At 40.2% G+C, this 64,543-nt stretch overlaps 2 protein-coding genes across 2 annotated transcripts; both read right to left on the bottom strand.

Annotated features, from left to right (window-relative positions):
* Nucleotides 1-5,699: 5,699 nt before the first annotated feature.
* LOC135481030 (trypsin-2-like) lies at nt 5,700-30,817 on the bottom strand. The gene is made up of 7 exons (XM_064760961.1): nt 30,772-30,817; nt 29,338-29,531; nt 27,818-27,983; nt 8,070-8,263; nt 6,543-6,708; nt 6,026-6,168; nt 5,700-5,852 (listed from the first exon to the last, which is right to left on the bottom strand). The coding sequence occupies exons 1-7, from the start codon at nt 30,815-30,817 to the stop codon at nt 5,700-5,702; spliced, it is 1,062 nt and encodes a 353-aa protein (XP_064617031.1).
* A 16,265-nt stretch (nt 30,818-47,082) lies between these two features.
* Nucleotides 47,083-50,929, bottom strand: LOC135481029 (chymotrypsinogen B-like). The gene is made up of 5 exons (XM_064760960.1): nt 50,884-50,929; nt 49,451-49,644; nt 47,923-48,088; nt 47,408-47,550; nt 47,083-47,235 (listed from the first exon to the last, which is right to left on the bottom strand). Exons 1-5 carry the CDS (start codon nt 50,927-50,929, stop codon nt 47,083-47,085), a joined length of 702 nt encoding a protein of 233 aa, XP_064617030.1.
* Between the last annotated feature and the right edge of the window lie 13,614 nt (nt 50,930-64,543).

The following is a 64,543-nucleotide window of genomic DNA, read 5'->3' as shown; positions in this document are numbered from 1 at the left end:
TGGGAAACCCACGACCACCCACAGGCTGCTGGAAAACCTGCCGACGTACGGCGGAGAGCATTATGGTGGGAGGAAAGCGGACAGCGCCGATGGGAAACCCACGATCACCCACAGGTTGCTGGAAAACCTGCCGACGTACGGCTGAGAGCATTATGGTGGGAGGAAAGCGGACAGTGCCCCGGGGATAATAACAATCCATCTCCCACAAGCCATCTACCAAAAACAGCTCAGCTCTTACCGTAAGCTAATTTCGGATGTATACATCATTGTCGGACTTTAGGGCACGCAACTCAAGCGCGAGTGGTATCACCGAACTGACAACAAACAGCGCACAGAGCGTTTGTTTACTTTACAAATAAAGCAAACACCCGAACGTTATGCAGCTATAAGAATCGCAATACCTTTACAGATAGAACATACAAGATTGATGTGACACGTAATCAATATTTTTTACAACATGGATAATATGGTATTTAATATTTTGCCTCACAAGTTCCGATTAATGATTGTAGTCCATAGGTTGCGTGTGAAGGCAAAGTCAAATGACTTCCAAAAAACTCCATAAAGACGAAGAATATCCTTTGCAGTGCGAAAGTAATTTGAGACCATTATAAACGACAGGTACACACATTTTATCTGCTTACATTATCCAAAGAACAAAAACAAGCGTAAGCTTCTACGTGCACCTAATAATAATCTTTTGGTCTTTATTTAGTATTGCTTATTCACTTATCTAATTGGAGTTTTAGTTAATGTTCACGAATTATTTTATGGATGGAAGAAACCACAGTGTGGAGAGTAAGCCACCAACCTATATGTAATCTGCTGTTTATTATTCCTGTGAATTGCCTTGTTTACTTCACAATCATATTCCTCCATAATTTTCGGCATTGGGTTGGCTCCCGTTTAGACATAGAGTTATGATTCTTTCTTCTAGCCAGTGAATAGCGAAGTGTCCACAAGCAAGTACAGAACTGCATATTGCCTGAAATTAAGGGGTCAAGACTTCTTTAATATAACAAAAATTGCTTTAAAACAGCAAATCTGGATATCTCCATCTTTATTTTTTGTAGCTTACCTGTTTTGTAAAATGTATTTCCCTGACGGTTATGATGTCAGTCATCATCATATGTATAATTATGATGTGAAGACGTTTAGCATTTAGAGAACACTGAACGTGTAGAGGAACAGTGCATTTATTATATGAAACTGCTACTTAGACGTACAGGTACAAGAGCAAAATGAAAAGTAGGACAATAGAGCTTGAAGATGATACTATTGCACCCCGACCACCTCGGTGGTATCCTCTGAACAAAATTTGGACTCCACCTAACGGACTAACAGAAGTCTCGAGCTCAAAACCGTTAAAAAAAACTGTTCAGCTGATGAACGATTATTTCACAATAGGTATCGGTACAAACTGTTGGCTTGGTCATACATAAATATGATAGAGGAGAGTGTGTTAATCCGTAATATGTAATAATACACGAGTGATGAAACACCACTGCCTAATGTAATAAAACATATGATGTAAACTAATATAACCGCGTGACGTAATAATGTTTGGCCTTCGATGTAATAAAACCAATACCTGAGTTTTGTTATAACAATTGCCGTGTAATGTAATTATTGGCTTTCAAATGTCTGGTGTAGTTTGAAATTTTCGTCTTATGTAGGTAAACGTTACCTTTTTACTCATCCAAGATCTTGTAAAAATCGCTGGCTTTTTTAAAGTTATTTGGAATACAAAGTTCAAAGCTTTTTCGAGCATTCAAACGCAAAGGTTTGCGCAGGTAAGTCGGTTTTAACTTTACTTCAGTTATAACACAAACATCTTCAGGTGTACATGGAGAAATATGTATAGAGAGGAGGGGTGCGGTCACAGTTAGAGATGCACAAACCAGTTGAATGTTAGAAGAGTAAAAAACATATATTGGGCAGAGCAGTAGGATATCTACCAGCAAATGTGTTGAAGACTTAACTAATTTATCTTTAATTGCAACGTCACGCTCACAAAGTAATATCCCACGCTCGTGTGGCAACTACAGACAACGACCACCTGCCTTTTGTTTACTAGAGTTACCTCCCTTCTTGGGCCTCTGACAGCTTGTTTGGGAGGGAAACAAGCGGATGGTGGTTAGCTCTGCTATCGATGTACAGATTCAGGGACTCCCAACTGAGAACATAAAATGTTATTTTCTTGACTTTTTGGGCATCATAAAACTGATAGTGTGTGCTGGGGATGAGATATCATGAATTATCATCCCTCAACTTTCGCATACCAGCCGTGAACTAAAAAACTGACGTTAATCGAGAGGCCAATTCCCAAAGCGATTGTTATTGGAACAGGTTATTGTGTTGAATATAATGCACATATTCTATTAGAGTATCAGTATTTTAAGTTGAATATGACACAATAATCTGCTTTAGTGACAGAATACATTATTACCTCTTAGCATCACTCAGACACCAGACTTTCTGCAAAATTTAACAGGTTCATTTTTTCAGAGTGAGAAAGTGTATAACAAACGAAAATAGAACGGAATTATGCAAAAAAAGAAGCTAACAATAGTTTTCAAACATCTTGGATAGACGCAAAGAATGTTCTAAGCAAATGAGTGAAATCTGATTTGCACTTTGATAGCAACTGTTCATATATCCAACTCGACGCTATACTTCAACTCGACGAATATAATGCCCCCAGCTTCACAATCATGAAGCAGAGTGCCAGAATTATGGACGTTCTGTTCATATTTACTTACAAAATAGTTATACTCATTATAAAACCTTAGAAACTCTGACGTTGACACACTTGTTTTTGTAATAATAACCTGTGACCTTGATTGATAAATGTTACAAGGCGATATCTGTACACGCTCTATACGGTATATTTGGGTATGTTGCTGTCCAATTAAGGATAATTTACAATGTCAAAATTGAAACCCCCTCTTGTCCTAAAGTCTGCGAGAGAGGAAACCGTTTTGGAAACCGTTTTGGACCTGTACAAATACCATGGGAATACCTATACTCTGTTAATATATAGTTTCCCTGAATTTCAAATAGATGAACAAGAAAACATTTTGCAATTGCATAACCGTACATTTTACAAAATGGCTGTATTCATTATAGTGCCTTCGTTAAAAGGGTAGATACAAGTTTGGTGGTACAGCCTCTTCACCCCGCATTAAAGTGAGTTTTCTATGCAGTGAGGGATTTATGCAGTTTTGGAATCCAGTAATGTGTAATGTAGTGTTTTTCTTTTCTTCAACGAATTGGCATCATAGATGAAATACGATTTTCTTTCTTACCTGGCCATTCACTTGTCTTCACAGCTAACCCCGCCCGTCATCATAGATAAAATACGATTCTCTTTCTTACCTGGCCATTCACTTGTCTGCACATATAACCCCGCCCGTCTGGATAATGACACAGGACCTTACCAGAACCACGGTCTTCAGGGCGTCGTTAGTTCTCTTCCTGTAAACACTTGGCTTCCCCATTTGCGGCGCTACGCTTATATGCGCTTCCAGGACGATCATTGCTGCGCATTGTCTAGATGACGTGAGTAAACCATACGGCAAGCAATACTCTGTTATTTAAATACAGAAGAAAAGAAATAGTGAACATGTCAGTGATGTGCACTGTCTCACAATGGATTCGATCGGAGAGGGCGTGCTGTATTTTAATGCATTTTTGCTTGAAAGAAACCCAGGTGCACCGTGGGCTACTAGTTAGCGCGAGCAACCTGTGGATGGTCGTGGTTCCCTCTGGCTCTGCCCGGTTTGCTTCCTCTACGGCCACAATGCTGGCCGCGGTCATACAAGAGAAATATTTTTGTGGTTGGTGCAAAAAACCTCTCAAATATATGAAAAAATGAATTCCGAAGTTAGCTTTAACGACACAGTTTTGGGTAACATAAGTTCCGTTGCATGTAGAACTAGAGACATGGGACGATACGGAAGGCATCTCAGTTTGAGTTGTCCTGTTTGTGAAGGTTCTAGGATACTAGAAAAACCAGATGTAATGTGAAAGAGCATAGCCATTGGACTGTTGTTTAATCCATGAGCAGGAATTCTGAGTAATTCTGGAATATTTATTTATTTGTTTATTTAATGGATGTTTTACGCCGTACTCAAGAATATTTACATTATACGTCGGAGGCCAGCATTATGGTGACAGGAAACCATGCAGAGCCTGGGAGAACCAATGGCCATCTGCAGGTTACTGTCAGACATTTTCTCCCAGCGCCCAGCTGACACGCTAACCACCTTGACCACTGGGGCTACCGATTGCCCAGAATAAACCAACGCGCATTGGCAAGGTTCGGACTAATTTTCTTCAGTGACAGCTGGCGGTCGACGACCCTCGTGTGGCTATCTTAGCAGTTTAACGGTCATTGGAGACCGTCTGTCTGTCACCAATACGCTGTAAATATCTGAAACCACACTTGGGAATGTTCGTCAGTGACTTGCCATATGTCGATGGTTTAATCCGGATACACCGGTTTTCATCAACCTGATGACCTGATCGCCAGAAAATTTCCTGAGCACCATCTTTACACACTTATTAGAGGAATAAATATCCAAGATAACATTCTCCAAGACTTTCTTTTTGTAGTTTTCTCCTTTCATACCCTTTAATGTCTCACCCACAAGCTAACTCATTGATCGACTTCGTGCCAGTTATTAAGACCATAGATTACGTGTTTGTTAACTTCGGTCTCACAGCGTTGTGAATGATGACACTGTATCGATGGTTTCCTGTCCTTTGCTCCTCACATTTTACCCTCTGCAGGACAGACCATTCAAATCTATCCATTCGACGCACTCTCAAAAGACAGCAGGGTCTCAGATACGTATGGACAGTGAGGTAATCAGGGATATATAATGAAATCCTTTCATTCTTGTTTTCCCATGACCGTAATATGCTGTTGTAGCTCTTACATAGAAGTACCGTCTCGGTGTGGTCGTTCTGAAACACTTTCCCATAGACTCTAGCCACGATATCTGACACTGTTCTTATTACACGTAAGGTTTATGTGTGTGTGCCGGGGAGTGCGGAGCTCAACCTAAGACTCGGCTCACATGAGACTATTTGTCACTGGTGTCACGTGACTGAGTTCAGCTTTAACTGTCTCGCCTGCAGTCTAAAGTCAGGAAAATTGTCAAGAGTCACGATGGTTTCCTCTGAGAATTCTGGTTTCTTATTAATGAAGGACTCTTAACCACGGAGTAAACTTACCAATAAATCAAATAAGTTTACATACAATAGAGGATCAGTCCTTCGTTTCTCCCTCAAATGACAAGTGCAGAGTGAAAATAACAAAGGCATTACATGTAGTTTTTTCAGTCTGCCTAAAACCCGGATCACGATGGTGGACGCTACAACTAGATCACTACACTAGATGAGTTCATACATCTTACTTCGGTTTCTTGTTTGATTTCATTCTTTATTTCAATGGGGTGTTGTTTTATTCTTATGTCGGAAAGCAAGGAAATAAACAAATCAAATCGGCACTGGGCCAATGTAGCGACCATCAAGCCATTACCAACGCAATACGAAAACTCCTCATTAATATCGTAAAGTATATCTCTATTCACTCACTAATTAAATCGCACGTCTTAACTTCTTGCTGAGTTCTTCTTTTATTTGTTAAAATCACGGAGGATTACATCTAAAAGTAAACATTCGATGACTGGTTAGATGTTCTGGGCGATCCAATCTTGGTATTTAGAGACCCGGGTGTATACACTGGGTTTTGTTCCAGGACAATCCCTGTGCCCCCAGGAGGTGACCCCAGCGAACTTCTCTCCGTCGGGTAGCAGACAGGTTAACGGACCGCCGCTGTCACCCTGTAACAGTTTTTTACATATAAATAAGCTATATACGCCTACATGAATACATCCTTTTTAATTCCTGTTAATTACTCTTTCTAAAAGCCGATTGTAATTTGAATACAACATTGAATCTCCGTGGCAAAACTGTTACAGATTTCAGTTTGTAAAGAGGACAAATAAGAACTTACCTGACACGCGGATACTTTGTACTGGAAATATTCCAGACAAATGTTCGTGTCAGTAATGCCATTCCAATGATTGCTGCAATCGTTGTTCTGCATTACTTTTATATCAGAGAACTTCAGTTTTCGCGATCCACCTTGAGCGGTACCTAGTGAATGATGAAACTGACAATGAACATAACACACAAAAACTACAGGTTAACATGGATATTTGTCTAAAGTCCACTCTATCTAGCGTGAAGTAAACCAAAATGGAAAAAAAAAATTATAAAAATTGTTTAACTACTATAGCAACTCACAGCCATTGGGAATGGCGGAGTGCATGCATCCTGAACATTGCCTCTCAGCCTATCCTCTTCCATATTAAATACTGGGCGCCAAGCTTTGCTTGTTTATTTATTTCTTTCATTGGTGTTTCACTCAAGAACTCAAGAATATTTCACTTATACGACCGCAGCCAGCATTACGGCCTTGTTTGTTGCTGGTGTAATCTATATGTTTTAACCTCATAGGCAGCGCTCACCGGAAGTTCTTCCCCAACCAGCAATCCAGCATAACTTGTTTGTCAGATCTCCGTCCGCATCAGTGACCATCGCAATAGGCTGCACGTATGTTCCTAATGGAATAGCGTCAAACTTCAGGATTGCAATGTCATTTTTCCAGTAGTTATATCGTTGATACTGTGGATGCTGAAACATTAGATTAGTTGTATTCAGTCGAGAAGTTTTCCACATAATTTTAAAAGTTATGACTTCCTTTTTGTGTTGTTTTTCGTTTTTTTTTTACGAAGTTTACTTCAACAAGAACTTTACCTTTATTGGTGAATGACTCCATCCTTTTTAACTATCTAACAGTAATAACTACACTAATTGATGAATCTTGATAAAACAAAGCATGTCACGTTCAGACAAGTCACAAAATTTTGATCTACATCCAAATGACACCGATGAAATATTTGGATATGAGTGTTTTAAGTCGCTGAATCCAGTGAAAAAAAACTTTTCGGACATCAACTTACACGTATTGTACATTGATTTGAACTATCGTGGACCTACACGTTAACGACTATTTTATTGCTCTACTTACAGTCATCTTCGACCAATAAAGATGTTGAGATTTATTTATGCATTTGATTGATGTTTTACGTCGTAGTCAAGAATATATAACATGTATGGCGACGGCCAGCATTATGGTGGGAGGAAACGGGACATAACCTGGGAGAATCATCTGCGACCATCCGCGGGCTGCTGTCAGACCTTCCCGTACACGACCGGATAGGCTTCATTGTGCTGCATTAGGCCAAGGGAGCTTCTGGGGAACAGTTTCCTTCAGGTATTAGGCCATATATATCAACCTCATTTGTTCATACCTTGATAAATTGGGTAACTGATCTGCTCACTTCATGCCCACTCCACTGATCAAAGTGGAGTTGTCCAGCTTGAACTGTGTAGGATCTACTCTGGAATTTCAGTAAAAGCACAACGTTAAACCAGTTTGCAGAGCAACAAGTCAACAGAAATAGCTAATAAAACCTGTAAGAGATTATTAAAAAGTTTTTAGCTGCAGGATCTATAGAAATATCGAATTTGTCCTGATTGGTCAATAATTAGGACGAGATCTTTAGTTTAGGAAAATCAAGAATTTCTCATTTCTCACTCATCGCACAAGCTATTCATACTCATAACCCATAGTATTTAGGTATTTAGGTATTTAGATATTAAGTATTAATTAATTAATCAAACTTGAGTCAACCTCGTATCACTTTGAATCAACCACTGTTGACTGATATTCCACAGGCGAGAGGATAGCTTTGTATTATATTATAACAGTATACCCCTCTGGCCAAGATGTCTAATGGGTTCTTTAAAGTCATGACTAGTCTCTGGATCCGTTTACATAGCCATTCTAAAAAATGCAATCAAAACTGGTCTCTTCAATCGAGAAAATGTTGTTGACGAATTTGGTCCATTATGGACAGACAGTGTATATCAGTGGTTGTTTGCTTCTTATATTCTATAATACTGTAGTGCTTTACGTATGATTTACTCACATCATCTAGACAATGCGCTGCAGTGATCGCCCTGGCTGCGCTGATCAGCGTAGCGCCGCAAACGGCGTAGCCAGAAGTTTGCAGGGAGAGAATGGAGTTAAAATATCCGTACTTGGAATCAAACCCATTAACGACGTCCTGAACGCCGTGGATCTGGTAAGGCGCTGTGTCATTATCCAGACGGACGGGGTTAGCTGTGAAGACAAAATGAAAGTCATGTACAGTATTGTCTCAGTGACTGATGGTTGTGGAGTCTTGTGTTGTATCAAGTGTTGCCAGGTAAGGAAACTGCTCATTTTCCATGTATGGTGGCGAGCCGAATGTGACTAAATAAAGCATTCGACCCATGAACACCGAGACTCGCGTCAGTTGTTAAATTGTTGTAAGTTGTTAAAATTAAAACAGGGTTAGATATGAAAAAAATATAATATATAACACAACAACACAGAGAGTAAAACCAGAGCATTGACAACAGTGTGATTGTTGGCAAATGGTCACACGTGATAGTGGTGAAATACGGTCTCCTGTCAATTTATCTCAGTTAGAGTTTTATTCTAACTGTTCATGTATATGCTTAAAGAGCAGCAACGTAAACAGCCCCTAGAAATATGCCCTAGGGAAATTAGATAAAACAACAGACATTGATGTTAGTTGCAATTAGAGGTCACTGGCCTAGAATTACTCAAATTGTTGTATTCTTATAAATTTTAATATACAATGCCATTCAAGTATAAAAGAATACAGCATAAAAACAAGAGAAGCGACGATAATGTGACCCATGGCAAATGGTCACATATAATACCGGTGAAATACGGCCTTCTGTATATTTTCTTCAGTTAGGACTTTGTTCTAACAGTTCATGTAAATGTGATGGTAGCAAATTTTTGGCATAAAATTAACAAACAATAATTAAGTTGTTAAAAAGTGTTCTAAAAAGGATCTCGAAAAAGAAATATACAGAAAACAAGCACACATTTGCAACAGTAGCGGTATCTAGGAAGAAAGTCAAAGTCCTCTTGCACTCAGACCCCTCGAGCAATAAATGAACCGTTTTAAAATATAGATTAATCAGAAAAGATACTGTATGGGCACAGTGTGGAACGTCCAGTACTTGATGAAGGAGGTCCCGGGTTCGAAACTCCAGTTAGCTGGTTTAGTCTATGACTTTTTGTGCCACAAGGTTAGTCATACATCTTTCAAGCCACATGGGTTTGCCCTAAACACCATTTGATTTCCTCGACAAAATTCTGGTTACAGACATGATCCCGAATGCCGCTACAAGGTGAAACGTCAACGGAATAGACAAATTACTACAGCCATTTGAAAAGGTAAACTTACCCGCCGTAATGGCTAGAAGGCAACAGAAGAGCAGTCCGGAAACCATCTTGATTCTGTGATGTTCTCTACGAGAATGATTTGTCGGTGGAAATACCTGTGGCATTTATACACCATCGGAATGCACCATATGGTTTTCTGGCCATTGTTGACTTAGTGGATATATTGTCTACCCACTTAGTATCACTATTATTCACAATGTCCCTGCTGTTGTTCGATTTTGGTAAACAACTTAGCATTTCTCCTGTCCGATGTTGCTTCTGATATGTTTCCGCATTGTTCACCAGCACGTGGGTTGGTACTGTTACAAGAGATTGAAACTTCAGTGAAAGGAATTTCACCAGGGGGCAGAGAAACAGTTTGGTATGAAAACAAAAGACTCCGTGAACCGCCACTTAACGTAAAAATATCTCAAAGGCAGAGGACAAATGGACATTTGGGGTAAAATACGTAGGTGTGCTATTAGTTTATCTACAGAGCTGGAATTTAAGAACTGTAAGAAGACTCACGACCAGATTTTGGTGCGCACGATGCATGAAAACAACTCAGTGCAACATCCCACCACATTTTTTACAAAGTTAATTTGAGGCATCTAAACATCGATATTTAAATTTTGAAGCCACCTACAACTCAACTCATTTAATATATCTTAAAGTTCTTTTGTATTTTTATCAGCTTTAAATTACCGGTAGAATTAATTCTAAACACGATTTAATAGTCTCAATTTGGAGTCTTTGAACATGGATGATATTATCATGATGAGGAAACACCCACAACCACCAATGTCTTCCTGACAGCTCTTCACACAACACAAAACCCACACAACCACCAATGTCTTCCTGACAGCAAGTCACACAACACAAACTCACACAATCACCAACGTCTTCCTGACAGCACTTCACACAACACAAACCCACACAACCACCAATGTCTTCCTGACAGCAAGTCACACAACACAAACCCACACAGCCACCAACGTCTTCCTGACAGCACTTCACACAACACAAGCACCCACAACCACCAATGTCTTCCTGACAGCAAGTCACACAACACAAACCCAAACAACCACCAACGTCTTCCTGACAGCACTTCACACAACACAAGCACCCACAACCATCAATGTTTTCCTGACAGCAAGTCACACAACACAAACCCACACAGCCAACTACGTCTTCCTGACAGCATTTCACACAACACAAACCCATACAACAATTGTTGTCTTCCCGTCAGCATTTCACACAACACAAACCCACGCAACCATCACAGTCTTCCTAACAGCACTTCACACAACACAAACCCACACAACCACCATTGTCTTTTTGTCAGCTCTTCACACAACACAAACCCACACAACCACCAATGTCTATCTGACAACACTTCACACAATATAAACCCACACAACCTCCAATGTCTTCCTGACAGCACTTCACACAACACAAACCCACGCAACTATCATTGTCTTCTTAACAGCACCTTACACAACACAAACCCACGCAACCATCATTATCTTCTTGACACCACCTCACACAACACAAACCCTCACAACGATCTATGTCTTCCTGACAGCACTTCACACAACACAAAACCAGGCAACCATCATTTTCTTCATGGCTCCATTTCAGAAAACACAAACAAGCGCAAATATCATTGTCTTCTTGACAGCAATTCACACAACACACAACCTCACAAACATCATTGTCTTCCTGACAGCACTTCACACAACACAAACCCATGCAACCACCGTTGAATTCCTGGGAGCACTTTACGCAACACAAACCCACACAACCATTTATGTCTTCCTTACAGGATTTCAAACAACACAAACACAAACAACCACCATTGTCTTCTTGACAGCACTTCACACAACACCAACCCAAACAACCATAATTGTCTTCCTGACAGCACTTCATTCACCACAAACCCACACAACCATCATTGTCTTCATGGCACCACTTCAGAAAACAGAAACCCACACAACCATCATTTTCTTCCTGACAGCACTTCAGCCAACACAAACCCAAACAACCATTGTTGTCTTCCTAACAGCACTTCATACACCACAAACCCACACAACCATCATTGTTTTTATGGCAGCATTTCATAAAAAAGAAACTCACACAACCATTGTTGTCTTCCTGACAGCACTTCACACAACACAAATCCGCACAGACATCAATGTCTTCCTGACAGCACTTCACACAACATAAACCCACACAACGATTGTTGTCTTCCTGACAGCACTTCACACAACACAAACCCACATAATCATCATTGTCTTCCTGACTGCACTTCACACAACACAAAGCCACACAACCATCATTGTCTTCCTGACAGCACTTCAAACAACACAAACCCACACAATCATCATTGTCTTCTTGAAAACACTTCAAACAAAACAAACCTATACAACCATTGTTGTCTTCCTGGCAGCCCTTCACACAACACAAACCCACACAACCATTATTGTGTTGCGGATAGCACTTCACACAACACAAACCCACACAACCATCATTGTCTTTCTGACTGTACTTCACACAACACAAACCCGTACAACCATCATTTTCTTTCTGATAACACTTCACACAACACAAAATAACAAATCCATTGTTGTCTTAATTTCACACAACACAAGGCTTTACAACCACCATTATCTTCAGAGCAAAACTTCACACAACAGTAGTCTCCACACCCACCATTGTCTCCTTAAGAACACTTCACACAACACAAGGACGCACAACCACCATTGTCTTGTTGTGTGATGTGTAAAGTATTGGCAGGGAGATAATGGTGATTTTGGGGGCTTGTGGTGTGTGAAATGTTCTCAATGAGACAAAGGTGGATGTGAGGGGGGGGGAGGCTTGGTTTGTTTGAAGAGCTGAAATGGAGACAGTGGTGGCTGAGGGACAGTGCATTGTCTCCCCGACAACACTTTACATAACACACGCGCCCATAACTACCATTGTCCTCTTACCAAACTCCACACAACACAAGCGCCCATAACTACCATTGTCCTCTTACCAAACTCCACACAACACAAGCGCCCATAACTACCATTGTCCTCTTACCAAACTCCACAACACAAGCGCCCATAACTACCATTGTCCTCTTACCAAACTCCACACAACACAAGCGCCCATAACTACCATTGTCCTCTTACCAAACTCCACACAACACAAGCGCCCATAACTACCATTGTCCTCTTACCAAACTCCACACAACACAAGCATCCACAACCACCATTGTCTCGCTGACCGCACTTCACACACCATAAGCCGCCCACAACCAAAATTGTCTCCCTGAGAACACTTTACATAGCATAAGCGCGCATAACTACAATTGTCTTCTTACCAAACTCCACACAACACAATCACCCACAATCACCGTTGTCTCGCTGACAACACTTCACTCAGCACAAACCCTAAAATTACCATTGTCTGCATAACAGCACTTAACACAAAAAACAAGCTCACGGAACCAAGATTGTCTCTCTGACAAAAACTTCACACAACACAAGCACCTAAAACCACCATTACCTCCGTGACAATACTTTACACAACACCGCCATTGTCCTAGCGACCTTACACAAAAAACTTCACACAAAAGAAGCGCCCATAGTCAACACTGTCTCCATGACAACGCTTTACACAGCACAGGCACCCACAGCCACCATTGTCCCCCTGACCGCATTGCACACAACACAAGCCCACCACAACCACTATTTTCTCCGTTACAAAACTTAACACAACAGAATCCTCCACAACCACTACGTCTCCCTTACAAAACCTAATACAACACTATCCTCCGCAACCACCACATCTCCCTTACAAAACTTAACATCACACAATTCTCCGCAACAACCATTGACTCCCTTACACAATTTAACACCACACAGTTCTCCGCAACCACCATTGCCTCTCTCACTAAACTTAACACAACACAATCCTCCATAACCATCACGCCTCTCTTACAAAATTTAACACCACAGAGTCCTCCGCAACCACCACGTCTCCCTTACAAAATTTAACACCACAGAGTCCTCCGCAATCACCATTGCCTCCCTTACAAAACTTAACACAACACAATCCTTCACAACCACCATTGCCCCATGGAGTTACCATGTTTGTGAAGTATTTACTCAAAGCAAGTTGATTTACTTTAAAAAACCATAAACATGCAGATGCCTTTTTTGATATTTAAATTATCAGCAGCAAATGGCCTTCCCGTTATTCCAATTCTAACGGATGTCATGAAATTATGTTTTTAATTATAGATTTCAGCAAGATTATGGAACCAGCTTTAATATAAATTTGGTTGGATAGAGATATGCTGCAGAAAAGAAGCCACTTGTTCATACCTGCGTATTCTAAAGCTCCTGTTTAAAAAAGTGTTTACCTGGACGGTGAAATAAGACAACAAGGTAATGTGTAAATTTGCTTGTGTTTATACTTTTGTGTAGGTATGATATTACCGACTGCTAGCAGCTTTCATTAGTTTGTTTTATGCACTTTTCCTTTGCTGAACGTTTCCTTGAATGTACATGTTTGCAATCAGTTAAAAATTTTTGAACACACAAAGTGAAATGAGTTACCAAATAAAAAAGGCAATGTTTTCAAGAAGTTATTTTTCTCACAAAACCGGGTGTGGTTTTATTTGGTTATAAATGAGATGAAGAGCTGTTCTGGTTTAACATTTGAAAAAAATGTTTGCAAGAAGACACTTGTCTTGGCTCACAGAGCAGGGTGTGGTTACAGTTAGCTATAAAAAAGTTTAAATGTTGTTCTGGTTTAACATATGATAAAACAATGTTTGCAAGAGCAGACTTTTCTGGGTTTACAGAACAGGGCGTGGTTATATTTGGTTATAAATGAGTTAAAGGGCTGTTCTGGTTTAACGTATGAAAAAACAGTGTTTGGAAAAACCTCATTTTCCTGGGCGCACAGAATAGGGTGAGGTTATATCGCACAGCACTACAAGTAGAGTAGCAGCAGAGTTACACAGATGAAAAGCATGCACTGGGAATTGTTTATGGGCAACCATTCATCAATATCCTGTCACCATTATTATATTATAGTATAATAGTTGTATTATAGTATAGCTGATTTATAAATTTGTCATCAATTGACTTGACACAAATATGTTTTATTCTATACACCTTTGCTATTAATGATTGTAATTCCAGCCATCCTCACGCCTGCATCCAACATGTTGAGGAAGATATTGTTAGCACTTTGCTTGGTCGGGTTACTGGAAGCGGGCGCCATTGGTAAGTTTGTGCTTTTCATTTCCATTTCTTTACCTGCGTGTCAAATATACGACGACAGAAAATGAAAATGAAAATATGGATAACGTTTTTAGCTATATCATTATCACATATTAACACATTCATGCACATTTACATGAGCTTTACTTGATGAGGCTGGTAATTTATCCTAAAGATAAGACTTTCTAATATAAGAAAACCTCGGGCACTTATGTGAACATGTAGTTGATTACAATCTCAAGTTTTCTTAGCAGCAGCAATACTATTGGAGCCTATGCCAAGGCTTATTTTTTAGTAAATAAATATTGAACAGGAAAATAACAATCTAAGTTTTAATGTAAACCTAGTAGTTATCTTTGCATATATTGACTTTCTGTACCTGAAATTAATGGCTATGATCATTATTATTCATATGAACTCCACCAATAAGAATGACAGAGGTTACAATATGATCATTAATGTAGCATACGACACATTCAAATAATTCAAAAAGCCGCTAAGGCGTTCCATGATCTTTATACATTTTTGAATCTTTATTCACGTAACAGGTTATTAAATGTAATTTACGCTCATCGGTTTTATATTAATACACTTCTCATCATTCCCTGGTCCCCGTGGTTAGCATTCCAGCGCAGCTGAATGACCCAGTGGCCCCTTACCAATGCGATCGTTTTGAGTTGCTCTCCGACCTTACATGGGAAGGTCTTGCAACTACATACGAATAGTCGGAGGTTTCCCCCGGGCTCTGTCATAATGCTAGCCGTCGTCGTATAAGTGAAATATTTTTGAGTACGGCGTAAAACACGAATCAAATAAATAAATTGATCCCGCCTCGGACAGTCCGAATTTCATTGGACAACATCGGTCAAGTGGGATACGGATATGTTCTTGAATCCTGCAGACGACGTCAAATGTGTCTGCTGAGTAGGCTATCTCCCTTTGTTGAGTGGTGAATACACTCAACAAAGGGAGATACTGCGCAAAACACCAATCTAATAAATAAATAAATCACATAAACATAAGTGGCCCTAATATCGGGCCTTTGCAGCACCCCAGATGTTACAGAAAGGACGCCTTGGCCGTATTCAGAAATCGATAAATAACCATTTGTAAAATTTTACGTTCCAGGATCTCTAATTTTCAGCCAAATGATGACTTTTAGAAATCTGAAAGTGTTATTATCATGTAAACAGGTGTGACCTACGGGGATCCATTATAGACTTTTGTACTCGCTTTCAGGCTATAGTACTGACCTGATTCAGGTATAGAATACCTTTGAGGCATGTAACAGCTTTACTGACCATTATACCTGTTATTTTCTCTGTCCTGGAACAATTCCAACGGAACAAAATACTACTTTCACAAGGCCACGAATTCAATCTTGTGCAAATTAAAGAAATATCTAAAGGCATGGCCATCGCCTGGGAAACTGTGATGTTAAAGTTTTCTGGAGTTCAACTCACTGGAACGTAAGTTATATGTATTAACATTTAAAAGTGTAAGAATATATAGGGAAAAAGATTCTATGAAGACCTGATACCGAAGATGGTAAGTACATGTAAGTTTATTACGACTCAGGCTCAGAACATGACATCAGATCAATTGAACCATTTGTGGAAATTAAATGGCGCTTTTAATCATAACCATAGTAAGAAATTTTGATATCTTACTTTGAAGTACAATGTTTTTGGACTTAAAAATGTTCTTAATTTAAACATTCTGGGCTGAGTTTAACAATGTTTTGACAGAAAAGGGACTTTTAGTGTAATTTAGCAGACTCTGCAACATAACGGTATTCATCGGCAGCGTCACAAATTACATAATTTACACGAACACACAAAAGTCCTGCCGTTACTGCAGGCTTTACTCGGAATCAGCTCTCCTCATTTTAATTATTTCCAATGTTGTTTTTGTACCAGAGAAGTGACGGTGTTACAATACCTGGATGGAAAGGCGAAAATAAGATTAGGTCATTCAACTATTTGAGGTGAGAATGTCTTTAAATATATCGTCATAGAAAAACGATGCAGAACCAAGTGGAGTGTTACTCAATATGCCGTCTAATGAGGTTCTTTGGATACCTTTTCTTCGAACCAGACCTGCCCTGATAATCCAACACAGAGTGCAAACTGATTTCCTGAACTCATGATGTTGACAAACTATAAATCTTCTGGACAGATCTATATTTCAACAATAAAATATGTTTACTGTTATGTAAAACAGCCAAAAAACTATCTATCAAGCGAGTTTTTTTTTTTTTTCGTTATTTATATTATGCAGGTAGCAACACCAACTAGTGCAGTATTATACAGTTTTAAATGGGTTCAAAGGTCAAATCCATGACTCTCTATGGATTTTCGGCACGGACTTAGTAAAACCTCAACAAAGTAAGATTTAACAGACCTGATACTGATTAAATTCTCACTAAAGTTAGATGTGACAAGCTTGGTATTGGCCAATTCTCACTGGTCAGTCTCATTGTAGTCAGTTGTGACAACTCTAGCAGTAGTCCATTCTCACTGGTCAGTCTCATTGTAGTCAGTTGTGACAAGTCTAGCATTAGTCCATTCTCACTGGTCAGTCTCACCAAAGTCAGATGTGACAAGTCTAGTATTGGCCCATTCTCACTGGTCAGTCTCACCAAAGTCATTTATGGCATGTCTAGTATTGGTCCATTCTCACTGGTCACCTCACTAAAGTCACATACGACAAGTCTAGTATTGGTCCATTCTTACTGGTCAGTCTCACAATAGTCAGGTGTGACATGTCTAGAACTGGTCCATTATCACTGGTCGGTCTCAGAAAAGTCAGATGTGACGAGTCTAGTATTGGTCCGTTCTCAATGGTCAGTCTCACCAAAGTCAGATGTGACGAGTCTAGTATTGATCCATTCTCAATGGTCAGTCTCACGAAAGTCGGATGTGACAAGTGCAGTATTGGTCCATTCTCACTGGTCAGTCTAACTAAAGTCAGATGAGACAAGTCTAGCATTGGTCAATTCTCACTGGTCAGTCTCACCAAAGCCAGGTGTGACAAGTCTAGCATTGGTCCATTCTCACTGGTCAGTCTCACCAAAGTCAGGTGTGACAAGTCTAGTATTGGTCCAATCTCACTGGTCAGTCTCACTTAAGTCAGATGTGACAAGTCTAGCATTGGTCCATTCTCACTGGTCAGTCTCACCAAAGTCAGGTGTGACAAGTCTAGTATTGGTCCAATCTCACTGGTCAGTCTCACTTAAGTCAGATGTGACAAGTCTAGCATTGGTCCATTCTCACTGGTCAGTCTCACCAAAGTCAGGTGTGACAAGTCTAGTATTGGTCCAATCTCACTGGTCAGTCTCACTTAAGTCAGATGTGACAAGTCTAGTATTGGTCCATTCTCACTGGTCAGTCTCACCAAAGCCAGGTGTGACAAGTCTAGTATTGGTCCAATCTCACTGGTCAGTCTCACTTAAGTCAGGTGTGACAAGTCTAGCATTGGTCCAATCTCACTGGTCAGTCTCACTTAAGTCAGATGTGACAAGTCTAAATTGGTTTATTCTCATTGGTTCAATCTCACTAAAGTTAAGCTTGACATATAGAGCTATCCTTCAGACTCAGGTGTGACCTAATGCTGATGTGACAGGTCTGGTACTGGTTCACTCTCACTATAGTCAGATGTGACAGAGCTAATACTGTTTCAGTCTCACTATAGTCAGATGTGAGAGGCCTAATACTGCTTTAATATCAATATATTCAAATGAGACAGCCTCTTTAACGAGTTTGTTTTTGTGGTATTAGCCTAATCGTCGTTTTTCCGAATTGACCTTGCGAGTATTATCTTGGAACGTCTGTATTGGTTGACGGCTGCTATACAAATGTCTGTTTTGAGGCATAGGTTTGCTAAAATCACTGAAGTCAGTAAGCTACTTGATCCGGTTAGTTGTCCTCGCCTGGCGTCCATTATAGCTGCAGTCTGCCAATATAAGGCCTCTATGGTTCGACCTTGGCTGAAAGATATGGAGGGAAGCACAACTCTATGGGCTTAAAACCAGTCTCCTGGCCACATCAAAATGCACTGAGCAATGATATCAATGCTGAGTAGCGTCCCTTCACCACATTGTGATCCCAGTGATGAGTGGCGTTCCTTCACCACATTGTGATCCCAGTGCTGAATGGCTTCCCTTCACCACATCACAATGCACTCAGAAATGATTCACGTAATGATGCACTGAGTAATGATCCCAGTGCTGAGTAGCGTCCCTTCACCACATTGTGATCCCAACGCTGAGCAGCGTCCCTTCACCACACTCTGATCCCAATGTTGAGTATAAAAATGTGCAGGTAGTGTTCCCTAAGCACATAATACTGTGCTGGGTAGTGTCCCCTAACCACATAATACTGTGCAGGGTAGTGTTCCCTAACCACACAATAATGTGCTGTGTAGTGTCCCCCAAACACATAATAATTTGTTTGGTAGTGTTCCCTAACCACACAAAAAAGTGCTGTGTAGTGTCCCCCAAACACATAATATTGTGCTTGGTAGTGTTCCCTAACCAAATAATCATGTGCTGTGTAGAGTCTCCTAACCAGATAATAATGTGCTGGGTATTGTCCCCTAACCACATAATAATGCACTGGGTAGTGTCCCCTAACCACACAATAATGTGCTGTGTAGTGTCCACCAAACACATAATAATTTGCTGGGTAGTGTTCCCTAACCACACAATAATGTGCTGTGTAGTGTCCTCCTAACACATAATATTGTGTTGGGTAGTGTTCCCTAACCAAATAATAATGTGCTGTATAGTGTCCCCTAACCAAATAATAATGTGCAGGGTAGTGTCCCCTAACCACATAATATTGTGCTGGGTAGAGTTCCCTAACCACATGGGTAATAATGCCTAGGTACTTCTTAAAGCACTTGGTAATGGTTCATAATTACATCATAATGCACTGGTGGGCGATCCCCAACCACGTCATAATGCACTGGGTAATGATCCTTTGGTACATGATAATACACTGGGTAATAATGCGAAAGTACCTCATAATGTACTGGGTGATGATCCCTAAGACCCACCATAATGAGCTGAATAATGATTCCTAAGTACTTTATAATGCACTGGGTAATAATGCGAAAGTACATCATAATGCACTGGGTAATGATCCTTGAGTATATCATAATGCACTGGGTAAAGATCCCTGGGTACATCATAATGCACTGGGTAGTGATCTTAATACATCACAATGCACTGGGTAAAGGTTCCTAATCACTTATCTATTTATTTATCACTATACTTAAGAATATTTTATTTATACGACGGCGGCCAGCATTACGGTTGGAGGAAACTGAGCAGAGCCCACCACCACCTTCAGGTGACTGCAAGGCATTCCCACTTACCACTGGAGAGAAAGTACGTCAAAGTGTACTAGGTTATGTCCCGTGGTCACACCAAAGTACACTGCTTCATACACTGAAATCCATTAAATATTACATCCCGGTATGGCGAGATTTTACTGAACGGACTGTAAACAGCTCAACTAAAATTACATTGAGCATTTTGAAAGGAGCTTAATGCTTCAAGCAATTTCCGCCGTTTTTTTTCTGTAGAATAAAATATGTCGAAAAATCCTATCGGGGCACCGATGGCCTGGTTGTTAGAGTGCTATCGCTAGAGCATATCAGTGAAACCGGAGCCTCCAATCAATGCTATCGAAGAGTGTCCGGCTCATGCTGGCTCTCTCAGCAACCACAGAATGGTCCTGGGTTTCCCCCGGGATCTGCCCGTTTTCCTTTCTTTATAATGCTGGCCGCAATCGTATAAGTGAAATATGTCTTATAAAGGCGTAAAATTCCAATCAAATAAATAGATAAACAAAATCCTTTAAGACAACATAGTCACCTTAAAAGATTTAAACTTTCCGCTCGTCCACCCCACCGCACCCTGTGTTTCTCGATCACCTCTATACTTGGCCAAGAACAACATTTCTTTGCTAATATAGTAAAAATAAATTTATTACGTGCACAATTTTCCTGAGAAGGACGTCGAAAGAGAGAAAATCCTCGATACTAGGCTCATACTATTATAGACACAGGGCGCACAAACATCGCCTATAAGAAGTTTGGATGAAACGAATAGTGGCTAGAGTGGATGTGCGATTATCACTCAAGGTCAGGAGTAACCACAATGTCAAGAAACCAATCAAATAATCAATCAATTAAAAAACCTCTTCCTCCAGATTAGCATGTAAAATTATTTTTATTTTATTTTTTGCTTTTTTTTGGTTGGCGTTTTACGCCCTGCTCGACAATATTTAACTGATACGACGGCGGGCTGCACTATGTTGGGAGGAAAGCGGGCAGTGCCCATGGAAAACCCACGACCACCTACAGGTTGCTTACAGACCTTCCGACGTACCGCAGGCAGCATTATGGTGGGAGGAAAGGGGGCAGCGACCAAGGGAATCCCAGACCTACCCACTGGTTGCTGGCAGACCTTTCGACGTACGGTGAACAACATTATGGTGGAAGGAAAGCGGGCAGTGCCCTGGGGAAACCCACGACTACCCACAGGTTACTGGAAGACCTTTCGACGAACAGCGGGCAGCATTATGGTGGGTGGAAAGCGGGCAGCGCCGATGGGAAACCCACGACCACCCACAGGTTGCTGGAAAACCTGCCGACGTACGGCTGAGAGCATTATGGTGGGAGGAAAGCGGGCAGAACCGATGGGAAACCCACGACCACCCACAGGTTGCTGGAAAACCTTCCGACGTACGGCTGAGAGCATTTTGGTGGGAGGAAAGCGGACAGTGCCCCGGGGAGAATAACAATCCATCTCCCACAAGCCATCTACCAAAAACAGCTCAGCTCTTACCGTAAGCTAATTTCGGATGTATACATCATTGTCGGACTTTAGGGCACGCAACTCAAGCGCGAGTGGCATCACCGAACTGACAACAAACAACGCACACAGCGTTTGTTTACTTTACAAATAAAGCAAACACCCGAACGTTATGCAGCTATAAGAATCGCAATACCTTTACAGATAGAACATACAAGATTGATGTGACACGTAATCAATATTTTTTACAACATGGATAATATGGTATTTAATATTTTGCCTCACAAGTTCCGATTAATGATTGTAGTCCATAGGTTGCGTGTGAAGGCAAAGTCAAATGACTTCCAAAAAACTCCATAAAGACGAAGAATATCCTTTGCAGTGCGAAAGTAATTTGAGACCATTATAAACGACAGGTACACACATTTTATCTGCTTACATTATCCAAAGAACAAAAACAAGCGTAAGCTTCTACGTGCACCTAATAATAATCTTTTGGTCTTTATTTAGTATTGCTTATTCACTTACCGGTATCTAATTGGAGTTTTAGTTAATGTTCACGAATTATTTTATGGATGGAAGAAACCACAGTGTGGAGAGTAAGCCACCAACCTATATGTAATCTGCTGTTTATTATTCCTGTAAATTGCCTTGTTTACTTCACAATCATATTCCTCCATAATTTTCGGCATTGGGTTGGCTCCCGTTTAGACATAGAGTTATGATTCTTTCTTCTGGCCAGTGAATAGCGAAGTGTCCACAAGAAAGTACAGAACTGCATATTGCCTGAAATTAAGGGGTCAAGACTTCTTTAATATAACAAAAATTGCTTTAAAACAGCAAATCTGGATATCTACATCTTTATTTTTTGTAGCTTACCTGTTTTGTAAAATGTATTTCTCTGACGGTTATGATGTCAGTCATCATCATATGTATAATTATGATGTGAAGACGTTTAGCATTTAGAGAACACTGAACGTGTAGAGGAACAGTGCATTTATTATATGAAACTGCTACTTAGACGTACAGGTACAAGAGCAAAATGAAAAGTAGGACAATAGAGCTTGAAGATGATACTATTGCACCCCGACCACCTCGGTGGTATCCTCTGAACAAAATTTGGACTCCACCTAACGGACTAACAGAAGTCTCGAGCTCAAAACCGTTAAAAAAAACTGTTCAGCTGATGAACGATTATTTCACAATAGGTATCGGTACAAACTGATGGCTTGGTCATACATAAATATGATAGAGGAGAGTGTGTTAATCCGTAATATGTAATAATACACGAGTGATGAAACACCACTGCCTAATGTAATAAAACATATGATGTAAACTAATATAACCGCGTGACGTAATAATGTTTGGCCTTCGATGTAATAAAACCAATACCTAAGTTTTGTTATAACAATTGCCGTGTAATGTAATTATTGGCTTTCAAAAGTCTGGTGTAGTTTGAAATTTTCGTCTTATGTAGGTAAACGTTACCTTTTTACTCATCCAAGATCTTGTAAAAATCGCTGGCTCTTTTAAAGTTATTTGGAATACAAAGTTCAAAGCTTTTTCGGGCATTCAAACGCAAAGGTTCGCGCAGGTAAGTCGGTTTTAACTTTACTTCAGTTATAACACAAACATCTTCAGGTGTACATGGAGAAATATGTATAGAGAGGAGGGGTGCGGTCAGAATTAGAGATGCACAAACCAGTTGAATGTTAGAAGAGTAAAAAACATATATTGGGCAGAGCAGTAGGATATCTACCAGCAAATGTGTTGAAGACTTAACTAATTTATTTTTAATTGCAACGTCACGCTCACAAAGTAATATCCCACGCTCGTGTGGCAACTACAGACAACGACCACCTGCCTTTTGTTTACTAGAGTTACCTCCCTTCTTGGGCCTCTGACAGCTTGTTTGGGAGGGAAACAAGCGGATGGTGGTTAGCTCTGCTATCGATGTACAGATTCAGGGACTCCCAACTGAGAACATAAAATGTTATTTTCTTGACTTTTTGGGCATCATAAAACTGATAGTGTGTGCTGGGGATGAGATATCATGAATTATCATCCCTCAACTTTCGCATACCAGCCGTGAACTAAAAAACTGACGTTAATCGAGAGGCCAATTCCCAAAGCGATTGTTATTGGAACAGGTTATTGTGTTGAATATAATGCACATATTCTATTAGAGTATCAGTATTTTAAGTTGAATATGACACAATAATCTGCTTTAGTGACAGAATACATTATTACATCTTAGCATCACTCAGACACCAGACTTTCTGCAAAATTTAACAAGTTCATTTTTTCAGAGTGAGAAAGTGTATAACAAACGAAAATAGAACGGAATTATGCAAAAAAGAAGCTAACAATAGTTTTCAAACATCTTGGATAGACGCAAAGAATGTTCTAAGCAAATGAGTGAAATCTGATTTGCACTTTGATTGCAACTGTTCATATATCCAACGCGACTTCAACTCGACGAATATAATGCCCCCAGCTTCACAATCATGAAGCAGAGTGCCAGAATTATGGACGTACTGTTCATATTTACTTACAAAATAGTTATACTCATTATAAAACCTTAGAAACTCTGACGTTGACACACTTGTTTTTGTAATAATAACTTGTGACGTTGATTGATAAATGTTACAAGGCGATATCTGTACACGCTCTATACGGTATCCTTGGGTATGTTGCTGTCCAAGTAAGGATAATCTACAATGTCAAAATTAAAACCCCCTCTTGTCCTAAAGTCTGCGAGAGAGGAAACCGTTTTGGAAACCTTTTGGGACCTGTACAAATACCATGGGAATACCTATACTCTGTTAATATATAGTTTCCCCGAATTTCAAATAGATGAACAGGGAAACATTTTGCAATTGCATAACAGTACTTTTTACAAAATGGCTGTATTCATTATAGTGCCTTCGTTAAAAGGGTAGATACAAGTTTGGTGGTACAGCCTCTTCACACCGCATTAAAGTGAGTTTTCTATGCAGTGAGGGATTTATGCAGTTTTGGAATCCAGTAATGTGTAATGTAGTGTTTTTCTTTTCTTCAACGAATTGGCATCATAGAAGAAATACGATTTTCTTTCTTACCTGGCCATTCACTTGTCTTCACAGCTAACCGCGCCCGTCATCATAGACAAAATACGATTCTCTTTCTTACCTGGCCATTCACTTGTCTGCACAGATAACCCCGCCCGTCTGGATAATGACACAGGACCTTACCAGAACCACGGTATAAGGGTAGATACAAGTTTGGTGGTACAGCCTCTTCACCCCGCATTAAAGTGAGTTTTCTATGCAGTGAGGGATTTATGCAGTTTTGGAATCCAGTAATGTGAGACATTTCTTTTCAATTGGCAATTTTTGTTATTATCTCTCATATTTTTCTCGATCCTCTATACTTCGGACCTCATTAGCTGCACTGAATAACTTGCCTTCTTGATTTTGTCACCTCACGCCTTGCACGACCCAAGCTGATCATAACATCTGTGGATGGTCGTGGTTCCCTCTGGCTCTGCCCGGTTTGCTTCCTCCACGGCCACAATGCTGGCCGCGGTCATACAAGAGAAATATTTTTGTGGTCGGTGCAAAAAACCTATCAAATATATGAAAAAATGAATTCCGAATTTAGCTTTAACGACACAGTTTTGGGTAACATAAGTTCCGTTGCATGTAGAACTAGAGACATGGGACGATACGGAAGGCGTCTCAGTTTGAGTTGTCCTGTTTGTAAAGGTTCTAGGATACTAGAAAAACCAGATGTAATGTGAAAGAGCATAGCCATTGGACTGTTGTTTAATCCATGAGCAGGAATTCTGAGTAATTCTGCGATGGTGGTCATTATTATGGATGGAGGAAATTCGATTGCCGGGAATATTTATTTATTTGTTTATTTAATGGATGTTTTACGCCGTACTCAAGAATATTTAACTAATTCGTCGGAGGCCAGCATTATGGTGACAGGAAACCATGCAGAGCCTGGGAGAACCAATGGCCATCTGCAGGTTACTGCCAGACATTTTCACCCAGCGCCCAGCTGACACGCTAACCACCTTGGCCACTGGGGCTACCGATTGCCCAGAATAAACCAACGCGCATTGGCAAGGTTCGGACTAATTTTCTTCAGTGACAGCTGGCGGTCGACGACCCACGTGTGGCCATCTTAGCAGTTTTAACGGTCATTGGAGACCGTCTGTCTGTCACCAATACGCTGTAAATATCTGAAACCACACTTGGGAATGTTCGTCAGTGACTTGCCATATGTCGATGGTTTAATCCGGATACACCGGTTTTCATCAACAGACCTGATCGCCAGAAAATTTCCTGAGCACCATCTTTACACACTTAATAGAGGAATAAATATCCAAGATAACATTCTCCAAGACTTTCTTTTTGTAGTTTTCTCCTTTCATACCCTTTAATGTCTCACCCACAAGCTAACTCATTGATCGACTTCGTGCCAGTTATTAAGACCATAGATTACGTGTTTGTTAACTTCGGTCTCACAGCGTTGTGAATGATGACACTGTATCGATGGTTTCCTGTCCTTTGCTCCTCACACTCTACACTCTGCAGGACAGACCATTCAAATCTATCCATTCGACGCACTCTCAAAAGACAGCAGGGTCTCAGATACGTATGGACAGTGAGGTAATCAGGGATATATAATAAAATCCTTTCATTCTTGTTTTCCCATGACCGTAATATGCTGTTGTAGCTCTTACATAGAAGTACCGTCTCGGTGTGGTCGTTCTGAACACTTTCCCATAGACTCTAGCCACGATATCTGACACTGTTCTTATTACACCTAAGGTTTATGTGTGTGTGCCGGGGAGTGCGGAGCTCAACCTAAGACTCGGCTCACATGAGACTATTTGTCACTGGTGTCACGTGACTGAGTTCAGCTTTAACTGTCTCGCCTGCAGTCTAAAGTCAGGAAAATTGTCAAGAGTCACGATGGTTTCCTCTGAGAATTCTGGTTTCTTATTAATGAAGGACTCTTAACCACGGAGTAAACTTACCAATAAATCAAATAAGTTTACATACAATAGAGGATCAGTCCTTCGTTTCTCCCTCAAATGACAAGTGCAGAGTGAAAATAACAAAGGCATTACATGTAGTTTTTTCAGTCTGCCTAAAACCCGGATCACGATGGTGGACGCTACAACTAGATCACTACACTAGATGAGTTCATACATCTTACTTCGGTTTCTTGTTTGATTTCATTCTTTATTTCAGTGGGGTGCTGTTTTATTCTTATGTCGGAAAGCAAGGAAATAAACAAATCAAATCGGCACTGGGCCAATGTAGCGACCATCAAGCCATTACCAACGCAATACGAAAACTCTTCATTAATATCGTAAAGTATATCTCTATTCACTCACTAATTAACTCGCACGTCTTAACTTCTTGCTGAGTTCTTCTTTTATTTGTTAAAATCACGGATGATTACATCGAAAAGTAAACATTCGATGACTGGTTAGATGTTCTGGGCGATCCAATCTTGGTATTTAGAGACCCGGGTGTATACACTGGGTTTTGTTCCAGGACAGCCGCTGTGCCCCCAGGAGGTGACCCCAGCGAACTTCTCTCCGTCGGGTAGCAGACAGGTTAACGGACCGCCGCTGTCACCCTGTAACAGTTTTTTACATATCAATAAGCTATATACGCCTACATGAATACATCCTTTTAATTCCTGTTAATTACTCTTTCTAAAAGCCGACTGTAATTTGAATACAACATTGAATCTCCGTGGCAAAACTGTTACAGATTTCAGTTTGTAAAGAGGACAAATAAGAACTTACCTTACACGCGGATACTTTGTACTTGAAATATTCCAGACAAATGTTCGTGTCAGTAATGCCATCCCAATAATTGCTGCAATCGTTGTTCTGCATTACTTTTATATCAGAGAACTTCAGTTTTCGCGATCCAGCTTGAGCGGTACCTAGTGAATGATGAAACTGACAATGAACATAACACACAAAAACTACAGGTTAACATGGATATTTGTCTAAAGTCCACTCTATCTAGCGTGAAGTAAACCAAAATGGAAAAAATTGTATAAAAATTGTTTAACTACTATAGCAACTCACAGCCATTGGGAATGGCGGAGTGCATGCATCCTGAACATTGCCTCTCAGCCTATCCTCTTCCATATTATATACTGGGCGCCAAGCTTTGCTTGTTTATTTATTTCTTTCATTGGTGTTTCACTCAAGAACTCAAGAATATTTCACTTATACGACCGCAGCCAGCATTACGGCCTTGTTTGTTGCTGGTGTAATCTGTATGTTTTAACCTCATAGGCAGCCCTCACCGGAAGTTCTTCCCCAACCAGCAATCCAGCATAACTTGTCTGTCAGATCTCCGTCCGCATCAGTGACCATCGCAATAGGCTGCACGTATGTTCCTAATGGAATAGCGTCAAACTTCAGGATTGCAATGTCATTTTTCCCGTAGTTATGTCGTTGAAACTGTGGATGCTGAAACATTAGATTAGTTGTATTCAGTCGAGAAGTTTTCCACATAATTTTAAAAGTTATGACTTCCTTTTTGTGTTGTTTTTCGTTTTTTATTTTACGAAGTTTACTTCAACAAGAACTTTACCTTTATTGGTGAATGACTCCATCCTTTTCAACTGTCTAACAGTAATAACTACACTAATTGATGAACCTTGATAAAACAAAGCATGTCACATTCAGACAAGTCACACAATTTTGATCTACATCCAAATGACACCGATGAAATATTTGGATATGAGTGTTTTAAGTCGCTGAATCCAGTGAATAAAAACTTTTCGGACATCAACTTACACGTATTGTACATTGATTTGAACTATCGTGGACCTACACGTTAACGACTATTTTATTGCTCTACTTACAGTCATCTTCGACCAATAAAGATGTTGAGATTTATTTATGCATTTGATTGATGTTTTACGTCGTAGTCAAGAATATATAACATGTATGGCGACGGCCAGCATTATGGTGGGAGGAAACGGGACATAACCCGGGAGAAACCTACGACCATCCGCGGGCTGCTGTCAGACCTTCCCGTACACGACCGGATAGGCTTCATTGTGCTCCATTAGGCCAAGGAAGCTTCTGGGGAACAGTTTCCTTCAGGTATTAGGCCATATATATCAACCTCATATGTTCATACCTTGATAAATTGGGTAACTGATCTGCTCACTTCATACCCACTTGTCTGATCAAAGTGGAGTTGTCCAGCTTGGACTGTGTAGGATCTACTCTGGAATTTCAGTAAAAGCACAACGTTAAACCAGTTTGCAGAGCAACAAGTCAACAGAAATAGCTAATAAAACCTGTAAGAGATTATTAAAAAGTTTTTAGCTGCAGGATCTATAGAAATATCGAATTTGTCCTGATTGGTCAATAATTAGGACGAGATCTTTAGTTTAGGAAAATCAAGAATTTCTCATTTCTCACTCATTGCACAAGCTATTCATACTCATAACCCATAGTATTTAGGTATTTAGGTATTAAGTATTAATTAATTAAAATCAAACTTGAGTCAACCTCGTATCACTTTGAATCAACCACTGTTGACTGATATTCCACAGGCAAGAGGATAGCTTTGTATTATATTATAACAGTATACCCCTCTGGTCAAGATGTCTAATGGGTTCTTTAAAGTCATGACTAGTCTCTGGATCCGTTTACATAGCCATTCTAAAAAATGCAATCAAAACTGGTCTCTTCAATCGAGAAAATGTTGTTGACGAATTTGGTCCATTATGGACAGACAGTGTATATCAGTGGTTGTTTGCTTCTTATATTCTATAATACTGTAGTGCTTTACGTATGATTTACTCACATCATTTAGACAATGCGCTGCAGTGATCGCCCTGGTTGCGCTGATCAGCGTAGCGCCGCACACGGGGTAGCCAGATCTTTGCAGGGAGAGAATGGAGTTAAAATCTCCGTACTTGGAATCAAACCCATTAACGATGTCCTGAACGCCGTGGATCTGGTAAGGCGCTGTGTCATTATCCAGACGGACGGGGTTAGCTGTGAAGACAAAATGAAAGTCATGTACAGTATTGTCTCAGTGACTGATGGCTGTGGAGTCTTGTGTTGCATCAAGTGTTGCCAGGTAAGGAAGCTGCTCATTTTCCATGTATGGTGGCGAGCCGAATGTGACTAAATAAAGCATTCGACCCATGAACACCGAGACTCGCGTCAGTTGTTAAATTGTTGTAAGTTGTTAAAATTAAAACAGGGTCAGATATGAAAAAAATATAATATATAAGACAACAACACAGAGAGTAAAACCAGAGCATTGACAACAGTGTGATTGTTGGCAAGTGGTCACACGTGATAGTGGTGAAATACGGTCTCCTGTCAATTTATCTCAGTTAGAGTTTTATTCTAACTGTTCATGTATATGCTTAAAGAGCAGCAACGTAAACAGCCCCTAGAAATATGCCCTAGGGAAATTAGATAAAACAACAGACATTGATGTTAGTTGCAATTAGAGGTCACTGGACTAGAATTACTCAAATTGTTGTATTCTTATAAATTTTAATATACAATGCCATTCAAGTATAAAAGAATACAGCATAAAAACAAGAGAAGCGACGACAATTTGACCCATGGCAAATGGTCACATGTATTACGGGTGAAATACAGCCTTCTGTATATTTTCTTCAGTTAGGACTTTGTTCTAACAGTTCATGTAAATGTGATGGTAGCAAATTACACACTCCCTAACACTCTGTCTATACAGAACAAGTGGAATAAATGGAACAAGATATGTTTCCACATTGTAACCAAAACATTGCCTTTTTAATGTTTTTGGCATAAAATTAACAAACAATAATTAAGTTGTTAAAAAGTGTTCTAAAAAGGATCTCGAAAAAGAAATATACAGAAAACAAGCACACATTTGCAACAGTAGCGGTATCTAGGAAGAAAGTCAAAGTCCTCTTGCACTCAGACCCCTCGAGCAATAAATGAACCGTTTTAAAATATAGATTAATCAGAAAAGATACTGTATGGGCTCAGTGTGGAACGTCCAGTACTTGATGAAGGAGGTCCCGGGTTCGAAACTCCAGCCAGCTGGTTTAGTCTATGACTTTTTGTGCCACAAGGTTAGTCATACATCTTTCAAGCCACATGGGTTTGCCCTAAACACCATTTGATTTTCTCGACAAAATTCTGGTTACAGACATGATCCCGAATGCCGCTACAAGGTGAAACGTCAACGGAATAGACAAATTACTACAGCCATTTGAAAAGGTAAACTTACCCGCCGTAATGGCTAGAAGGCAACAGAAGAGCAGTCCGGAAACCATCTTGATTCTGTGATGTTCTCTACGAGAATGATTTGTCGGTGGAAATACCTGTGGCATTTATACACCATCGGAATGCACCATATGGTTTTCTGGCCATTGTTGACTTAGTGGATATATTGTCTACCCACTAAGTATCACTATTATTCACAATGTCCCCGCTGTTGTTCGATTTTGGTAAACAACTTAGCATTTCTCCTGTCCGATGTTGCTTCTGATATGTTTCCGCATTGTTCACCAGCACGTGAGTTGGTACTGTTACAAGAGATTGAAACTTCAGTGAAAGGAATTTCACCAGGGGGCAGAGAAACGGTTTGGTATGAAAACAAAAGACTTCGTGAACCGCCACTTAACGTAAAAATATCTCAAAGGCAGAGGACAAATGGACATTTGGGGTAAAATACGCAGGTGTGATATTAGTTTATCTACAAAGCTGGAATTTCAGAACTGTAAGAAGACTCACGACCAGATTTTGGTGCGCACGATGCATGAAAACAACTCAGTGCACCATCTCACCACATTTTTTACAAAGTTAATTTGAGTCATCTGAAGATCGATATTTAAATTTTGAAGACGGTTCACTAGATTGTACAGAATCCCATAATTGGTAATTGTGGCTTTGTGACACATATAGGTACAAATTCATCAGAATATTCGTTTTTGCAGTCACCTACAACTCAACTCATTTAATATATCTTAAAGTTCTTTGGTATTTTTATCAGCTTTAAATTACCGGTAGGATTAATTCTAAACACGATTTAATAGTCTCAATTTGGAGCCTTTGGACATGGATGATATTATCATGATGAGGAAACACCCACAACCACCAATGTCTTCCTGACAGCTCTTCACACAACACAAACCCACACAACCACCAATGTCTTCCTGACAGCAAGTCACACAATACAAACCCACACAACCACCAACGTCTTCCTGACAGCACTTCACACAACACAATCCCACACAACCACCAATGTCTTCCTGACAGCAAGTCACACAACACAAACCCGCACAACCACCAACGTCTTCCTGACAGCAGTTCACACAACACAGGCAACCAAAACCACCAACGTCTTCCTGACAGCAAGTCACACAATACAAACCAACACAACCACCAACGTCTTCCTGACAGCACTTCACACAACACAAGCACCCACAACCACCAATGTCTTCCTGACAGCAAGTCACACAACACAAACCCACACAACCACCAACGTCTTCCTGACAGCACTTCACACAACACAAGCACCCACAACCACCAACGTCTTCCTGACAGCACTTTACAAAACACAAACCCACACAGCCAACAACGTCTTAGTAACAGCACTTCACACAACACAAACCCATACAACAATTGTTGTCTTCCCGTCAACATTTTACACAACACAAACCCACGCAACCATCATAGTCTTCTTAACAGCACTTCACACAACACAAACCCACACAACCATCATTGTCTTGTTGTCAGCACTTCACACAACACAAACCCACACAACCACCAATGTCTATCTGACAGCACTTCACACAACATAAACCCACACAACCATTGTTTTCTTCCTGACAGCACTTCACACAACACAAACCCTCATAATCATCATTGTCTCCCTGACTGCACTTCACACAACGCAAAGCCACACAACCATCATTGTCTTCCTGACAGCACTTCACACAACACAAACCCACACAATCATCATTGCCTTCTTGACAGCACTTCAAACAAAACAAACCTACACAACCATTGTTGTCTTCCTGACAACACTTCAAACAACACAAACCCACACAACCATCATTGTCTTTCTGACTGCACTTCACACAACACAAACCCGTACAACCATCATTTTCTTCCTGACAACACTTCAAACAGCACAAACCCACAAAACCATTGTTGTCTTAATGACAACACTTCACACAACACAAGCCTTTACAACCACCATTATCTTCAGAGCAACACTTCACACAACAATAGTCTCCACAACCACCATTGTCTCCTTGAGAACACTTCACACAACACAAGCACGCACAACCACCATTGTCTTGTTGTGTGATGTGTAAAGTATTGTCAGGGAGATAATGGTGATTTGTGGGGCTTGTGGTGTGTTAAGTGTTCTCAGGAAGACAAAGGTATATGTTGGGGGGGGGGAGGAGGCTTGGGTTGTTTGAAGAGCTGAAGTGGAGACAGTGGTGGCTGAGGGACAGTGCATTGTCTCCCCGACAACACTTTACATAACATACGCGCCCATAACTACCATTGTCCTCTTACCAAACTCCACACAACACAAGCGCCCATAACTACCATTGTCCTCTTACCAAACTCCACACAACACAAGCAACCACAACCACCATTGTCTCGCAGACCGCATTTTACACACCATAAACCGCCCACAACCAAAATTGTCTCCCTGACAACACTTTACATAGCATAAGCGCGCATAACTACAATTGTCTTCTTACCAAACTCCACACAACACAATCACCCACAATCACCGTTGTCTCGCTGACAACACTTCACTCAGCACTAACCCTGAAATTACCATTGTCTGCATGACAGCACTTAACACAAAAAACAAGCTCACGGAACCAAGATTGTCTCTCTGACAAAAACTTCACACAACACAAGCACCTAAAACCACCATTACCTCCGTGACAATACTTTACACAACATCGCCATTGTCCTAGCGACCTTACACAAAAAACTTCACACAAAAGAAGCGCCCATAGTCAACACTGTCTCCATGACAACGCTTTACACAGCACAGTCACCCACAACCACCATTGTCCCCCTGACCGCACTGCACACAACACAAGCCCACCACAACCACTATTTTCTCCGTTACAAAACTTAACACAACAGAATCCTCCACAACCACTACGTCTCCCTTACAAAACCTAATACAACACTATCCTCCGCAACCACCACATCTCCCTTACAAAACTTAACATTACACAATCCTCCGCAACAACCACTGACTCCCTTACACAATTTAACACCACACAGTTCTCCGCAACCACCATTGCCTCTCTCACTAAACTTAACACAACACAATCCTCCATAACCATCACGCCTCCCTTACAAAACTTAACACAACACAATCCTCCGCAACCACCACGTCTCCCTTACAAAATTTAACACCACAGAGTCCTCCGCAACCACCATTGCCTCCCTTACAAAACGTAACACAACACAATCCTCCACAACCACCATTGCCCCATGGAGTTGCCATGTTTGTGAAGTATTTACTCAAAGCAAGTTGATTTACTTTAAAAAACCATAAACCTGCAGATGCTTTTCTTGATATTTAAATTATCAGCAGCAAATGGCCTTCCCGTTATTCCAATTCTAACGGATGTCATGAAATTATGTTTTTAATTTTAGATTTCAGCAAGATTATGGAACCAGCTTTAATATAAATTTGTTTGGATAGAGATATGCTGCAGAAAAGAAGCCACTTGTTCATACCTGCGTATTCCAAAGCTTCTGTTCAAAAAAGTGTTTACCTGGACGGTGAAATAAGACAACAAGGTAATGTGTGAATTTGCTTGTGTTTATACTTTTGTGTAGGTATGATATTACCGACTGCTAGCATTTTTCATTAGTTTGTTTTATGCACTTTTCCTTTGCTTAATGTTTCCTTGAATGTACATGTTTGCATTCAGTTGAAAATTTTTGAACACACAAGGTGAAATGAGTTACCAAATAAAAAAGGCAATGTTTTCAAGAAGTTATTTTTCTCAAAAAACCGGGTGTGGTTTTATTTGGTTAAAAATGAGATTAAGAGCTGTTCTGGTTTAACATATGAAAAAAAAATGTTTGCAAGAAGACACTTGTCTTGCCTCACAGAGCAGGGTGTGGTTACAGTTAGCTATAAATAAGTTTAAATGTTGTTCTGGTTTAACATATGATAAAACAATGTTTGCAAGAGCAGACTTTTCTGGGTTTACAGAAAAGTGCGTGGTTATATTTGGTTATAAATGAGCCTAAATGTTGTTCTCGTTTAACATATGAAAAAACAGTGTTTGGAAAACCACATTTTCCTGGGCGCACAGAATAGGGTGAGCTTATATCAGTCGGCACTACAAGTAGAGTAGCGGCAGAGTTACACAGATGAAAAGCATGCACTGGGAATTGTTTATGGGCAACCATTCATCAATATCCTGTCACCATTATTATATTATAGTATAATAGTTGTATTATAGTATAGCTGATTTATAAATTTGTCATCAATTGACTTGACACAAATATGTTTTATTCTATACACCTTTGCTATTAATGATTGTAATTCCAGCCATCCTCACGCCTGCATCCAACATGTTGAGGAAGATATTGTTAGCACTTTGCTTGGTCGGGTTACTGGAAGCGGGCGCCATTGGTAAGTTTGTGCTTTTCATTTCCATTTCTTTACCTGCGTGTCAAATATACGACGACAGAAAATGAAAATGAAAATATGGATAACGTTTTTAGCTATATCATTATCACATATTAACACATTCATGCACATTTACATGAGTTATACTTGGTGAGGCTGTTAATTTATCCTAAAGATAAGACTTTCTAATATAAGCAAACCTCGGGCACTTATGTGCACATGTAGTTGATTATAATCTCAAGTTTACTTAGCAGCGGCAATACTATTGGAGCCTATGCCAAGGCTTATTTTTTAGCAACGAAATATTGAACAGGAAGATAACAATCTAAGTTTTAATGTAAACCTAGTAGTTATCTTTGCATATATTGACTTTCTGTACCTGAAATTAATGGCTATGATCATTATTATTCATATGAACTCCACCAATAAGAATGACAGAGGTTACAATATGATCATTAATGTAGTATACGACACATTCAAATAATTCAAAAAGCCGCTAAGGCGTTCCATGGTCTTTATACATTTTTGAATCTTTATTCACGTAACAGGTTATTAAATGTAATTTACGCTCATTGGTTTTATATTAATACACTTCTCATCATTCCCTGGTCCCCGTGGTTAGCATCCCAGCGCAGCTGAATGACCCAGTGGCCCCTTACCAATGCGATCGTTTTGAGTTGCTCTCCGACCTTACATGGGAAGGTCTTGCAACAACATACGAATAGTCGGAGGTTTCCCCCGGGCTCTGTCATAATGCTAGCCGTCGTTTAAGTGAAATGTTCTTGAGTACGGCGTAAAACACCAATCAAATAAATAAATTGATCCCGCCTCAGACAGTCCGATTTTCATTGGACAACATCGGTCAAGTGGGATACGGATATGTTCTTGAATCCTGCAGACGACGTCAAATGTGTCTGCTGAGTAGGCTATCTCCCTTTGTTGAGTAGTGAATACACTTAACAAATGGAGATACTGCGCAAAACACCAATTAAATAAATAAATAAATCACATAAACATAAGTGGCCCTGATATCGGGCCTTTGCAGCACCCCAGATGTTACAGAAAGGACGCCTTGGCCGTATTCAGAAATCGATAAATAACCATTTGTAAAATTTTACGTTCCAAGGTCTCTAATTTTCAGCCAAATGATGACTTTTAGAAATCTGAAAGTGTTATTATGATATAAACAGGTGTGTCCTACGGGGATCCATTATAGACTTTTGTACTCGCTTTCAGGCTATAGTACTGAACTGATTCAGGTATAGAATACCTTTGAGGCATGTAACAGCTTTACTGACCATTATACCTGTTATTTTTTCTGCCCCGGAACAATTCCAACGGAACAAAATACTACTTTCACAAGGCCACGAATTCAATCTTGTGCAAATTAAAGAAATATCTAAAGGCATGGCCATCGCCTGGGAAACTGTGATGCTAAAGTTTTCTGGAGTTCAACTCATTGGAACGTAAGTTATATGTATTAACATTTAAAAGTGTAAGAATATATAGGGAAAAAGATTCTAAGGAGGCCTGATACCGAAGATGGTAAGTATATGTAAGTTTATTACGACTCAGGCTCAGAACATGACATCAGATCAATTGAACCATTTGTGGAAATTAAATGGCGCTTTTAATCATAACCATAGTAAGAAATTTTGATATCTTACTTTGAAGTACAATGTTTTTGGACTTAAAAATGTTCTTAATTTAAACATTCTGGGCTGAGTTTAACAATGTTTTGGCAGAAAAGGGACTTTTAGTGTAATTTAGCAGACTCTGCAACATAACGGTATTCATCGGCAGCGTCACAAATTACATAATTTACACGAACACACAAAAGTCCTGCCGTTACTGCAGGCTTTACTCGGAATCAGCTCTCCTCATTTTAATTATTTCCAATGTTGTTTTTGTACCAGAGAAGTGACGGTGTTACAATACCTGGATGGAAAGGCGAAAATAAGATTAGGTCATTCAACTATTTGAGGTGAGAATGTCTTTAAATATATCGTCATAGAAAAACGATGCAGAACCAAGTGGAGTGTTACTCAATATTCCGTCTAATGAGGTTCTTTGGATACCTTTTCTTCGAAACAGACCTGCCCTGATAATCCAACACAGAGTGCAAACTGATTTCCTGAACTCATGATGTTGACAAACTATAAATCTTCTGGACAGATCTATATTTCAACAATAAAATATGTTTACTGTTATGTAAAACAGCCAAAAATCTATCTATCAAGCGAGTTTTTTTTTTTTTTCGTTATTTATATTATGCAGGTGGCAACACCAACTAGTGCAGTATTATACAGTTTTAAATGGGTTCAAAGGTCAAATCCATGACTCTCTATGGATTTTCGGCACGGACTTAGTAAAACCTCAACAAAGTAAGATTTAACAGACTTGATACTGATTAAACTCTCACTAAAGTTAGATGTGACAAGCTTGGTATTGGAACATTCTCACTGGTCAGTCTCATTGTAGTCAGTTGTGACAAGTCTAGCATTAGTCCATTCTCACTGGTCAGTCTCACCAAAGTCAGATGTGACAAGTCTAGTATTGGCCCATTCTCACTGGTCAGTCTCACCAAAGTCATTTATGGCATGTCTAGTATTGGTCCATTCTCACTGGTCGCCTCACTAAAGTCACATACAACAAGTCTAGTACTGGCCCACTCTCACTGGTCAGTCTCACAATAGTCAGGTGTAACATGTCTAGAACTGGTCCATTCTCACTGGTCAGTCTTAATAAAGTCAAATGCGACAAGTCTAGTATTGGTCCAATCTTACTGGCCAGCCTCACTAAAGTCAGTTGTGACAAGTCTAGCATTGGTCAATTCTCACTGGTCAGTCTCACCAAAGCCAGGTGTGACAAGTCTAGCATTGGTCCATTCTCACTGGTCAGTCTCACCAAAGTCAGGTGTGACAAGTCTAGTATTGGTCCAATCTCACTGGTCAGTCTCACTTAAGTCAGATGTGACAAGTCTAGCATTGGTCCATTCTCACTGGTCAGTCTCACCAAAGTCAGGTGTGACAAGTCTAGTATTGGTCCAATCTCACTGGTCAGTCTCACTTAAGTCAGATGTGACAAGTCTAGTATTGGTCCATTCTCACTGGTCAGTCTCACCAAAGTCAGGTGTGACAAGTCTAGTATTGGTCCAATCTCACTGGTCAGTCTCACTTAAGTCAGATGTGACAAGTCTAGTATTGGTCCATTCTCACTGGTCAGTCTCACCAAAGTCAGATGTGACAAGTCTAGTATTGGTCCAATCTCACTGGTCAGTCTCACCAAAGCCAGGTGTGACAAGTCTAGCATTGGTCCATTCTCACTGGTCAGTCTCACCAAAGTCAGGTGTGACAAGTCTAGCATTGGTCCAATCTCACTGGTCAGTCTCACTTAAGTCAGATGTGACAAGTCTAGTATTGGTCCAATCTCACTGGTCAGTCTCACTTAAGTCAGATGTGACAAGTCTAGTATTGGTCCAATCTCACTGGTCAGTCTCACCAAAGCCAGGTGTGACAAGTCTAGTATTGGTCCAATCTCACTGGTCAGTCTCACTTAAGTCAGGTGTGACAAGTCTAGTATTGGTCCAATCTCACTGGTCAGTCTCACTTAAGTCAGATGTGACAAGTCTAGTATTGGTCCAATCTCACTGGTCAGTCTCACTTAAGTCAGATGTGACAAGTCTAGCATTGGTCCAATCTCACTGGTCAGTCTCACTTAAGTCAGATGTGACAAGTCTAAATTGGTTTATTCTCATTGGTTCAATCTCACTAAAGTTAAGCTTGACATATAGAGCTATCCTTCAGACTCAGGTGTGACCTAATGCTGATGTGACAGGTCTGGTACTGGTTCACTCTCACTATAGTCAGATGTGACAGAGCTAATACTGTTTCAATCTCACTATAGTCAGATGTGAGAGGCCTAATACTGCTTTAATATCAATATATTCAAATGAGACAGCCTCTTTACCGAGTTTGTTTTTGTGGTATTAATCGTCGTTTTTCCGAATTGACCTTGCGAGTATTATCTTTGAACGTCTGTATTGGTTGACGGCTGCTATACAAATGTCTGTTTTGAGGCATAGGTTTGCTAAAATCACTGAAGTCAGTAAGCTACTCGATCCGGTTAGTTGTCCTCGCCTTGCGTCCATCATAGCTGCAGTCTGCCAATATAAGGCCTCTATGGTTCGACCTTGGCTGAAAGATATGGAGGGAAGCACAACTCTATGGCTTCAAAACCAGTCTCCTGGCCACATCACAATGCACTTAGCAATGATTCCAATGCTGAGTAGCGTCCCTTCACTACATTGTAATCCCAGTACTGAGTAGCGTCCCTTCACCACATTGTGATCCCAGTGAAAATAGATGAGTGGCGTCCCTTCACCACATTGTGATCCCAGTGCTGAATGGCTTCCCTTCACCACATCACAATGCACTCAGTAATGATTCCAGTAATGATGCACTCAGTAATGATCCCAGTGCTGAGTAGCGTCCCTTCACCACATTGTGATCCCAACGCTGAGTAGCGTCCCTTCACCACACTGTGATCCCAATGTTGAGTATAAAAATGTGCAGGTAGTGTTCCCTAACCACACAATAATGTGCTGTGTAGTGTCCCCCAAACACATAATAATTTGTTTGGTAGTGTTCCCTAACCACACAATAAAGTGCTGTGTAGTGTCCCCCAAACACATAATATTGTGCTGGGTAGTGTTCCCTAACCAAATAATAATGTGCTGTGTAGTGTCTTTTAACCAGATAATAATGTGCTGGGTATTGTCCCCTAACCACATGATAATGCACTGGGTAGTGTCCCCTAACCACACAATAATGTGCTGTGTAGTGTCCACCAAACACATAATAATTTGCTGGGTAGTGTTTCCTAACCACACAATAATGTACTGTGTAGTGTCCCCCTAACACATAATATTGTGTTGGGTAGTGTTCCCTAACCAAATAATAATGTGCTGTATAGTGTCCCCTAACCAAATAATAATGTGCAGGGTAGTGTCCCCTAACCACATAATATTGTGCTGGCTAGAGTTCCCTAACCACATGGGTAATAATGCCTAGGTACTTCTTAAAGCACTAGGTAATGGTTCATAATTACATCATAATGCACTGGTGGGCGATCCCCAACCACGTCATAATGCACTGGGTAATGATCCTTTGGTACATGATAATACACTGGGTAATAATGCGAAAGTACCTCATAATGTACTGGGTGATGATCCCTAAGACCCACCATAATGAGCTGAATAATGATTCCTAAGTACTTTATAATGCACTGGGTAATAATGCGAAAGTACATCATAATGCACTGGGTAATGATCCTTGAGTATATCATAATGCACTGGGTAAAGATCCCTGGGTACATCATAATGCACTGGGTAGTGATCTTAATACATCACAATGCACTGGGTAAAGGTTCCTAATCACTTATGTATTTATTTATCACTGTACTCAAGAATATTTTATTCATACGACGGCGGCCAGCATTACGGTTGGAGGAAACTGAGCAGAGCCCACCACCACCTTCAGGTGGCTGCAAGGCATTCCCACTTACCACTGGAGAGGAAGTACGTCAAAGTGTACTAGGTTATGTCCCGTGGTCACACCAAAGTACACTGCTTCATACACTGAAATTCATTAAATATTACATCCCGGTATGGCGAGATTTTACTGAACGGACTGTAAACAACTCATCTAAAATTACATTGAGCATTTTGAAAGGAGCTTAATGCTTCAAGCAATTTCCGCCGATTTTTTCTGTAGAATAAAATATGTCGAAAAATCCTATCGGGGCACCGATGGCCTGGTTGTTAGAGTGCTATCGCTAGAGCATATCAGTGAAACCGGAGCCTCTAATCAATGCTATCGAAGTGTGTCCGGCTCATGCTGGCTCTCTCAGCAACCACAGAATGGTCCTGGGTTTCCCCCGGGATCTGCCCGTTTTCCTTTCTTTATAATGCTGGCCGCAATCGTATAAGTGAAATATGTCTTATAAAGGCGTAAAATTCCAATCAAATAAATAGATAAACAAAATCCTTTAAGACAACATAGTCACCTTAAAAGATTTAAACTTTCCGCTCGTCCACCCCACCGCACCCTGTGTTTCTCGATCACCTCTATACTTGGCCAAGAACAACATTTCTTTGCTAATATAGTAAAAATAAATTTATTACGTGCACAATTTTCCTGAGAAGGACGTCGAAAGAGAGAAAATCCTCGATACTAGGCTCATACTATTATAGACACAGGGCGCACAAACATCGCCTATAAGAAGTTTGGATGAAACGAATAGTGGCTAGAGTGGATGTGCGATTATCACTCAAGGTCAGGAGTAACCACAATGTCAAGAAACCAATCAAATAATCAATCAATTAAAAAACCCCTTCCTCCAGATTAGCATGTAAAATTATTTTTATTTTATTTTTTGCTTTTTTTGGTTGGCGTTTTACGCCCTGCTCGACAATATTTAACTGATACGACGGCAGGCTGCACTATGTTGGTAGGAAAGCGGGCAGTGCCCATGGAAAACTCACGACCATCCACAGGTTGTTGGAAGACCTTCCGACGTACGGTGGGCAGCATTATGGTATGAGGAAAGCGGGCAGTGCCCAGGGGAAAACCCACGACGACCTACAGGTTGCTTACAGACCTTCCGACGTGCCGCGGGCAGCATTATGGTGGGAGGAAAGGGGGCAGCGACCAAGGGAATCCCAGACCTACCCACTGGTTGCTGGCAGACCTTTCGACGTACGGTGAACAACATTATGGTGGAAGGAAAACGGGCAGTGCCCTGGGGAAACCCACGACTACCCACAGGTTACTGGAAGACCTTTCGACGAACAGCGGGCAGCACTATGGTGGGTGGAAAGCGGGCAGCGCCCCGGGGATAATGACAATCCATCTCCCACAAGCCATCTACCAAAAACAGCTCAGCTCTTACCGTAAGCTAATTTCGGATGTATACATCATTGTCGGACTTTAGGGCACGCAACTCAAGCGCGAGTGGTATCACCGAACTGACAACAAACAGCGCACACAGCGTTTGTTTACTTTACAAATAAAGCAAACACCCGAACGTTATGCAGCTATAACAATCGCAATACCTTTACAGATAGAACATACAAGATTGATGTGACACGTAATCAATATTTTTTACAACATGGATAATATGGTATTTAATATTTTGCCTCACAAGTTCCGATTAATGATTGTAGTCCATAGGTTGCGTGTGAAGGCAAAGTCAAATGACTTCCAAAAAACTCCATAAAGACGAAGAATATCCTTTGCAGTGCGAAAGTAATTTGAGACCATTATAAACGACAGGTACACACATTTTATCTGCTTACATTATCCAAAGAACAAAAACAAGCGTAAGCTTCTACGTGCACCTAATAATAATCTTTTGGTCTTTATTTAGTATTGCTTATTCACTTATCTAATTGGAGTTTTAGTTAATGTTCACGAATTATTTTATGGATGGAAGAAACCACAGTGTGGAGAGTAAGCCACCAAGCTATATGTAATCTGCTGTTTATTATTCCTGTGAATTGCCTTGTTTACTTCACAATCATATTCCTCCATAATTTTCGGCATTGGGTTGGCTCCCGTTTAGACATAGAGTTATGATTCTTTCTTCTGGCCAGTGAATAGCGAAGTGTCCACAAGCAAGTACAGAACTGCATATTGCCTGAAATTAAGGGGTCAAGACTTCTTTAATATAACAAAAATTGCTTTAAAACAGCAAATCTGGATATCTCCATCTTTATTTTTTGTAGCTTACCTGTTTTGTAAAATGTATTTCTCTGACGGTTATGATGTCAGTCATCATCATATGTATAATTATGATGTGAAGACGTTTAGCATTTAGAGAACACTGAACGTGTAGAGGAACAGTGCATTTATTATATGAAACTGCTACTTAGACGTACAGGTACAAGAGCAAAATGAAAAGTAGGACAATAGAGCTTGAAGATGATACTATTGCACCCCGACCACCTCGGTGGTATCCTCTGAACAAAATTTGGACTCCACCTAACGGACTAACAGAAGTCTCGAGCTCAAAACCGTTAAAAAAAACTGTTCAGCTGATGAACGATTATTTCACAATAGGTATCGGTACAAACTGATGGCTTGGTCATACATAAATATGATAGAGGAGAGTGTGTTAATCCGTAATATGTAATAATACACGAGTGATGAAACACCACTGCCTAATGTAATAAAACATATGATGTAAACTAATATCACCGCGTGACGTAATAATGTTTGGCCTTCGATGTAATAAAACCAATACCTGAGTTTTGTTAAAACAATTGCCGTGTAATGTAATTATTGGCTTTCAAAAGTCTGGTGTAGTTTGAAATTTTCGTCTTATGTAGGTAATCGTTACCTTTTTACTCATCCAAGATCTTGTAAAAATCGCTGGCTCTTTTAAAGTTATTTGGAATACAAAGTTCAAAGCTTTTTCGGGCATTCAAACGCAAAGGTTCGCGCAGGTAAGTCGGTTTTAACTTTACTTCAGTTATAACACAAACATCTTCAGGTGTACATGGAGAAATATGTATAGAGAGGAGGGGTGCGGTCACAGTTAGAGATGCACAAACCAGTTGAATGTTAGAAGAGTAAAAAACATATATTGGGCAGAGCAGTAGGATATCTACCAGCAAATGTGTTGAAGACTTAACTAATTTATTTTTAATTGCAACTTCACGCTCACAAAGTAATATCCCACGCTCGTGTGGCAACTACAGACAACGACCACCTGCCTTTTGTTTACTAGAGTTACCTCCCTTCTTGGGCCTCTGACAGCTTGTTTGGGAGGGAAACAAGCGGATGGTGGTTAGCTCTGCTATCGATGTACAGATTCAGGGACTCCCAACTGAGAACATAAAATGTTATTTTCTTGACTTTTTGGGCATCATAAAACTGATAGTGTGTGCTGGGGATGAGATATCATGAATTATCATCCCTCAACTTTCGCATACCAGCCGTGAACTAAAAAACTGACGTTAATCGAGAGGCCAATTCCCAAAGCGATTGTTATTGGAACAGGTTATTGTGTTGAATATAATGCACATATTCTATTAGAGTATCAGTATTTTAAGTTGAATATGACACAATAATCTGCTTTAGTGACAGAATACATTATTACATCTTAGCATCACTCAGACACCAGACTTTCTGCAAAATTTAACAAGTTCATTTTTTCAGAGTGAGAAAGTGTATAACAAACGAAAATAGAACGGAATTATGCAAAAAAGAAGCTAACAATAGTTTTTAAACATCTTGGATAGACGCAAAGAATGTTCTAAGCAAATGAGTGAAATCTGATTTGCACTTTGATTGCAACTGTTCATGTATCCAACGCGACTTCAACTCAACTTAAAGTGAGTTTTCTATGCAGTGAGGGATTTATGCAGTTTTGGAATCCAGTAATGTGTAATGTAGTGTTTTTCTTTTCTTCAACGAATTGGCATCATAGAAGAAATACGATTTTCTTTCTTACCTGGCCATTCACTTGTCTTCACAGCTAACCGCGCCCGTCATCATAGACAAAATACGATTCTCTTTCTTACCTGGCCATTCACTTGTCTGCACAGATAACCCCGCCCGTCTGGATAATGACACAGGACCTTACCAGAACCACGGTATAAGGGTAGATACAAGTTTGGTGGTACAGCCTCTTCACCCCGCATTAAAGTGAGTTTTCTATGCAGTGAGGGATTTATGCAGTTTTGGAATCCAGTAATGTGGGACATTTCTTTTCAATTGGCAATTTTTGTTATTATCTCTCATATTTTTCTCGATCCTCTATACTTCGGACCTCATTAGCTGCACTGAATAACTTGCCTTCTTGATTTTGTCACCTCACGCCTTGCACGACCCAAGCTGATCATAACATCTGTGGATGGTCGTGGTTCCCTCTGGCTCTGCCCGGTTTGCTTCCTCCACGGCCACAATGCTGGCCGCGGTCATACAAGAGAAATATTTTTGTGGTCGGTGCAAAAAACCTATCAAATATATGAAAAAATGAATTCCGAATTTAGCTTTAACGACACAGTTTTGGGTAACATAAGTTCCGTTGCATGTAGAACTAGAGACATGGGACGATACGGAAGGCGTCTCAGTTTGAGTTGTCCTGTTTGTAAAGGTTCTAGGATACTATAAAAACCAGATGTAATGTGAAAGAGCATAGCCATTGGACTGTTGTTTAATCCATGAGCAGGAATTCTGAGTAATTCTGCGATGGTGGTCATTATTATGGATGGAGGAAATTCGATTGCCGGGAATATTTATTTATTTGTTTATTTAATGGATGTTTTACGCCGTACTCAAGAATATTTAACTAATTCGTCGGAGGCCAGCATTATGGTGACAGGAAACCATGCAGAGCCTGGGAGAACCAATGGCCATCTGCAGGTTACTGCCAGACATTTTCACCCAGCGCCCAGCTGACACGCTAACCACCTTGGCCACTGGGGCTACCGATTGCCCAGAATAAACCAACGCGCATTGGCAAGGTTCGGACTAATTTTCTTCAGTGACAGCTGGCGGTCGACGACCCACGTGTGGCCATCTTAGCAGTTTAACGGTCATTGGAGACCGTCTGTCTGTCACCAATACGCTGTAAATATCTGAAACCACACTTGGGAATGTTCGTCAGTGACTTGCCATATGTCGATGGTTTAATCCGGATACACCGGTTTTCATCAACAGACCTGATCGCCAGAAAATTTCCTGAGCACCATCTTTACACACTTAATAGAGGAATAAATATCCAAGATAACATTCTCCAAGACTTTCTTTTTGTAGTTTTCTCCTTTCATACCCTTTAATGTCTCACCCACAAGCTAACTCATTGATCGACTTCGTGCCAGTTATTAAGACCATAGATTACGTGTTTGTTAACTTCGGTCTCACAGCGTTGTGAATGATGACACTGTATCGATGGTTTCCTGTCCTTTGCTCCTCACACTCTACACTCTGCAGGACAGACCATTCAAATCTATCCATTCGACGCACTCTCAAAAGACAGCAGGGTCTCAGATACGTATGGACAGTGAGGTAATCAGGGATATATAATAAAATCCTTTCATTCTTGTTTTCCCATGACCGTAATATGCTGTTGTAGCTCTTACATAGAAGTACCGTCTCGGTGTGGTCGTTCTGAACACTTTCCCATAGACTCTAGCCACGATATCTGACACTGTTCTTATTACACCTAAGGTTTATGTGTGTGTGCCGGGGAGTGCGGAGCTCAACCTAAGACTCGGCTCACATGAGACTATTTGTCACTGGTGTCACGTGACTGAGTTCAGCTTTAACTGTCTCGCCTGCAGTCTAAAGTCAGGAAAATTGTCAAGACTCACGATTGTTTCCTCTGAGAATTCTGGTTTCTTATTAATGAAGGACTCTTAACCACGGAGTAAACTTACCAATAAATCAAATAAGTTTACATACAATAGAGGATCAGTCCTTCGTTTCTCCCTCAAATGACAAGTGCAGAGTGAAAATAACAAAGGCATTACATGTAGTTTTTTCAGTCTGCCTAAAACCCGGATCACGATGGTGGACGCTACAACTAGATCACTACACTAGATGAGTTCATACATCTTACTTCGGTTTCTTGTTTGATTTCATTCTTTATTTCAGTGGGGTGCTGTTTTATTCTTATGTCGGAAAGCAAGGAAATAAACAAATCAAATCGGCACTGGGCCAATGTAGCGACCATCAAGCCATTACCAACGCAATACGAAAACTCTTCATTAATATCGTAAAGTATATCTCTATTCACTCACTAATTAACTCGCACGTCTTAACTTCTTGCTGAGTTCTTCTTTTATTTGTTAAAATCACGGATGATTACATCGAAAAGTAAACATTCGATGACTGGTTAGATGTTCTGGGCGATCCAATCTTGGTATTTAGAGACCCGGGTGTATACACTGGGTTTTGTTCCAGGACAGCCGCTGTGCCCCCAGGAGGTGACCCCAGCGAACTTCTCTCCGTCGGGTAGTAGACAGGTTAACGGACCGCCGCTGTCACCCTGTAACAGTTTTTTACATATCAATAAGCTATATACGCCTACATGAATACATCCTTTTAATTCCTGTTAATTACTCTTTCTAAAAGCCGACTGTAATTTGAATACAACATTGAATCTCCGTGGCAAAACTGTTACAGATTTCAGTTTGTAAAGAGGACAAATAAGAACTTACCTTACACGCGGATACTTTGTACTTGAAATATTCCAGACAAATGTTCGTGTCAGTAATGCCATCCCAATAATTGCTGCAATCGTTGTTCTGCATTACTTTTATATCAGAGAACTTCAGTTTTCGCGATCCAGCTTGAGCGGTACCTAGTGAATGATGAAACTGACAATGAACATAACACACAAAAACTACAGGTTAACATGGATATTTGTCTAAAGTCCACTCTATCTAGCGTGAAGTAAACCAAAATGGAAAAAATTGTATAAAAATTGTTTAACTACTATAGCAACTCACAGCCATTGGGAATGGCGGAGTGCATGCATCCTGAACATTGCCTCTCAGCCTATCCTCTTCCATATTAAATACTGGGCGCCAAGCTTTGCTTGTTTATTTATTTCTTTCATTGGTGTTTCACTCAAGAACTCAAGAATATTTCACTTATACGACCGCAGCCAGCATTACGGCCTTGTTTGTTGCTGGTGTAATCTGTATGTTTTAACCTCATAGGCAGCCCTCACCGGAAGTTCTTCCCCAACCAGCAATCCAGCATAACTTGTCTGTCAGATCTCCGTCCGCATCAGTGACCATCGCAATAGGCTGCACGTATGTTCCTAATGGAATAGCGTCAAACTTCAGGATTGCAATGTCATTTTTCCCGTAGTTATGTCGTTGAAACTGTGGATGCTGAAACATTAGATTAGTTGTATTCAGTCGAGAAGTTTTCCACATAATTTTAAAAGTTATGACTTCCTTTTTGTGTTGTTTTTCGTTTTTTTTTTTACGAAGTTTACTTCAACAAGAACTTTACTTTTATTGGTGAATGACTCCATCCTTTTCAACTGTCTAACAGTAATAACTACACTAATTGATGAACCTTGATAAAACAAAGCATGTCACATTCAGACAAGTCACAAAATTTTGATCTACATCCAAATGACACCGATGAAATATTTGGATATGAGTGTTTTAAGTCGCTGAATCCAGTGAATAAAAACTTTTCGGACATCAACTTACACGTATTGTACATTGATTTGAACTATCGTGGACCTACACGTTAACGACTATTTTATTGCTCTACTTACAGTCATCTTCGACCAATAAAGATGTTGAGATTTATTTATGCATTTGATTGATGTTTTACGTCGTAGTCAAGAATATATAACATGTATGGCGACGGCCAGCATTATGGTGGGAGGAAACGGGACATAACCCGGGAGAAACCTACGACCATCCGCGGGCTGCTGTCAGACCTTCCCGTACACGACCGGATAGGCTTCATTGTGCTCCATTAGGCCAAGGAAGCTTCTGGGGAACAGTTTCCTTCAGGTATTAGGCCATATATATCAACCTCATATGTTCATACCTTGATAAATTGGGTAACTGATCTGCTCACTTCATACCCACTTGTCTGATCAAAGTGGAGTTGTCCAGCTTGGACTGTGTAGGATCTACTCTGGAATTTCAGTAAAAGCACAACGTTAAACCAGTTTGCAGAGCAACAAGTCAACAGAAATAGCTAATAAAACCTGTAAGAGATTATTAAAAAGTTTTTAGCTGCAGGATCTATAGAAATATCGAATTTGTCCTGATTGGTCAATAATTAGGACGAGATCTTTAGTTTAGGAAAATCAAGAATTTCTCATTTCTCACTCATTGCACAAGCTATTCATACTCATAACCCATAGTATTTAGGTATTTAGGTATTTAGGTATTAAGTATTAATTAATTAACATCAAACTTGAGTCAACCTCGTATCACTTTGAATCAACCACTGTTGACTGATATTCCACAGGCAAGAGGATAGCTTTGTATTATATTATAACAGTATACCCCTCTGGTCAAGATGTCTAATGGGTTCTTTAAAGTCATGACTAGTCTCTGGATCCGTTTACATAGCCATTCTAAAAAATGCAATCAAAACTGGTCTCTTCAATCGAGAAAATGTTGTTGACGAATTTGGTCCATTATGGACAGACAGTGTATATCAGTGGTTGTTTGCTTCTTATATTCTATAATACTGTAGTGCTTTACGTATGATTTACTCACATCATTTAGACAATGCGCTGCAGTGATCGCCCTGGTTGCGCTGATCAGCGTAGCGCCGCACACGGGGTAGCCAGATCTTTGCAGGGAGAGAATGGAGTTAAAATCTCCGTACTTGGAATCAAACCCATTAACGATGTCCTGAACGCCGTGGATCTGGTAAGGCGCTGTGTCATTATCCAGACGGACGGGGTTAGCTGTGAAGACAAAATGAAAGTCATGTACAGTATTGTCTCAGTGACTGATGGCTGTGGAGTCTTGTGTTGCATCAAGTGTTGCCAGGTAAGGAAGCTGCTCATTTTCCATGTATGGTGGCGAGCCGAATGTGACTAAATAAAGCATTCGACCCATGAACACCGAGACTCGCGTCAGTTGTTAAATTGTTGTAAGTTGTTAAAATTAAAACAGGGTTAGATATGAAAAAAATATAATATATAACACAACAACACAGAGAGTAAAACCAGAGCATTGACAACAGTGTGATTGTTGGCAAAGGTCACACGTGATAGTGGTGAAATACGGTTTCCTGTCAATTTATCTCAGTTAGAGTTTTATTCTAACTGTTCATGTATATGCTTAAAGAGCAGCAACGTAAACAGCCCCTAGAAATATGCCCTAGGGAAATTAGATAAAACAACAGACATTGATGTTAGTTGCAATTAGAGGTCACTGGGCTAGAATTACTCAAATTGTTGTATTCTTATAAATTTTAATATACAATGCCATTCAAGTATAAAAGAATACAGCATAAAAACAAGAGAAGCGACGACAATTTGACCCATGGCAAATGGTCACATGTATTACGGGTGAAATACAGCCTTCTGTATATTTTCTTCAGTTAGGACTTTGTTCTAACAGTTCATGTAAATGTGATGGTAGCAAATTACACACTCCCTAACACTCTGTCTATACAGAACAAGTGGAATAAATGGAACAAGATATGTTTCCGCATTGTAACCAAAACATTGCCTTTTTAATGTTTTTGGCATAAAATTAACAAACAATAATTAAGTTGTTAAAAAGTGTTCTAAAAAGGATCTCGAAAAAGAAATATACAGAAAACAAGCACACATTTGCAACAGTAGCGGTATCTAGGAAGAAAGTCAAAGTCCTCTTGCACTCAGACCCCTCGAGCAATAAATGAACCGTTTTAAAATATAGATTAATCAGAAAAGATACTGTATGGGCTCAGTGTGGAACGTCCAGTACTTGATGAAGGAGGTCCCGGGTTCGAAACTCCAGTCAGCTGGTTTAGTCTATGACTTTTTGTGCCACAAGGTTAGTCATACATCTTTCAAGCCACATGGGTTTGCCATAAACACCATTTGATTTTCTCGACAAAATTCTGGTTACAGACATGATCCCGAATGCCGCTACAAGGTGAAACGTCAACGGAATAGACAAATTACTACAGCCATTTGAAAAGGTAAACTTACCCGCCGTAATGGCTAGAAGGCAACAGAAGAGCAGTCCGGAAACCATCTTGATTCTGTGATGTTCTCTACGAGAATGATTTGTCGGTGGAAATACCTGTGGCATTTATACACCATCGGAATGCACCATATGGTTTTCTGGCCATTGTTGACTTAGTGGATATATTGTCTACCCACTTAGTATCAGTATTATTCACAATGTCCCCGCTGTTGTTCGATTTTGGTAAACAACTTAGCATTTCTCCTGTCCGATGTTGCTTCTGATATGTTTCCGCATTGTTCACCAGCACGTGAGTTGGTACTGTTACAAGAGATTGAAACTTCAGTGAAAGGAATTTCACCAGGGGGCAGAGAAACGGTTTGGTATGAAAACAAAAGACTTCGTGAACCGCCACTTAACGTAAAAATATCTCAAAGGCAGAGGACAAATGGACATTTGGGGTAAAATACGCAGGTGTGATATTAGTTTATCTACAGAGCTGGAATTTCAGAACTGTAAGAAGACTCACGACCAGATTTTGGTGCGCACGATGCATGAAAACAACTCAGTGCAACATCCCACCACATTTTTTACAAAGTTAATTTGAGTCATCTAAAGATCGATTTTTAAATTTTGAAGACGGTTCACTAGATTGTACAGAATCCCAAAATTGGTAATTGTGGCTTTGTGACGCATATAGGTACAAATTCATCAGAATATTCGTTTTTGCAGCCACCTACAACTCAACTCATTTAATATATCTTAAAGCTCTTTGGTATTTTTATCAGCTTTAAATTACCGGTAGAATTAATTCTAAACACGATTTAATAGTCTCAATTTGGAGCCTTTGGACATGGATGATATTATCATGATGAGGAAACACCCACAACCACCAATGTCTTCCTGACAGCTCTTCACACAACACAAACCCCACACAACCACCAATGTCTTCCTGACAGCAAGTCACACAACACAAACCCACACAACCACCAACGTCTTCCTGACAGCACTTCACACAACACAATCTCACACAACCAACAATGTCTTCCTGACAGCAAGTCACACAACACAAACCCGCACAACCACCAACGTCTTCCTGACAGCAGTTCACACAACACAGGCAACCAAAACCACCAATGTTTTCCTGACAGCAAGTCACACAATACAAACCAACACAACCACCAACGTCTTCCTGACAGCACTTCACACAACACAAGCACCCACAACCACCAATGTCTTCCTGACAGCAAGTCACACAACACAAACCCACACAACCACCAACGTCTTCCTGACAGCACTTCACACAACACAAGCACCCACAACCACCAACGTCTTCCTGACAGCACTTTACAAAACACAAACCCACACAACCACCAACGTCTATCTGACAACACTTCACACAACACAAACCCATACAACAATTGTTGTCTTCCCGTCAACATTTTACACAACACAAACCCACGCAACCATCATAGTCTTCTTAACAGCACTTCACACAACACAAACCCACACAACCACCATTGTCTTCTTATCAGCACTTCACACAACACAAACCCACACAACCACCAATGTCTATCTGACAGCACTTCACACAACATAAACCCACACAACCATTGTTGTCTTCCTGACAGCACTTCACACAACACAAACCCTCATAATCATCATTGTCTTCCTGACTGCACTTCACACAACGCAAAGCCACACAACCATCATTGTCTTCCTGACAGCACTTCACACAACACAAACCCACACAATCATCATTGCCTTCTTGACAGCACTTCAAACAAAACAAACCTACACAACCATTGTTGTCTTCCTGACAGCACTTCAATCAACACAAACCCACACAACCATCATTGTCTTTCTGACTGCACTTCACACAACACAAACCCGTACAACCATCATTTTCTTCCTGACAACACTTCAAACAGCACAAACCCACAAAACCATTGTTGTCTTAAAGACAACACTTCACACAACACAAGCCTTTACAACCACCATTATCTTCAGAGCAACACTTCACACAACAGTAGTCTCCACAACCACCATTGTCTCCTTGAGAACACTTCACACAACACAAGCACGCACAACCACCATTGTATTGTTGTGTGATGTGTAAAGTATTGTCAGGGAGATAATGGTGATTTTGGGGGCTTGTGGTGTGTGAAGTGTTCTCAGGGAGACAAAGGTGGATCTTGGGGCGGATGGGGAGGAGGCTTGGGTTGTTTGAAGAGCTGAAATGGAGACAGTGGTGGCTGAGGGACAGTGCATTGTCTCCCCGACAACATTTTACATAACATACGCGCCCATAACTACCATTGTCCTCTTACCAAACTCCACACAACACAAGCGCCCATAACTACCATTGTCCTCTTACCAAACTCCACACAACACAAGCCGCCCACAACCAAAATTGTCTCCCTGACAACACTTTACATAGCATATGCGCGCATAACTACAATTGTCTTCTTACCAAACTCCACACAACACAATCACCCACAATCACCGTTGTCTCGCTGACAACACTTCACTCAGCACTAACCCTAAAATTACCATTGTCTGCATAACAGCACTTAACACAAAAAACAAGCTCACGGAACCAAGATTGTCTCTCTGACAAAAACTTCACACAACACAAGCACCTAAAACCACCATTACCTCCGTGACAATACTTTACACAACACCGCCATTGTCCTAGCGACCTTACACAAAAAACTTCACACAAAAGAAGCGCCCATAGTCAACACTGTCTCCATGACAACGCTTTACACAGCACAGGCACCCACAACCACCATTGTCCCCCTGACCGCACTGCACACAACACAAGCCCACCACAACCACTATTTTCTCCATTACAAAACTTAACACAACAGAATCCTCCACAACCACTACGTCTCCCTTACAAAACCTAATACAACACTATCCTCCGCAACCACCACATCTCCCTTACAAAACTTAACATCACACAATCCTCCGCAACAACCACTGACTCCCTTACACAATTTAACACCACAGAGTCCACCGCAACCACCATTGCCTCTCTCACTAAACTTAACACAACACAATCCTCCATAACCATCACGCCTCCCTTACAAAACTTAACACAACACAATCCTCCGCAACCACCACGTCTCCCTTACAAAATTTAACACCACAGAGTCCTCTGCAACCACCATTGCCTCCCTTACAAAACGTAACACAACACAATCCTCCACAACCACCATTGCCCCATGGAGTTGCCATGTTTGTGAAGTATTTACTCACAGCAAGTTGATTTACTTTAAAAAACCATAAACCTGCAGATGCTTTTTTTGATATTTAAATTATCAGCAGCAAATGGCCTCCCCGTTATTCCAATTCTAACGGATGTCATGAAATTATGTTTTTAATTATAGATTTCAGCAAGATTATGGAACCAGCTTTAATATAAGTTTGTTTGGATAGAGATATGCTGCAGAAAAGAAGCCACTTGTTCATACCTGCGTATTCCAAAGCTTCTGTTAAAAAAAGTGTTTACCTGGACGGTGAAATAAGACAACAAGGTAATGTGTGAATTTGCTTGTGTTTATACTTTTGTGTAGGTATGATATTACCGCCTGCTAGCATTTTTCATTAGTTTGTTTTATGCACTTTTCCTTTGCTTAATGTTTCCTTGAATGTACATGTTTGCATTCAGTTGAAAATTTTTGAACACACAAGGTGAAATGAGTTACCAAATAAAAAAGGCAATGTTTTCAAGAAGTTATTTTTCTCAAAAAACCGGGTGTGGTTTTATTTGGTTAAAAATGAGATTAAGAGCTGTTCTGGTTTCACATATGAAAAAAAAATGTTTGCAAGAAGACACTTGTCTAGCCTCACAGAGCAGGGTGTGGTTACAGTTAGCTATAAATAAGTTTAAATGTTGTTCTGGTTTAACATATGATAAAACAATGTTTGCAAGAGCAGACTTTTCTGGGTTTACAGAAAAGTGCGTGGTTATATTTGGTTATAAATGAGCCTAAATGTTGTTCTCGTTTAACATATGAAAAAACAGTGTTTGGAAAACCACATTTTCCTGGGCGCACAGAATAGGGTGAGCTTATATCAGTCGGCACTACAAGTAGAGTAGCGGCAGAGTTACACAGATGAAAAGCATGCACTGGGAATTGTTTATGGGCAACCATTCATCAATATCCTGTCACCATTATTATATTATAGTATAATAGTTGTATTATAGTATAGCTGATTTATAAATTTGTCATCAATTGACTTGACACAAATATGTTTTATTCTATACACCTTTGCTATTAATGATTGTAATTCCAGCCATCCTCACGCCTGCATCCAACATGTTGAGGAAGATATTGTTAGCACTTTGCTTGGTCGGGTTACTGGAAGCGGGCGCCATTGGTAAGTTTGTGCTTTTCATTTCCATTTCTTTACCTGCGTGTCAAATATACGACGACAGAAAATGAAAATGAAAATATGGATAACGTTTTTAGCTATATCATTATCACATATTAACACATTCATGCACATTTACATGAGTTATACTTGGTGAGGCTGTTAATTTATCCTAAAGATAAGACTTTCTAATATAAGCAAACCTCGGGCACTTATGTGCACATGTAGTTGATTATAATCTCAAGTTTACTTAGCAGCAGCAATACTATTGGAGCCTATGCCAAGGCTTATTTTTTAGCAACGAAATATTGAACAGGAAGATAACAATCTCAGTTTTAATGTAAACCTAGTAGTTATCTTTGCATATATTGACTTTCTGTACCTGAAATTAATGGCTATGATCATTATTATTCATATGAACTCCACCAATAAGAATGACAGAGGTTACAATATGATCATTAATGTAGCATACGACACATTCAAATAATTCAAAAAGCCGCTAAGGCGTTCCATGGTCTTTATACATTTTTGAATCTTTATTCACGTAACAGGTTATTAAATGTAATTTACGCTCATTGGTTTTATATTAATACACTTCTCATCATTCCCTGGTCCCCGTGGTTAGCATCCCAGCGCAGCTGAATGACCCAGTGGCCCCTTACCAATGCGATCGTTTTGAGTTGCTCTCCGACCTTACATGGGAAGGTCTTGCAACAACATACGAATAGTCGGAGGTTTCCCCCGGGCTCTGTCATAATGCTAGCCGTCGTTTAAGTGAAATGTTCTTGAGTACGGCGTAAAACACCAATCAAATAAATAAATTGATCCCGCCTCAGACAGTCCGATTTTCATTGGACAACATCGGTCAAGTGGGATACGGATATGTTCTTGAATCCTGCAGACGACGTCAAATGTGTCTGCTGAGTAGGCTATCTCCATTTGTTGAGTAGTGAATACACTTAACAAATGGAGATACTGCGCAAAACACCAATTAAATAAATAAATAAATCACATAAACATAAGTGGCCCTAATATCGGGCCTTTGCAGCACCCCAGATGTTACAGAAAGGACGCCTTGGCCGTATTCAGAAATCGATAAATAACCATTTGTAAAATTTTACGTTCCAGGATCTCTAATTTTCAGCCAAATGATGACTTTTAGAAATCTGAAAGTGTTATTATGATATAAACAGGTGTGTCCTACGGGGATCCATTATAGACTTTTGTACTCGCTTTCAGGCTATAGTACTGAACTGATTCAGGTATAGAATACCTTTGAGGCATGTAACAGCTTTACTGACCATTATACCTGTTATTTTTTCTGCCCCGGAACAATTCCAACGGAACAAAATACTACTTTCACAAGGCCACGAATTCAATCTTGTGCAAATTAAAGAAATATCTAAAGGCATGGCCATCGCCTGGGAAACTGTGATGCTAAAGTTTTCTGGAGTTCAACTCATTGGAACGTAAGTTATATGTATTAACATTTAAAAGTGTAAGAATATATAGTGAAAAAGATTCTAAGGAGGCCTGATACCGAAGATGGTAAGTATATGTAAGTTTATTACGACTCAGGCTCAGAACATGACATCAGATCAATTGAACCATTTGTGGAAATTAAATGGCGCTTTTAATCATAACCATAGTAAGAAATTTTGATATCTTACTTTGAAGTACAATGTTTTTGGACTTAAAAATGTTCTTAATTTAAACATTCTGGGCTGAGTTTAACAATGTTTTGGCAGAAAAGGGACTTTTAGTGTAATTTAGCAGACTCTGCAACATAACGGTATTCATCGGCAGCGTCACAAATTACATAATTTACACGAACACACAAAAGTCCTGCCGTTACTGCAGGCTTTACTCGGAATCAGCTCTCCTCATTTTAATTATTTCCAATGTTGTTTTTGTACCAGAGAAGTGACGGTGTTACAATACCTGGATGGAAAGGCGAAAATAAGATTAGGTCATTCAACTATTTGAGGTGAGAATGTCTTTAAATATATCGTCATAGAAAAACGATGCAGAACCAAGTGGAGTGTTACTCAATATTCCGTCTAATGAGGTTCTTTGGATACCTTTTCTTCGAAACAGACCTGCCCTGATAATCCAACACAGAGTGCAAACTGATTTCCTGAACTCATGATGTTGACAAACTATAAATCTTCTGGACAGATCTATATTTCAACAATAAAATATGTTTACTGTTATGTAAAACAGCCAAAAATCTATCTATCAAGCGAGTTTTTTTTTTTTTTTCGTTATTTATATTATGCAGGTAGCAACACCAACTAGTGCAGTATTATACAGTTTTAAATGGGTTCAAAGGTCAAATCCATGACTCTCTATGGATTTTCGGCACGGACTTAGTAAAACCTCAACAAAGTAAGATTTAACAGACCTGATACTGATTAAACTCTCACTAAAGTTAGATGTGACAAGCTTGGTATTGGAACATTCTCACTGGTCAGTCTCATTGTAGTCAGTTGTGACAAGTCTAGCATTAGTCCATTCTCACTGGTCAGTCTCACCAAAGTCAGATGTGACAAGTCTAGTATTGGCCCATTCTCACTGGTCAGTCTCACCAAAGTCATTTATGGCATGTCTAGTATTGGTCCATTCTCACTGGTCGCCTCACTAAAGTCACATACAACAAGTCTAGTACTGGCCCACTCTCACTGGTCAGTCTCACAATAGTCAGGTGTAACATGTCTAGAACTGGTCCATTCTCACTGGTCAGTCTTAATAAAGTCAAATGCGACAAGTCTAGTATTGGTCCAATCTTACTGGCCAGCCTCACAATAGTCAGGTGTGACAAGTCTAGCATTGGTCAATTCTCACTGGTCAGTCTCACCAAAGCCAGGTGTGACAAGTCTAGCATTGGTCCATTCTCACTGGTCAGTCTCACCAAAGTCAGGTGTGACAAGTCTAGTATTGGTCCAATCTCACTGGTCAGTCTCACTTAAGTCAGGTGTGACAAGTCTAGTATTGGTCCAATCTCACTGGTCAGTCTCACTTAAGTCAGATGTGACAAGTCTAAATTGGTTTATTCTCATTGGTTCAATCTCACTAAAGTTAAGCTTGACATACAGAGCTATCCTTCAGACTCAGGTGTGACCTAATGCTGATGTGACAGGTCTGGTACTGGTTCACTCTCACTATAGTCAGATGTGACAGAGCTAATACTGTTTCAGTCTCACTATAGTCAGATGTGAGAGGCCTAATACTGCTTTAATATCAATATATTCAAATGAGACAGCCTCTTTAACGAGTTTGTTTTTGTGGTATTAGCCTAATCGTCGTTTTTCCGAATTGACCTTGCGAGTATTATCTTGGAACGTCTGTATTGGTTGACGGCTGCTATACAAATGTCTGTTTTGAGGCATAGGTTTGCTAAAATCACTGAAGTCAGTAAGCTACTTGATCCGGTTAGTTGTCCTCGCCTGGCGTCCATTATAGCTGCAGTCTGCCAATATAAGGCCTCTATGGTTCGACCTTGGCTGAAAGATATGGAGGGAAGCACAACTCTATGGGCTTAAAACCAGTCTCCTGGCCACATCAAATTGCACTGAGCAATGATATCAATGCTGAGTAGCGTCCCTTCACCACATTGTGATCCCAGTGATGAGTGGCGTTCCTTCACCACATTGTGATCCCAGTGCTGAATGGCTTCCCTTCACCACATCACAATGCACTCAGAAATGATTCACGTAATGATGCACTGAGTAATGATCCCAGTGCTGAGTAGCGTCCCTTCACCACATTGTGATCCCAACGCTGAGCAGCGTCCCTTCACCACACTCTGATCCCAATGTTGAGTATAAAAATGTGCAGGTAGTGTTCCCTAAGCACATAATACTGTGCTGGGTAGTGTCCCCTAACCACATAATACTGTGCAGGGTAGTGTTCCCTAACCACACAATAATGTGCTGTGTAGTGTCCCCCAAACACATAATAATTTGTTTGGTAGTCTTCCCTAACCACACAAAAAAGTGCTGTGTAGTGTCCCCCAAACACATAATATTGTGCTTGGTAGTGTTCCCTAACCAAATAATCATGTGCTGTGTAGAGTCTCCTAACCAGATAATAATGTGCTGGGTATTGTCCCCTAACCACATAATAATGCACTGGGTAGTGTCCCCTAACCACACAATAATGTGCTGTGTAGTGTCCACCAAACACATAATAATTTGCTGGGTAGTGTTCCCTAACCACACAATAATGTGCTGTGTAGTGTCCCCCTAACACATAATATTGTGTTGGGTAGTGTTCCCTAACCAAATAATAATGTGCTATATAGTGTCCCCTAACCAAATAATAATGTGCAGGGTAGTGTCCCCTAACCACATAATATTGTGCTGGGTAGAGTTCCCTAACCACATGGGTAATAATGCCTAGGTACTTCTTAAAGCACTTGGTAATGGTTCATAATTACATCATAATGCACTGGTGGGCGATCCCCAACCACGTCATAATGCACTGGGTAATGATCCTTTGGTACATGATAATACACTGGGTAATAATGCGAAAGTACCTCATAATGTACTGGGTGATGATCCCTAAGACCCACCATAATGAGCTGAATAATGATTCCTAAGTACTTTATAATGCACTGGGTAATAATGCGAAAGTACATCATAATGCACTGGGTAATGATCCTTGAGTATATCATAATGCACTGGGTAAAGATCCCTGGGTACATCATAATGCACTGGGTAGTGATCTTAATACATCACAATGCACTGGGTAAAGGTTCCTAATCACTTATCTATTTATTTATCACTATACTCAAGAATGTTTTATTTATACGACGGCGGCCAGCATTACGGTTGGAGGAAACTGAGCAGAGCCCACCACCACCTTCAGGTGACTGCAAGGCATTCCCACTTACCACTGGAGAGAAAGTACGTCAAAGTGTACTAGGTTATGTCCCGTGGTCACACCAAAGTACACTGCTTCATACACTGAAATCCATTAAATATTACATCCCGGTATGGCGAGATTTTACTGAACGGACTGTAAACAGCTCAACTAAAATTACATTGAGCATTTTGAAAGGAGCTTAATGCTTCAAGCAATTTCCGCCGTTTTTTTCTGTAGAATAAAATATGTCGAAAAATCCTATCGGGGCACCGATGGCCTGGTTGTTAGAGTGCTATCGCTAGAGCATATCAGTGAAACCGGAGCCTCCAATCAATGCTATCGAAGAGTGTCCGGCTCATGCTGGCTCTCTCAGCAACCACAGGATGGTCCTGGGTTTCCCCCGGGATCTGCCCGTTTTCCTTTCTTTATAATGCTGGCCGCAATCGTATAAGTGAAATATGTCTTATAAAGGCGTAAAATTCCAATCAAATAAATAGATAAACAAAATCCTTTAAGACAACATAGTCACCTTAAAAGATTTAAACTTTCCGCTCGTCCACCCCACCGCACCCTGTGTTTCTCGATCACCTCTATACTTGGCCAAGAACAACATTTCTTTGCTAATATAGTAAAAATAAATTTATTACGTGCACAATTTTCCTGAGAAGGACGTCGAAAGAGAGAAAATCCTCGATACTAGGCTCATACTATTATAGACACAGGGCGCACAAACATCGCCTATAAGAAGTTTGGATGAAACGAATAGTGGCTAGAGTGGATGTGCGATTATCACTCAAGGTCAGGAGTAACCACAATGTCAAGAAACCAATCAAATAATCAATCAATTAAAAAACCTCTTCCTCCAGATTAGCATGTAAAATTATTTTTATTTTATTTTTTGCTTTTTTTTGGTTGGCGTTTTACGCCCTGCTCGACAATATTTAACTGATACGACGGCGGGCTGCACTATGTTGGGAGGAAAGCGGGCAGTGCCCATGGAAAACCCACGACCACCTACAGGTTGCTTACAGACCTTCCGACGTACCGCAGGCAGCATTATGGTGGGAGGAAAGGGGGCAGCGACCAAGGGAATCCCAGACCTACCCACTGGTTGCTGGCAGACCTTTCGACGTACGGTGAACAACATTATGGTGGAAGGAAAGCGGGCAGTGCCCTGGGGAAACCCACGACTACCCACAGGTTACTGGAAGACCTTTCGACGAACAGCGGGCAGCATTATGGTGGGTGGAAAGCGGGCAGCGCCGATGGGAAACCCACGACCACCCACAGGTTGCTGGAAAACCTGCCGACGTACGGCTGAGAGCATTATGGTGGGAGGAAAGCGGGCAGAACCGATGGGAAACCCACGACCACCCACAGGTTGCTGGAAAACCTTCCGACGTACGGCTGAGAGCATTTTGGTGGGAGGAAAGCGGACAGTGCCCCGGGGAGAATAACAATCCATCTCCCACAAGCCATCTACCAAAAACAGCTCAGCTCTTACCGTAAGCTAATTTCGGATGTATACATCATTGTCGGACTTTAGGGCACGCAACTCAAGCGCGAGTGGCATCACCGAACTGACAACAAACAACGCACACAGCGTTTGTTTACTTTACAAATAAAGCAAACACCCGAACGTTATGCAGCTATAAGAATCGCAATACCTTTACAGATAGAACATACAAGATTGATGTGACACGTAATCAATATTTTTTACAACATGGATAATATGGTATTTAATATTTTGCCTCACAAGTTCCGATTAATGATTGTAGTCCATAGGTTGCGTGTGAAGGCAAAGTCAAATGACTTCCAAAAAACTCCATAAAGACGAAGAATATCCTTTGCAGTGCGAAAGTAATTTGAGACCATTATAAACGACAGGTACACACATTTTATCTGCTTACATTATCCAAAGAACAAAAACAAGCGTAAGCTTCTACGTGCACCTAATAATAATCTTTTGGTCTTTATTTAGTATTGCTTATTCACTTACCGGTATCTAATTGGAGTTTTAGTTAATGTTCACGAATTATTTTATGGATGGAAGAAACCACAGTGTGGAGAGTAAGCCACCAACCTATATGTAATCTGCTGTTTATTATTCCTGTAAATTGCCTTGTTTACTTCACAATCATATTCCTCCATAATTTTCGGCATTGGGTTGGCTCCCGTTTAGACATAGAGTTATGATTCTTTCTTCTAGCCAGTGAATAGCGAAGTGTCCACAAGAAAGTACAGAACTGCATATTGCCTGAAATTAAGGGGTCAAGACTTCTTTAATATAACAAAAATTGCTTTAAAACAGCAAATCTGGATATCTACATCTTTATTTTTTGTAGCTTACCTGTTTTGTAAAATGTATTTCTCTGACGGTTATGATGTCAGTCATCATCATATGTATAATTATGATGTGAAGACGTTTAGCATTTAGAGAACACTGAACGTGTAGAGGAACAGTGCATTTATTATATGAAACTGCTACTTAGACGTACAGGTACAAGAGCAAAATGAAAAGTAGGACAATAGAGCTTGAAGATGATACTATTGCACCCCGACCACCTCGGTGGTATCCTCTGAACAAAATTTGGACTCCACCTAACGGACTAACAGAAGTCTCGAGCTCAAAACCGTTAAAAAAAAACTGTTCAGCTGATGAACGATTATTTCACAATAGGTATCGGTACAAACTGTTGGCTTGGTCATACATAAATATGATAGAGGAGAGTGTGTTAATCCGTAATATGTAATAATACACGAATGATGAAACACCACTGCCTAATGTAATAAAACATATGATGTAAACTAATATCACCGCGTGACGTAATAATGTTTGGCCTTCGATGTAATAAAACCAATACCTGAGTATTGTTATAACAATTGCCGTGTAATGTAATTATTGGCTTTCAAAAGTCTGGTGTAGTTTGAAATTTTCGTCTTATGTAGGTAATCGTTACCTTTTTACTCATCCAAGATCTTGTAAAAATCGCTGGCTTTTTTAAAGTTATTTGGAATACAAAGTTCAAAGCTTTTTCGAGCATTCAAACGCAAAGGTTTGCGCAGGTAAGTCGGCTTTAACTTTACTTCAGTTATAACACAAACATCTTCAGGTGTACATGGAGAAATATGTATAGAGAGGAGGGGTGCGGTCACAGTTAGAGATGCACAAACCAGTTGAATGTTAGAAGAGTAAAAAACATATATTGGGCAGAGCAGTAGGATATCTACCAGCAAATGTGTTGAAGACTTAACTAATTTATCTTTAATTGCAACGTCACGCTCACAAAGTAATATCCCACGCTCGTGTGGCAACTACAGACAACGACCACCTGCCTTTTGTTTACTAGAGTTACCTCCCTTCTTGGGCCTCTGACAGCTTGTTTGGGAGGGAAACAAGCGGATGGTGGTTAGCTCTGCTATCGATGTACAGATTCAGGGACTCCCAACTGAGAACATAAAATGTTATTTTCTTGACTTTTTGGGCATCATAAAACTGATAGTGTGTGCTGGGGATGAGATATCATGAATTATCATCCCTCAACTTTCGCATACCAGCCGTGAACTAAAAAACTGACGTTAATCGAGAGGCCAATTCCCAAAGCGATTGTTATTGGAACAGGTTATTGTGTTAAATATAATGCACATATTCTATTAGAGTATCAGGATTTTAAGTTGAATATGACACAATAATCTGCTTTAGTGACAGAATACATTATTACCTCTTAGCATCACTCAGACACCAGACTTTCTGCAAAATTTAACAGGTTCATTTTTTCAGAGTGAGAAAGTGTATAACAAACGAAAATAGAACGGAATTATGCAAAAAAAGAAGCTAACAATAGTTTTCAAACATCTTGGATAGACGCAAAGAATGTTCTAAGCAAATGAGTGAAATCTGATTTGCACTTTGATAGCAACTGTTCACATATCCAACGCGATGCTATACTTCAACTCGACGAATATAATGCCCCAGCCTCACAAACATGAAGCAGAGTGCCAGAATTATGGACGTTCTGTTCATATTTACTTACAAAATAGTCATACTCATTATAAAACCTTAGAAACTCTGACGTTGACACACTTGTTTTTGAAATAATAACTTGTGACGTTGATTGATAAATGTTACAAGGCGATATCTGTACACGCTCTATACGGTATCCTTGGGCATGTTGCTGTCCAAGTAAGGATAATCTACAATGTTAAAATTGAAACCCCCTCTTGTCCTAAAGTCTGCGAGAGAGGAAACCGTTTTGGAAACCGTTTTGGACCTGTACAAATACCATGGGAATACCTATACACTGTTAATATATAGTTTCCCCGAATTTCAAATAGATGAACAAGGAAACATTTTGCAATTGCATAACAGTACTTTTTACAAAATGGCTGTATTCATTATAGTGCCTTCGTTAAAAGGGTAGATACAAGTTTGGT

Source organism: Liolophura sinensis, chromosome 13 (genome assembly GCF_032854445.1).
Source record: "Liolophura sinensis isolate JHLJ2023 chromosome 13, CUHK_Ljap_v2, whole genome shotgun sequence".
In the NCBI taxonomy this organism is placed as follows: Eukaryota; Metazoa; Mollusca; class Polyplacophora; order Chitonida; family Chitonidae; genus Liolophura; species Liolophura sinensis.
Note: the sequence above shows the minus strand (reverse complement) of the source record. Positions and strands in the feature narration are given on the sequence as shown.

What these genes read in the sequence shown, in the direction of transcription:
- LOC135481030 (XM_064760961.1), bottom strand. Translation starts at nt 30,817, where the DNA reads ATGGTTTCCGGACTGCTCTTCTGTTGCCTTCTAGCCATTACGGCGG. An exon ending in CAGCGCATTGTCTAGATGAT is followed by an intron (nt 6,709 to 8,069) that starts GTGAGTAAATCA and finishes CTAATGTTTCAG; the next exon opens with CATCCACAGTATCAACGATA. An exon ending in ACAAAGTATCCGCGTGTCAG is followed by an intron (nt 5,853 to 6,025) that starts GTAAGTTCTTAT and finishes AAACTGTTACAG; the next exon opens with GGTGACAGCGGCGGTCCGTT.
- LOC135481029 (XM_064760960.1), bottom strand. Translation starts at nt 50,929, where the DNA reads ATGGTTTCCGGACTGCTCTTCTGTTGCCTTCTAGCCATTACGGCGG. An exon ending in CCTTCTAGCCATTACGGCGG is followed by an intron (nt 49,645 to 50,883) that starts GTAAGTTTACCT and finishes TTGTCTTCACAG; the next exon opens with CTAACCCCGTCCGTCTGGAT. An exon ending in ACAAAGTATCCGCGTGTAAG is followed by an intron (nt 47,236 to 47,407) that starts GTAAGTTCTTAT and finishes AAACTGTTACAG; the next exon opens with GGTGACAGCGGCGGTCCGTT.